The sequence below is a fragment of the Silene latifolia genome, chromosome X (assembly GCF_048544455.1).
Source record: "Silene latifolia isolate original U9 population chromosome X, ASM4854445v1, whole genome shotgun sequence".
NCBI classification, from domain to species: Eukaryota; Viridiplantae; Streptophyta; class Magnoliopsida; order Caryophyllales; family Caryophyllaceae; genus Silene; species Silene latifolia.
Window position 1 is genome coordinate 136,389,345 of NC_133537.1, and position 72,089 is coordinate 136,461,433.

Sequence of the window (72,089 nt, forward strand, 5' to 3'; positions counted from 1 at the left end):
CCTTGAAATCTGTCTTTATTAGTGCAAAACCCTTTGTCATTAATCAAGCCTTTTATTTCGGATTCTCGTGGCTCTAAGCCTTGTATTGAGTTGTGACTTAAACACTCTTATGTAAGTCATATGTTCATTACTTTCTAGAAGTAATCAACTTGAATCAAATGATTTCTTTTGTAAGTTATAAGCTCTTTACTTTCTTAAAAGTAGCATGAATTCATCATTTTCAACAAGTTATTAATTTTAACCTCCTAGGTTTTGAAGAAACAACGTTTTACACGAAACGTCTCATGTAGCCAAGAAAGACCAGTTTCTTGCGACATAACATTCTTTGTGGCTCTTGAATAATTTCTCCCACTCTGTCTTCTAGAAATAAACTTATATTTTAGAAAGACAGCTTCATGAGCCGCAAACCCATCGTACTCGTGATAATTAAAAGGGAGAATGAGCATTTGTTTCTTGTGAAAACTTACAAACATGGTACCCTTACCATTTCATATCTCATATGATTCGATTTAGTGGAAAAATAATTTAGACAAAATGATAAAATCCCCAAAAGAATCAAGTAACTCAAAGTAACTTGATTGAAGTTCAAACCATATCGAATAGCGTTTGATTTCTTATCCAACCACACATTATTCCATAATGCGTGTTTAGAGAGATTAACTTGTGATTATAAATCACATTTCCTTTGGTTTATATCAAAGTCTTCACTTTGATAATCCCATCACGACTAAATCGTGATTCTTTGAACACTTTTGAACTTCTTCAAAGATTTCTCTATTTACCTTATTAAGTGAACACATTAGTGTCAACCTAAATCGTTGGTAAAAGAAAATGATCAACCTATTTTGGATCAATGATTTACAACCTTGATCTCCTTTTCAACCAAAAAGCACGAGATATCTTGCTTTGAATACAAGATACGCATATACCATTAACAATCTAATGGTTTCAAGAGTACTCGATAACTCTTTGCGTTTATCAATCCAGAATTTAAGGTTTAATCTTGGGTTACCAATTTGAGTCTTGCATCATCTACATGACATATATATTATTCTAGTATGGTTTAGAATATACTCACCTTGATAATGGGCTAGCCATACATCAAATCGTGGTGTGTAGGGTCACAAAAGTGAAACCCTTTTGTATCTTAACAAGTTTATATTCTTATTTAGAGTTTGTGCACTTAATCGTCACAATTAAGTACAACTTTAAACTCAAAAACTAGATTGAATACACAATGACTCTATCTCTCAACATCATTGTTGCTAGTTCCTCATATTCTAATCATCCTATGTATCAAGTACAATGATGAAAACCACCACTGGTTTCTAATATTGACGAAGTAGTTCTAGCAAAATTTATGTCAATCAAATAAACATTTAAAGAAGAAGGTCCAATTAGATGTCCCACAACTAACTTGTTGATTTTTCAATAATTTGGGGTAGTTTCCTTTCTCGTGTCCAACATTTAAGACAATGGAAACTTTATTGGTCGGGATTGATAAGTTTAGTATCGTCATTCTCAACAACTTTACCTTTAACATTACCTTGTATCAATTCCATTCTATTTTTACTTCTTTGAACCTCATCCCATCTTAACGGTTTAAGAGAATGCTCCCACTCATTTCAATGAGTCTTTGCTTTGAGAAGCAAAATTGAATTCATAAAGATTACTCTTCATTTGTTCGTTTTAATCTTAAAACTTTCATTGAAGTGGTTGCGTTATTTTGGTCAATTACGAATTCTTGACAAAACTAATTACCAAATTAATTTATCGCTTCAAGGTACTTAATTCAATTAAGTATATGAATAACAATCCATTGTAAGTAGATGTGTTAGTCAAGAATCAAAAACCTGTTTGATAATGAATAACTTTTATCTATACTCTTTACAAGAGATCCTTAGCAATGGTTCATTTGAGGTTTTAGAAGAAAATTCATATTTGTCTTTAGTTACGATGTTTTAATGGAGATTTGAATCAAAAATCGAAATGATATCGTATATGAATTGTGGTAAAGAAATAGAACAATATGATAACGGAATAGTGGAAAAAAACTAACACATTTATCGTTATAATAATACTTGTAAACAAGTATAGCATTTACATAGTGACCTCTACCCAACTATGATAAATGATTCCAAGATCCAAATTCATATTAACTTGGGCACGGTGTGGCCGATAAAACCCTTATCAATATAACTCGGTGGATTAACGCTTTAATCGATTCTACTTTTAGAACTCTTGGTCGATAATATTACATTAACATTTATCTTTAGCCCAAAACACATTCAACAAGGGCACGGTGTGGCCGATAAAACCCTTATCGAAAAACTTTTGTTGAGTTCAATCCAAATTTCGAATAAATGTGTCCATGATCCAAACCCACATTAATTTGGTCACGGTGTGGCCGATAAAACCCTCATCAACATGAATTCGGTGGATAGACATTTATCACTCACTTCCCCTACGTAACAAGGTTTGTACCCCCGTGTGGCCGAGTGCACTCCCTCACGAAATAGGTTTTCATGGTTTCTACTCTTTGGTAAGGCTATGTCTCAATTGATTGTTTTAGCGAGAGGTCATGTCAATTTATTATCTATCACGTTTTAAGTGAATTAAAGCGGTGAACTACGATAATTATAATTGACACGGTCGATATACTCGATTAAAAGATGATGCATGTTTTAGTTATGGCGATTTAGCGATGCATGCGACATATAAATAAAATGCAAAGCATAAATTAAATCCTAGTATGGCCTTCCTAAAATAGAAAATCTAATTAACTATTACATATTCGGAAACCAACTCCATTGGTCCCTAGAACTTCAGTTTTGGCACGCATCTCGAGGTAACACCGTCTTTATGTATCGTCTTCCTTGAGTGACACCGTCTTCAAGGAACTCCGGAATAATAAAATTACATAACAAATTACATAATTTCCTATTATACATTTGTAATTAAAATAAAATAAATCTATTAAATTACAAAACGGTGATACGAGATCACAATAAATTACAACCGAATCGATATTCCCATACATTTCGGGTAATACCAATTAAAAACTAAGGCCATACTAAGTAAAATTACATAATTCAAAATTACATAAAATAAAAATTATGACAATCATAAATAAAATGCAGCATTATAATATGTATGAACATGCCCAATTATATGCTAAATCGCCTTTAAGGAGCCAATATCGTATATTTATCGGTTTTATTGTTTGCGTGATTCAACCTTTTAAAATCACGATAATTACATAAATTCATATTTATGCACAAGTTAATTACCCTAACCTCTTAGGACTCAAAATTAGTCTCCACTAACTATTTGACTATAATTAACTTATATTACTTAAAATTGTTCATTAATAGACTCAAAATTATAAAAAAATGCTATGAACTCCAAATAAATCACAAAAATTCCAAATAAATTCAAAATTTGAAATTTAAACTTATGAACATTCTGGAAAAATACCATGACACTCATAATGTTCAAAAACTTAGGTTAAAATTTCGTAAAATTATCGGAAAAACTATGTTGCGGTTTATCGTATTTATCAATAAAAATCATAAAAACATGAGAAAAATTATATTCATCAACTTTTCAATTTTAAATCCGAAAAAGATAATAAAATGCAACATGTGACGTTTTTCCTTAGTCATGAAGTATGTTTTAGCAATTTTTCACTAATTAAGTCACTATTTATGCTATTTTTCATCAAAAAACCATAAATCATGCATGAAGACTTCATTATAGCCTATTATTTTACACACATCTTGTAAAATTGCATGTGACAACATACTAAATTTCTATGACCAGATTCGAAATATTTCTCATATTAACCTATTTTTCATTTAAATTCGATTTTTAACATGAAAAATCCATATTTCGAGCATAAAAACTCAAAAAAAAACTGAAAATTTCCAGATTATCTAAAAATAATATATGTGAAAACATATCCAAAAACCACTGAAAAATTCGAAGTTTAGCTAATTTTCGTCCAAAAATGACATTTTTATCATAAAAATCACATTTTAATGCCAATATTATATAAAATGAACAATAAAATCCATAAATTAAACCAAAATATCCTAAAACATTTTAGGACCAGAAACTTTAACATGCATAATAAATTTCGTGATATTTCATAATAAACACAAATTTATAAGTTTTGTTTGTTAATCATATAACTCGGAAAAACAATAACCGATTTGCATGCAAACAACCTTGTGCTCTTGATACCGATTGAAAGAAATCTATATCTCATTATTTAACATATTCATATATGTTTCAAATTAATTTAGTCTTAAAATTAATTACAAATCTTATGCATGCAAACTAAAATAAATAAGTGAAGAAATCATTTTCTCACCATATGAATTTCGGTCAAATGGGCACCAAAAAGATCTCCTTCTTGTTAGTTCTTGAGCTTTCCAATATTGGATGAACATACATGACCTCAAAATAGAAGCCCTCCAATTAGTGGCACCCAAGACTATCCCTTAAACCCACAAACTAATATGTACTAGATATTTATATTGTGGTTTACCTTAAAATTGATTACTAATACTCATATATTACATTAATAATTTTAGTAATCTATTGAACAAATTTGAATCAAAAACTCATCCTTTTGATGAAGATTAAAGAGAGAGAAGAGAGGAAAAATACATGAACTTTTTGCATGTAATATTAGAAAGAATGATGAGTAAAAATTAAGAGAATAATCTTCACTCTAATCACCACAAAACCGGTTGGCATATCACATTTTAGACCATAATTATTTTTCTTTTTGTCTTCACAAGACAAATAGGTGTAAGGTTTTGTCATGGTCAAGTCACTTGTCATTCAGTGTGCATAAACAAAATGAATAAGATAAATGAACAAGACACAAAATTCTAAAGCTTGCCCACCAATAATTCGGTTTATGTAGTGTAATATGGAGTCCATTTTATTTTTGTCAATTGTACAATTGTATGTCATGTGACATGTGACATATTTTATGTCATGTTTTAATTTAAAATGCATATTTAACAAATTAAATATCATTTACAAATTAAATAAATCATATTTAACAAATTGACTAGTAATATAAAATTACTTTCCCATAAAATGGTCATTTAATTACTAGTTAGTATAATTCACAATATCTTGTAATTATAACTAACTTATCATTCTCATCTCGCGTGTTTCGCAAACACCGATTAATTTTAGTAATATAACTTTTTAAATTACTAAATAAAATCTTATTTAATCACATTAGAATAAGATGTCATTTTCTCTCTTATGATAATAATTTGTTCATTTTTAAGGAATTAATTAATCAGACGGTGATACAATTAATTAACCTTTTCAATTAAGGGAATCGTCCTTTAGGTGTGACCTCGAGGGATCAATCGATCACCACCGTCGACGATTAAGTAATGTCAAACTCTAGCCAGCCAATCATTACTGATATGTGTGGACCAGTTGACTATATATGTAATGTATCATCCCTTCCGTATTCTTGTAATGAGATTTAGTAATGATATTTAAATCATGTGATCGCACTATTGTTGAGGACACATTTCCCAACACAAATGAGTATTTGTTTGGTTTTTGTTTTTTATTTTTTGGGTTTTTTTGTTGTTGGGAGAGAATGAATGAGGAGAGGGGGAGTGAATGATTGAAGAGGGTGAATGAATGAAATGGATAATGAGTGAGTAGGGAGATTAGAATGGGGAAGGAGTTATACAAGATTAGAAAGAGTTATACAAGATTAGGGAGGGAGATTAGGGAAGAAGATTTATGACCTTTCTTTGAGATGTAATCTCATCCTCCATTTCCTTCATCCAAGAGCCCTTATAAGGACTTAGGGACTCAATATATATGAAGGCCTTACTAGAACCCTTCTCTCTCTCTCTCTCTCTCTCTCTCTCTCTCTCTCTCTCTCTCACGGCACGGCATAAAGAGAGAGAGAGTTGGCATAAAGGGCCGCGGGCCGGTGGGCGGCACGGCACGGCCCGGTGAGAAAATCGAGGAAGCACGGCACGGCACGACTGGGCTTGAGACGGGCTCCGGCACGATTTTCTTCAAAAATCCGTGCCTAGGCAGACGGCCAGTGACACGGTGGAGCCCTAAGACGGACAAGGCACGACGGGCTTGGCACGGCCCGATACGAAGAATGACCCGTTGATCATTATTTATTAAACAAAAAGTACATTAATATTTAATAAAATATATATTTAAACCATTAATCATTATTTATTAAACAAAAAGTACTAAAAATATATCAATTATATAACATTTTGTTTTTTAAAAAAAAAATATTAAAGCACATGGGTCACTTACTGACAAGGGAGACGAAAAGCCATGGGCCAGGCACTACCCGAGCACGAAAATGGTCGTGTTTGAGCGGGCCGCGGCATAGGTTTGGATTAGTGGGCCTGGCACGGCACGGCCCGAGGAGCTCAATATCCGTGTCTGGGCCGGGCCAATTTTGGGGGAAGGCGGCCGGCCCAGCACGGCCCATTGCCTACTCTATATATATATATATATATAGTATATACTCCCTCTCATCCAAACCAAAGGTTACATTTGACTTTTTGACACTATTCATAATTGTAGAGAATCTTTGGTATTATTAGTAATGTATAAGAGAAAATATAGTCATGCGAGATCTTGTTTGATTCATCGTCATGAATGCTATAAGAATATAAGTTTTCGTAATTTTTAATAATGCAGAATTCAAAGATATTCACGTTAAAACGCGCTCGATGTCAGCGTAATAAAGTCAAATGTAACCTTTGGTTTGGATGGGAGGGAGTATTACCTAACTAGAGACGAGACATTCATTCATCCTCTTATATGTATATGTGGAAGAAAAACCCATTACATTTGTGTCCACATTTTTATCTTTAATTTCTATCTTCTTTGTTTATTACACACTCAAAAAATGCTGACAACAAAATTAAGTCCAACAATCAAGTCATTAATACCACACCCGAGATTCACCGGAGATTCCGTCTCCGGCAGATACGCTAAGACCCGAAAAAGTATTAGGATTATCTCAAACGGGTTGAAAGTAAAGGCAGTGATCAACAGTGGTGGCACTGGCAGAACATCAGTTGGCTCATTTACTGATGAGGTTAAGAATGACTCTAAAAATGATGGGTCTTTGTTGGGTTCTTCATTACAAGTGAGGGCTATTGTTACAATTAAGAAAAAGATTAAGGAAAGATTAGTTGATAAACTTGAAGATCAGTGGTTTAATTACATGATTACTTTCGGTCAAGCCATTTACCTCAAGCTTGTTAGTGACCACATCAACCCTGGTAAAAAATTTCAAATGGTTTTTTTTTTTTTTTTTTAATACTTCCTCTGTGTCCCGGTTATTTTGTTTATCATCAATCAATTGTTGATTGATGATAAACTTACTACATTGGTCCATTTAACAAGTTCATAACTGAACTTATCTTTTCCATTCAGAATGTTAGTGATGTGACAACAACATTTACGGCATAATTATATGCTTAAGGATCTTCACTTTGAATATGCACTGCATACTGAATACATACATGATTGATGTGTTTTGTTCTTTAGCAAAGTGAGCTCTAGGGTACGTAAAAAAGATTATGCCAAAATTCACCCTTATATATATATATATATATATATATATATATATATATATATATATATATATATATATACACTTCAATTTTTTCATTGCATTAGGTTAAAAATGAGTTAATGTGATATGGCAGAGACCAATTCAGGGAAGACGACAGTTGAGGCTTATGTAAAAGACTGGCCAACCAATTCGTCTTCATCAGAGCATTTACACATTGATGAATATGTTGCCGATTTTACTGTTCCGTCTGACTTTGGAAATCCAAGCGCTATACTCATTACAAATTGTCACAATAAAGAGTTCTACTTGGTAGAGATTGTTTTACAAGGATTTCAGGGCGGACCTGTATTTTTCCCGGCAAACTCTTGGATTCATTCGCGTAATGATAATCCTGAAAGTAGAATTATCTTCAGAAATAAGGTAAGTACCTTGTACAACTTGTAAATTCCCACACATAATATTTGTGAAATAATCCTTCCCATTGATATTTGATAGTCTCATGTCTTACTTTTTCCCATTTTGTGGCTGATATAGAAAAAATGTCAAATACAATTCAGTACCTATGTCACTATGTGAGAATGTATCTGAGATTTTTCTTTCTTCTTTCAAGGCATACTTACCGTCAGAAACACCACCGGGAATCAAAGATTTGCGGAGGGAGGACTTGCTCAGTATTCGGGGGAATGGAAAGGGAGAAAGAAAGCTACACGAGAGGGTTTATGATTATGCTCCATATAATGACTTGGGTAATCCTGATAAAGATGCAGACCTCGCTAGGCCAGTTCTTTCGGGCTCTGAATTTCCTTATCCTAGACGTTGTCGCTCTGGAAGACCACCAATGAAAAGCGGTACAGTTTCTGTTCTCTTATACATGATTCTTTCCGTAAGTATTCTTACAAGTCCTTTATAATAAAACTATTCTTGCATGAAATTTATTCATTTTATCAGATGGACCAAAAGCTACACTTTTAGCTTAAGGATATCATGAAACAAACCTAGTTATTTCTTGATTTCAGTTATTAGTGGCTTAATGGGTATCGGAATTACTTTTTCACATACGAATTTTACTCTTTCACCTACATTTTTTTTCATAATTCCATAACATACCCTTTCTTCAAAACCTAATCAAATTAACTCTTACATATACTTTTTCCCTAAAATCGAATCTATCAAATTAATTCTCCAATTAGGGTTTATCATTTAGTAAAATTAATATTTTCTTCTTTATCAATTGATGTTTAGTTGTACGACTACAAAATTCTTGGATCTCTGCTATGATACAGACCTGAGAAGATGAATGTGCCTTTGGTAATTACAAACCTAAAATGCAAGCCATTTATGGTGAAGGGATGGTCGTACAACCAACCTTCTGGAAATGATTCACAATACTGCTATTAATAAAGAGAAGTAAAGTAGCAGTAAATGAAATGAAAAGAATTAACATTCCACTAACAGTGTCATCCCGCCTATGAAGTTTAAACTTTATTACTCTAGTGTGTTTAACAATGGTATTGTTGTCGTAAACTTTATGCATAAATCTACAAATGTTTCCGGTAATTAACCTGTGTTACTTGCTGTCGACTTTTCTTCTCTATTAGAAGGCTGACTAGGGTAGCCAGAGAAGGGCAGTCGAGGTCGGCCGGAGCGACGTCGCCGGTGACTAGTCTAACGGAGCAAGAGGTGTTGAACGGAGGTTGTGTTGGTGGACACCATTGATGGTGAAGGGAGATGACTAGATGAGAGAAAGGAGAAATAAAATCAATTGGATTAGGGTGAGAAAAAATGACAAGGGTAAATTTGTAAAAAACGTATGTGAAAAAGTAAAATCCGTATGTGAAAAAGCACACCCCAATGGGTATATGCATGCAGATTTTAATGCATTCAAGTAGGACTTATGTTATATACAAGGCCGTCTCGCAGAACTAATTGGTCACCTAAATGTCCAAAAGTTTCGGAATGGATAATTTTAAGGATTGCTTATGCAGTTCGGATATGTTTCATTTGAGGTTCATCTGATGGGAATGCTTTGTGATTGTTTTTCGTTATGGTTAAGCTATACAGATCCAGAATGTGAAAGCAGAATAGAGAAACCTAAGCCAGTATATGTTCCCCGAGACGAAACATTCGAAGAAATGAAGCAGGCTACGTTTTCAGCTGGAAGACTGAGAGGTGTTTTGCACAACTTGGTACCCCAGATCAATGCTACTTTATCCAGTTCAGATTTACCCTTCGGATGCTTTTCAGAATTCGACAAGCTATATAATGATGGTTTCACCATCAAAGATGAACATGCTGACAAGGCTAAATACTATGTGGGAAAATTTACAAAGCAATTGCTTAGTATCAAAGATAAGTTGCTGAAGTATGAAATCCCTGCTGTTATTAGAGGTATGTCTTACACTCTTTGTTCCTGCCTACTGTACTCTGATTTAGAAACCGCGACAAGCTATTCCACTTTGGATGAAGCCAAAGTTTCACTTACATTTTGTCTTTGGAATAATAAAGCAATTTGGCTCAATAAACTTTCTGTGTTTCTCATAGTCAGTCAATCCAATTTTCGTTGTATTTTCAATTGTGGGTTATTTGGAAACCGTCTATCTGTTTTCTCAACAAACACAAGGGTAATACTATGTATATCCGACTAGACCTAACAAACGGATAATTCGTGTTGGGTTTCGGTCAGATCATTACGTGTTCAGTTTGGGTGCACTGATATTTTGTCGTTTTTGGTCGGGTTAATTGGGCCATTTCAGGATGATGGCTATTATTGGCTTTGTTTCATTTTGGGTCAGATCACTTTCAGTAGGCCTACATCAGACCACTAGCTTGCCAAAGATGGGAGCTGTTGAGGAAATGGATTACTGTCGTTGTGCATGCTACACACTGTGTTGTGCCCCTGTGACTCTGATGCACCATTATGTTTGCAGGGGACAGATTTTCATGGTTGCGGGATACAGAATTTGCACGTCAGGCTTTAGCAGGAGTAAATCCTGTGAATATTGAGCTCCTTAAGGTAGCTTTGAACACATCCTTTGATACACACACTTTTGGTGAGACTTGATTGTTGTTCCTGTAACCTGAATTTGGTGTGACAGGAATTCCCAATAACAAGCAAACTGGATCCAGCTGTTTACGGCTCCCCAGAATCTGCAATCACCAAGGAAGTAATTGAGCAAGAAATGAATGGAATGACTGTTGAGGAGGTACCAACTTTCTCCTTGAAATGTTAATTGCTCGAAGTCCTCAATTAATAGGGAGCGTTTCTCTTGTCTTTGAGACTGCAGTTTCATGTGTTAGTCACGAGCCTGAAAATAAGTTGGTAACTAACTGGAGGAGTGTAACCCAATTGGGAAACTCTGATAGTCTGATTCTGATGTGTACTTCTTCTGTATTTTCAAAAATAATTATTTACGGGTCTTCTGAAACAGTCTCTCTGTATTTTCAACATAGGGGAAATAGAGCTGTCGTAGGCTTTTGAGGCGCTAGGGAAAGGTTGGTATATAATTGTCACTCTACATTAGCAATGAAATCACTGATCCTTCAAGTGTGATGCTGTTTATGCAGGCCCTCAAAAACAAGAAATTGTTTATAATTGATTATCATGATCTATTCATGCCGTTTGTCAACAAAATCAACGAGTTAGAAGGAAGGAAAACATATGCTTCAAGAACCATCTTTTTCTACACAAAGGATGGGACTCTACAGCCCATTGTCATTGAGCTTTCACTTCCGCCAACCCCATCTTCCCCTCCTTTCAAGCGTGCCTATACTCCTGGAAACGACGCTACAAGTCATTGGATCTGGAAGTTAGCCAAAGGCCATGTGTGTGCTGTCGATGCTGGTGTGCATCAATTAGTAAATCACTGGTTAGTTTTGGTGTGCCTTTAATTGTTTTGTAGGACTTTAATCTGTCTTTCATAATGCATCAAAAGAAAATTTAAAACCCTCTGTGGACATGGGCCACATCTCGGTCTGTGGATTTGGGGGCCACCTACCGATCTGCGGTCACGGGCCACCTGCACGCCCAGCCAAACTGTGGACATGCCGCGGTCTTTTGAAAGCCACGCTCGGCGGCGTAAATGCTTTCGACCGGATCGCTTTAGATCGGTCGGTTTCATCTCGGCAAAGGTCTCGAAACGATTAGAGATGTTCGGAGTCGCCACCAAGCATTTGTGGGATGCTTGGAACCCGTTCGAATCCACTTTATACCTAGGTCAACCAAGGCAAAAAGCGGTGTTTGACATAGGTACTAAAGATAAGGAATCGTCCCCCTTTTAGCATTCTATGCCTAAAATGACTCTCGTGCGCCTTGGATAAGGCCGTCCACTATCCAAAGGTTCTGAGTAAGGGGTGAGGGTACATATTGGGAAGCCCTTTAATCGGACACCCAATCCCGCCCGCGTTAGCGGCCTCTACTGATCGATCGTGGTTGTTTAAGTGCAAGAGTTGATAAAACGGTGTAAATGCATGAATGCACATCCAAAAGTGTTAACCTAACATGTGAGCTTTCTAAGTCGGTTTGTTAATCCAAATATCAAGCATAAGATGTCAAGTTGGATTTATGGTTGATTTGCATGTGAGAACGGAAATTAAACATCCATTTACCAAATTCGGGTTATGATGCTTAACACGATCCATTTATTGAAAAAGGGTGTCAAATGACAAAGTGTAAAAACGTAAGCTTGTCAATCTGATCCGTCATGTATTCGGATTAATCGTAATCGGGATCGTCCTAGACAAGTGCTAAAAACGAGGCAGAAAGGCGCGAGCCTATTGGCGAGGTAAGGGGCTCTGCCCAGGTTTTGAAATATGAAAGCAGAGGGCCTCTTGGGGCGCGAGCCATGGGGCGAACCAAGGGGCGTCTCCTGGTTGTTAAAAAGGTTGTTTAAAACCGTTTTTTTGTGATTAATGATTTGCATGTATTGTTTGCATGACTCGGAATAATTACTATTATGTTAGTAATATTCGTTGTCGGACTTGCATGTTTGAAAAGCATAGTTTACAAATAGAAATGTAAAATGTTTGATTTGAACTAAATATGTTAAGTTCATTTCTTTGTAATTAGTCAAGTTTGTCATCGTACTCGGATTAAACCGACATGGTATAAAGAACCAATGATGATTATGGATTATGACTAATATGTTTACAAGTGTAAATTAAAGAGAAAAATGGTAAATAAAGAAAAGGGTGTTAAAATACCCATTAAAATGTAATTAACCAACAATATCATCGAGTCACGGAATAAACCGTCATGATATAAAGAACCAAGGATGATTTTTGTAATGGTCAAAATATTTGTCATAAAAATGATTTGAAATGGTAAAAACCGTAAAAGAAAAGAAGTAAAAATAAAAGAAAGTGTTGAAGGAAAGACGAACTCAAACATGGATGAGTGTCTGACCAGACACCCACAAGAGGCGCGAGCCTCCCTGGATAGCAAGGAGCTCCTGTCTCAGGCCAAAACTCTGTTTTGGCTCGTCTAACCTATATTTGAATCGTGTTATGCATTGTTCATGCTTATAGACTCATAAAAACAGTAAATACATGAAATAAAGTGAGTTGTTTACACCCTCAAACTTACGTGTATTGATATTTTGCGACGTAGACGACTTTAGAGACAAGTTTTCTCGTAGCGATTACTCACGATCAAGAAGTTTAAAAAGAGTGCCTTAAAAATGGATTTTGTTTTGAAAATGAGTTGAAAATATGTTAATTAAAACATGTTGATTGATGAATTGAGTTGGTCAAATGGGTCGGTCGAATGCACGGCGACGGTACCAAACAAAATGTGTAAGGCTTGTGTTTACGATCGGTAGATCGTAAACACGTGTCGATTTGTTGACTTAGGAAGTCGAGTATAGAAGTTTAAGGGAGATGTGAGGGAGCGGACTCTCGCGTGAATGTTGTAGTGTGTGATGGTGGGTATTTATAGAGAAATGTGGGATGGTAGGTCGGTCGATTTTGCTTTTAGGCTAAGGAGACACCCCATTGAGGCGCGAGCAAGCCTGCTATGCAATGGGGTGCCCTATCCTTTTTAATTTGGACGTGGCCAATTCTCCATCCATTGTTTGATTGGTTTGATATGTGGTATTCATATAGGATGTCGTGTAACAATATGGGTATCTAATAAGATGATTTTGGTGTTACTTGAGGTAGGTGTTTTGTGTGCTTGACTCGGGTTTGACCCGTGTGAGTCGGGATTTGAATTTTGAGTCGGTTTTTGGCTCGGTGTCGGTTTTGACTCTAATTAGGGTCATTTTAATGGAAATGACATGATGAAAACATTCATGACATTATTTTTGACATTCGGGATTTGGGTTGACTCAGGTTGACTCGAGTTGCGGGTTTCTGAGTCGGTTTTGGGTCCGAAGACGGTTTTAACTCTAAATAGTGTTATTTTAATGCAAATGAAGTTAGAAAACTTTTGAAATCATTTTTCGCATTAAACCGTCTCATGTATAGCCAATCCACGCACGCATATCAAAAACACGTTATAGTCCGATCATCATCGGGTGGTTTTTGGAAGGTGCAGATACTGGGTATCTACACCCTCCTATTTAAGCCTTTATAAAACCTTGCAATTTCCATCTTGAAACTCGACAAGGTTCGACCACAACTTGTGATCAGACAGTCTCTAATTTTGTTTTGTTGTGCCTCTCTTAAGTAAGTAGGTTACTCAATCTTTAAGTTATTTGTGGTTTTCAGGTTGAGGACACATGCTAGCATTGAATCGTATATAATTGCTACTCATAGACAACTTAGCCAAATGCATCCCGTTTACAAGCTTCTACACCCTCATATGAGGTACACCCTGGAAATTAATGCCCTTGCTAGACAGAGCTTAATTAACGGAGGTGGTATCATTGAGGCGTGTTTTACACCTGGAAAATATTCCATGGACATTAGCTCTGCTGCTTACAAGAGCATGTGGAGGTTTGATATGGAAGCATTGCCGGCTGATTTACTAAGAAGGTAAAATCAATTAACCTTAAGCTATCATTAGAAACTTTATATAAGCTAGAAGGGTTCTTGTAACTGTAAAAAGGAGCACTCTTTTGGAACAGGAACTGCTTTCTATATCTGTCTTATTGTTTATCAAATGACCCATATAGATATAGTGTATAAGATACCCAAAATGACCAGACCTGACCTGAAGTGCATGAAATACCCAAACTAATCCTGTCTGCACCCGAACCAACTGACCTGTTAACTTATGCATGTTTGGTTTTCCAGAGGAATGGCAGAAGAAGATTCTACTGAACCCTTTGGAATTAAACTTGTGATTGAAGACTACCCTTATGCTGCTGATGGTCTTCTTATATGGTCTGCAACCAAAGATTGGGTTGGATCCTATGTCGGGCACTTCTATCCTGACGCCAATGCCATTGTCGGGGATGTTGAACTGCAAGAGTGGTGGAAGGAGATCAAGAACAAAGGTCATGCCGATAAAAAAAATGAGCCTTGGTGGCCGGAACTCAAGACCAAGGAGGACTTAACACAAATACTAACCACTATGATTTGGGTTGGTTCAGGCCAACATGCAGCCATAAACTTTGGGCAGTACCCTTTTGGAGGGTACGTCCCAAACCGCCCAACTATAATGAGGAAACTCATTCCTCAAGAAAACGAACCTGACTTTCAGAAGTTCCTTTTGAACCCTCAAGCCACGTTTCTCTCATCCATGCCTTCCCAACTTCAAGCTACCAAAGTAATGGCGGTTCAAGACACTTTGTCCACTCATTCGGTGGATGAGGAGTATTTAGGGCAAGAGTTTAGTCTCTTTAGTCATTGGATTGATGACGAGGAAGTTAAAGGCATGTTTGAGAGATTCTCATCCCGATTAAAGGAGGCGGAAGAGATCATACATCAAAGAAATAAGAATTTGAAACTCAGGAACAGGACCGGTGCAGGCGTCCCTGCTTATGAGCTGCTTCTCCCAACATCTGGCCCTGGTGTTACTGGTCGTGGCATTCCTAACAGTATCTCTATTTGACCAGTTCAGTCAATGAAGACTTCATATTGTATTTATTGAGACATTCAGATAGTTTTTGTATACTAGGTACTGCTCTCTACAAATCATGCCATTTAAAATGAGACATTTAACCTTATAATAGTTCAAGGTTCACACCCTTCTGACTTGGGTATGAATGTATGATGTAATCCAGAAAAATTTCCTTAGGGTTCTTCTACGTGGTACCTTCCTATTTTATTGAATTTTACGTAGTGTACTTCGTTTTTTAAAAATACTGGTATATTGTAAATTTAATGAAAACTTCTTAAAATACCATAACTGCTCTAATTTTACGTGGAATATGTTTTTGAAATCGGTCGTAAAAAAACAAGCCTATTTGTGCTTTTTGAAATGTGGTGACGTTACAATTCCACATAAACGGAAGGTTGCAAAGTTGAAAAATAGCAGAAACAGCTCTTAAGCGAGATGAGTTTCACAATTTATCATTATCATACAGCCGAAGATTCAAGTAACAAACAAATCAGCAGAAATATTATACAAAAGGGAGGAACATGAAGCAGCCAATAAATTTTGACTTAGAAATCGTCTATAAGTATACTTCTAGAGAGATATACAGGTGACTCTTCTTTAGATCTCATACTAGTATAGCTCTCTTCGGATGAGTACTGGGTAGCACAAAGCCAGCTCTCCTTTCCTCGAACGAGTATTCAATCTCGTCGGTCCTTTCTTCCACCGAACTACCTCCATAGACCGATAGAGCAGCCGGTGTCATTGTTGTTTGCATAGGAGCTGAGACTGTAAAAGGAGTCGAGGGCACAGGGTTCGAATTAACATTTGGAGTCCGGTTTTCTTCATCCAAAGTATGGATCAACTTCAGGGGAGTTGTAGGAACCGTATTACTCGCAGTGACTGGTTTCTGTGAGGTTTCAATTTTGAAGGAGGTTTTATGATTTGGCTCGTTTTTTAATATGTTCTGATCGTCATAGAAGTCTCCATTTGCTCTTGATGATGTTGTGGAGGAAACAGGTGAGAAAGGTCTTCGTACAGAAGCAGGCTCGGATTCACGACCATTGAATGTGTAGTTTCTTGTTGGGAGATTGGCGACATCCAATGCCCTCCTTGCTATAGATAGAAAGCAATGTTTAGCACCCGAAACTATTAATTCACGTGAAAACACCTTTAATCTGCTAAAGACAAACTACTTTTTTATGCATACATAAGCTGTGTTATTCATGCTTGTTTCAGAGTATCCTACATCGGCATGTGTCCAAGTCTCCTACTGGGCTACTTTTTATGAGATTCCAGGTGTTTTGGCTTAACATGAAGTGTCCACGGTCATACTCATGTCCGAGTGTCGAGTTTCAGGGTCGGATTAAGATAAGATTATAGGAACTAACCAGTTGTTTTGGTTCCAGGGTTGTCATCCTTCTTCACAGGACGTGAATTTGGAGTTGCTCTTGAAGACTGAGATGAAACCGGCCTTGGAGTTTGCATCACATTACCTCCACCAACAGAGAGCCTTCTATTGTTTACTCCTCCCATAGACAATCTAGAAGCTTTCTTGCCACCCTTTAGTGGGCTTGGCTTTGAGCCAAAAATTGCCTCTTGCTCAGTAATTAACTGCCCTTGAAGCTTCTTCTGTTCCTGAATACAGAAATTAAAATCATAATGTCATCCTTCTTGACAGGAAGTAAATAGTTTTTTAACCCCTTTCGAGTTTTGATGGTAATAATGACAACAGAATAATGGAAATCATACCCGCTGCCTTTTCTTTTCCTGCTCCTTCTCTTGCCTTACTATCATGTAATCCTCGAGCATCGTAAGTAAATGAGACTAATCAATACATCCAGGCAGTTTTAGAGTCAGACAATGGCAAGGTGAGAGGATACAAGAAGAAACTGAAAGAAACTTTTTTTGTACAGAGAGACATATATTTACCCCATCATACATAAATAGCTCCCCTCTTTCATTCTCCCAGTTAAGAGCTTTTGTAGCTAGTGCCTCCACCATTCCTATACAGCATTGCATATACTAATGTCAACCCCTATGGTAATAATACTAGTAACTTGCAAATCTGCCAAAAAAACTAATACTGAGTACGATTCTCTTCAGAGTCAGCAACATCAAATAGAATAGTTGCAATTTACAAATGTTCGTCTAGCAGACAGCTTATTTTATTTTATTACATTTCTCAGTAGTGAACAGTGAGATGGCTAAAAAAGACGACTCTACTGTTTGTATTAGTACACAACAAAAAGTTGTGGTATTTACCAGGAAGCTTGTTAGCTAATGTTCGAGCTTTTTCGGCACGTTTGAGGATTAGATGTGCCCCTCTGCCAGCATTGTACCTGTTTTCATCCTACAGTACGCAGCAACTGGATTTTCAGCACAATGAAATAATATATAATCATGTGTACGAGGATAAGATTAAGCAAGCAACCATGTTATATTCTTCTAGCCACTCCTCCTCCTCACGAGCCGATAACCACTTCTCAACTTTTTCCAGTATTTCTTTCCGGCTATATGCTTCCTCTTTAACCTTGGCAACTTCCATTTCAATTTGCTCAAGAACAGGTCCAGGGTCCAAAGCTCCTGTATTGCAATAGTTCAGCACGCCGGGGAAAAAAGGCAAAGTAAACAAGCTCCATGAACATGCAAGGTTGTGAGCAAGATACCAGTTTCAATTGCTGCCACAAGACTTTGTAGTTCACCATCTCCTTCAGGAAGTAAATGTGTCTTCCGACAAAGTTCCTCTAGTTCTGCCCTCTTCTTCAGGACTAATTCTTTCATCTTGCTAGATTTCAACTCTTCCAACCTAAAGACTTCTGTCTCAACCTGCACAAAAAAAAGTTACATTTCTCTTACTTATTCCGTCCATGAATAAACTCCGTGGTTTGTTTTTGCACACAATTAAGGAAATAATAAGAGGTCGATGGAAATACAAATTGATGAAAAATCTGGGGGTCACGAACTCCCAAACAATAAAGATATACACTGAAGTACAATTGTAGTACAAGATATGGTAAGATCAGAAGACGCGAAGGGCTGCAGCTCACATGTTTTATGAAATCGGAAGAGAGCATGTCTGGGTCAGTAATCTCATCTTCTAATGCAGCAATTTTGCACGTGACATTTTGAAATGTTTGTTGCTCCTCAATAGGTGTATCCATGAGACTCCATAGCTCCACCAGCATTGTCGCAAGATCTTGGAGCTGCAGAATTTTATCATATATCAAAAAAAGATCAAATGGGTAAATGGGCAAAACTAAAAACAAGAAATTAAACGAAGAGCGTGTCTGGTGTAATATACCCGCTGCATCCTTTGAAGTTTATGCTCTCGCAATCGAGTTATGGCAGATTCCATCAGCTTAAGTGTTTCGGTACTTATGCTTAATGTTTCACCACTGTTGTCAGCTAAGCTAGGATGAAGGTCTCTGACCGTTTCATTGAAATCCAACCCAAGGACAGAGCACAATGAGCTTAAAACACTTAAGTGCTCCATTACCTGCTTCAAGCGGTCACTCTGCAAGTGAAAGATGGGACAAATAAAACAGTGTGGTCAACTCTATGGTAAAGGAAATAAGGACACCCAAAAGTCTTAATTCCAAGAAGGTTCTACGAGATTGAGATAACCTTTTCCTTTTGCAAGGACTGAAGCTGTCTTTGCAATTCTTCAAACCTTCTGAGAGACAAGTCATTTTCATCCACAGCTGTGGGTATGCTATTTTGTCCGGCTGATCCAAAAATTTCTGTTGATACCTTCTGAACTTGTCCAATTATGTCCATGAACTGATTTTTCCTGTCTGCTTTTCTTTTCCGCATCTCTTCTAGCTCTGGAAGAATGGTACTGAGCTCGTCATTTAAACTTCTGGCATTTGGTTCAGTCTGCCATATTTAGTTCAATTGCATTATTCCCTTGTAATAGATACAATTGCATGCATGGTTACCGAATTCGCTCGGTACCCTACGAATCGCGAATTGTTAAAAGCGAATTCGATCATGTTTCTTACTGAAAATACATATAACACACATTCTATAAGAGCGAATCGCGAATTGGTAAGGACGTATTCATAGCGAATATCATTCACATACATCAGTTCTGGAAAATATCTATAAATCTAGCCACAAAACAACAATTGGGAAAAAAAATTATCACTAATTACGTACTGACTACTGAGCAACTACACCAGCCAGGGTATATAGAAAAAAAAAAAAGAAAAAGAACATTCACCAATAACAATAATGGCGCCTGTTATGAACTACTTACCTGTCTAATATGTACTGGTAGCTCTCCCATAGCAGAACAAATGGCTGCAAGTTCGGCCTCAGAATCAGCAATAGCCTGACGTAGCTGAGCCCTTGAACGGTTTGCCTGATCAACTTTTCTCCTGTAAACTTGGAGACACTCCTGTTCAAGCTCAAGCAACATTTTATCCCGCGATGTTTCATTCTCGCCCACCTCATCCCATATTTTCTACATACCAACCACAAACATATGGAACAAAATCAATCTGCAAATGACTAACCCAGAAAAAGCTTAATTATTAGTTCAATGCTAGGGATTCATTCTATACCTGAAGTTCATATAAAAGAGACCCACAGGTTGTTTCGGCTTGTAGAAGCAGCTCATTCGGTGTGCTTCCCATATTCTGAAAACCCAGAGTTGTAGCCTGAAACAACATTAATACAAAAGAAAAAATAAATCAGAAGTTTGGATTTAGCATGTCTGTTTCAATCAGCTGATTACTTTTACAGAAGTACAGAACAATAGAAGTTTATGTAACCAAGTTCTCTACCGTAGTGGAGCGGTACCACAACTAAGTGACATGTTTTAACACAGTTAAGCTGGTTGATATCCGTCCCGGTCATTTGTTTACCTATTCCATTTTGGGTGTCTCGGTCAATTGTTTACATTTCTATTTTAGGAATGCCTTTGATGGACAATTTGATCCTCCACACTCCATTTGATCCACTTGTCATCTAATAATTGACCCCCTCTTTTTTCCTTGGTCTTTGTGCCAAAACCAAAGATAAACAAATGACCGAGACGGACGGAGTTGTAATTGTCGCAAAGCAATCTGAATATTGTAAGGAATGACAACAATGCAGGGAATCTCTGCATATTTGTAACCGAATTGAAAACAAGATTTTCTTCCAAAAATGCCCTAGATTATAATAAATGAGTGAACAGTGAAAATGAAACAAGTATCTAAGGGATGAAAATCCAAGTAAAATAAAACAAGCATCTAAGGGATGAAAATCCAAGTAAAAACCCTAATTCACCGATCACCACTATTGCTGTTGAGTATGAAGAAATTGAAATCAGATATCAATTCTTCTTAAAATTAAAACCCAATCATGATAAATAGAGTAATTAATCCAAAAGATGAGTAAGGAAAGTGTGATTAGGGTTTCCAGTGAACTGATTCAGCTCAATTTAAACTCAAAATCAGTCAAAATAACCCTAGAATAGTGAAGAAAATGAGAAACGATAATTACAATTAGGAATAGAGGATACTAACCTTGTACAACAAAATGAAAGAAATGTGCGGAAGATAGTGAAGAGAAAGAATGGAGATGATGAAGGAAATTCGACCGTTGAAAGGAGGATAGTTTTAAGGTCTTAAAAGGACAAGCGTTTTATAGTTTGAAATTTGAAAAGTAAGAGGAGTGATAGTGGTAACTGGTAAAGCCCTCAAATATACCACAAATTCTTGAGACATTTTTCGTCATAAGCCAATGATCTCTCACAAATTGCAATTGAGAAGTAAGTGATAGGAGGTTTTTTCACGTAGACCTGGTAAAATTGACTCAATCTGAATGACTCGATTCGAATAGCCTGACCCGAACCCGACCTTATACCCGAACTCAAGACTCGAATTTGACCTAACCTGAATTGACCCAACCCCGACCAGACTCGAAGTTTACAGACCCGACCCTGTAGACCCGTTTGCCAGGTTTAGGTTTGTGAGAGGTCACAAGCTTGTGACCGTCACAAGCAAGACCTATTGCAAATATACACGTATGTCACTATTGTAACGGATCCGATAATATCGGATAATGAGGAAAACAGATTAATCAGGACAGGTTTGACCAAGATATAAAGTTGATTCGAACAACGTTCAAGCACTCCATAATTGCTTGGTGGCACTCCATCAATCACAATTTGCTCGTTTGGAGACCTTCATTGAGAAGGAACCGACCAAGCTAAAACAATCCGATTATACACACTCTATATGACCGTGTAACGCGGATGTGCGCACGGGTTGCATGTCCACAAAGGCATATTGTTATCAAATAAAAATCTCGTGACACTTTTTTTGTTTCAATACCCTCGCGTTAATTATATGGGTCACATTCCCATCTAATTCACCATCCTTTTCAATTTTTATACCCTACACTCATGTGTAGGGTACTCCCTACACCCACTATTTAAAAAATAAAAAATAAAAGATAAAACCACCCACTATAAGTAGTTAGTTTATCAATTACCATAAACCTATCTTTTTCCTATTTCAAAACCTAAAATCTTCCATATTTACCAAAAATATTATGCATAAATTTTCATTTTTAATTGTTAGTTTTGTAATCTTCGATTTATGTTTTGATTGATTATTTTCAAACTTATCAGGTAAGTGTTTAAATTATATCAACTTTGTCGTTAGATGTTTGATTTCAAGTGTGATATTATCATATCCTACTATCATATTCACTTTTAATTTAGTGAATATGGTATTGTTTGATGAATATATTTTGTCTAGTGTGGTATTCACCATATGTAACTATTATATTCACTTTCAATTTTAGTAAATATGATTGTGTAATTTGACGAATATGTGGTATGTAGTATGATATTCACCATATTACACTATTATATTCACTTTAAGTTTAGTAAATATAATAATGTAATTTGATGAATATGTATTACGTAGTGATATTCACTATATCACACTATCATATTCAGTATGGGTTTGGTGAATACGATAAGAGTAATTTGATGAATATGACATATGTGATGTGATATTCATCATATGACACTATTATAGTCACTTTCACTTTAGTGAATATGGTGATTTAGTTTGATGATTTTGAATTATAAACTTGAAAAATTAGACCACAAATTGTTGAAAATTATGCAATTGATAAATTTGATATGATTTTAAAGTTGTTGTAGCCAGGAATTTGGAAAATATAAAAAAAAAAAAAGGCATTATTGAAAAATATAGTGGGTAGTTATTTTTTTTCTTTTAATTTTATTTTCCTATAACTTCTATAAGAGTATCCTACTCCCTACTCCAGGGTGTAGGATATAATTTGCCCACTTTTCTTTTTCCTACTTCACTAAACTTACACGGTTACACCCAGTAAACTAGATATCCGTTTTTTGTTTCTCTTAAGTTTCCTAATTCTCTTAATAACTAAATACAAATTGTTTAAAAAAACGTCAGTAATAAACCAAGAAAAATTATCTACAACGTTGTACTGTTATTATATGAAAAGTATTTTTTTATAACTAAAGTTAGGCAAAATTCACAAGAGAAATTTATTTATTCTACTGGAGATTCCTGATATCCTACATTTGATTTTATTTAAGGGACATGTTATTTCCCGCACATCTTTTTACTAAATGCTACACAAATTTTCTTCTTTTTCCATTTTCCCCCTCTCATTTTATACACACGGTAATACCACATGTCTCTGAGTATATGGAACTCGGTCGAGTGGGAGATACTCGATCGAGTGGGTTATCGGGTGATTGGAGTTTGGCTTCTAGAGTGTTAGCATTCGACCGAGCTTGTTGGTACTCGGTCGAGTATAGCGTACTCGGTCGAGTATGTCAGGTACTCAATCGAGTATCCGGTTCAGTTACGTTATTTTATGCGGTTTTGGTTAAGGTGATTAGAGAAGTATAAATATCGTGTAATCAGTTTTTAAAATCATTTTTCACAAACCTAAACGACGTTTCATTCTTCTCTAATCATCTTCATCATCTCCTAAGCCTAGATTGATTAATTATGGGTTCTTGCATCTCGTTTCCGTGTCAATAGCGTGGGTAAGTCTCTAATATTTCTTATTTCAGTTTATGGTTATTATTTAGAGATGATGCAAACCCTAATTTGGGTTGGATTGCGGGTAGTGATTGATTGTGTTGATTGTGATTAGTATTGTTTGATTCGCATTATTGTAGGTGACGATGTGGTACTCGTTGTGCATTTGTATGATTGGTTGTAGTGTAACGGATTGCGAAAAGGTAGGGTTTCCCTACTTAGTCGGTTGTATAATTGATTATAAGATGTGATTGTGATTGATTGTTGGTATTGTTATCATTGTGATTGAGATTGTACTGTGATCGGTTGTTGTTGTGGGACCATTTTCGGGAGATGGTTCCAACCCCATGTTCGCCCCTTGTGGCTCCCGTCACAAGGGGATGTGCACATTAATGAGCTGGGTTCGCTCGTTGCGATGAGCAGGGCTTAGGTGGTACGGCTACGGCCCCACTGGCGGCGAGGTTACCCGTTGCGATGGGTAACCTGGCAGGGCTACACACCTCGGTGTGTAGTCGGTTGTAGTCGGTTACTGGTTACTATTGGAGTTTGGAGGATGTACAATTTGGATTGGATTGTGTATTGTGATTTCTTATTTTGAATATGCAGTTGACTGACCCCGTTATTGTTTTCAAAACTGTGGTGATCTATTCGAGGATGGTGAGCAGTTGGTTTAGCAGGTATTGGATGTGGATGTAGCTCGCGGGATATGGACAGGGCAGAGTCATCACATGTTCTTTAGTTAGCTTCTGTTGTTGTCTTAAACATTAACTTTTCTTTTGGTTTCTTTTCGGAATTGTAAACAGTTTTGGTTTGGTATTCAACTTCAGTTTGGTTAAACAGTTTGTACTTTTAATAAACGTTCTATTATGGTCCATTTGATACACTTTACCTCGGGCAACCGAGATGATAGCACCTCGATATGCTAAGGTGGTCCTTAGTAAGGCACCTTGGTGTATTGGGGTGTTACAAAGTAGTATGAGATCGACGATTTTAGAACTTAAAACCAATGAACAAAATGAACATAGAGCGTCTAAATAAAATGAACCCAGGTAGGAATTGTTTGGAGCTACCGCAAAGGTATAAGAGACGTCCTAAGACCGCACTATGGCCCTTACAACTTCAAGCCGGTCACTATAGGGTGTGTCGAGGGGATCGTTGTGAGTATGCGTGTTTGTATGTATGTATAAAGTGAATGTATGTATGCTTATAAAAGGTCAAGTATCATGATGTGGATTATGTGGATATGTGAGTAATGTGGTGATTTTTATGAGCAATGTGGTTGGCATGAAAATGTGATGAATTTAGCGAATGATATCAATCATGAGGTGTATCAAATGTGTTTCAAATGTGATGTGTACTATTGTACTACCTCGCATTTATAAATACCGCACTTAACCGAGTAGACCATCCACTCGGCCGAGTGGAGGACCGGGTGGAATTTGGTTTGAGGCTGGAAGTTTCTGAAACTTGGTCACTCGACCGAGTGGAGTCCCACTCAATCGAGTGGACCAGACACTTGACCGAGTGCCTGGTCGAGTCCAGTTTTACACGAGATTTTGTTGGTGGTGTGTCGCTTTTGGGCCTTATCCTTTTCAAATTTCCCCCACCTAAAATCACTCCCAACCTAATCCTACCACTCTCTAAACTCTCTAAACACTCACCAACAACCACCTACACTTATCCTCTAAAACTCTAGCCTCCACATTTGAATAGTTCTTGCCATCCTTCCTCCATAGTTCATCCACATCATATGTAAGTCGATTTACACTTTGTTTCCTTAATCTTATCTTAGTAAACCTTAAATTTTCTTAGTATATTATGTAACACCCCGTTATTTTATGAATTTATTTACAAAAAATTAGTATTCTTCTTATTCTAATTAGTTACTACAGAGATGCTAAATTGGAAGTTTTGGAATTTCAGATCGTTCTGGGAAATAAACTTACCCGAGTTCTCTGTAGTCATGGGTTTTAATTTATTTCGGATGTGAAAGATTATAGCGAAACTGAGTTTAATGTTGGGCTTAGACTTAATTACGACCCAAAGGACAAAAAAAAGAGAAGCTTTCTAGTAAAGCCTTGTACCCGGTTTAAGAGTTTGACAAAAGGACAAAACCTAATTTAATCATCTAGAAGTCCCAACATTCATCTCCTCCTCTCCGCCTCTTTCCCCTTCTTTTTCTTCTCCTTGTCTGACCTGCGTACTTGCACACCTGGACTCGCCAGTGATCAACCGTCTCTACCGTCCTTTGTTGTGAATAAATTGTAAGTATTTTATCTTTTATCATTTAGCCCAGTTTGGTAAATAGTCTTTCTAGAATACTATACGATTTGTTAAATTGAGGTCGAGATTGTCGTGGCTTGGTGTTGTTAGTGTTTGTGATACTTTTATTTCAGGTTTGGTAAGTTTAATGAGAATTAAAATGATATTATAAGGAATTTTATACAAGTTATGGGGAGTATTTGTTGGAATTAAAGTTGATTTGTCTGGGTTTATTACCGAAATGTGTCACTGTGTTGGGGTACTGTGTTATTGGTTGTGCTCGCTGCAGTATAGGGAGTTTCGGAAGGGGTCAGTATTGTTGCTAAGTTGCTGTGGACATTGGCTTAAGCTACTATTAAATTGATCAATCATATTATTTATTATTGCACATACCATCTTGTAGGGTGTAGTGTTATTGTCTTATGGGGAGCTTAATTGTGGGTGATGTGTTAGTTGGAAATAAAAATAATTAGAAGTTGAGTGGCTTTGGTCCTTGTACACGAATGAATAAGAGTATGAGTTTGGGTGATGGCTTTTGGCTGTGATTACACAAATTGTTAGTTTAGGATGGAGTAGAATGCTTTACGGATCTCGTTATGCTGAGCTACAAATTATGCACTTGGGCCAATATTTCTAACCTATTAACTTTGTGTATGGCTTTATCGGCTTGGATTCATAGATCGTGTTTAATGGGTAGGTAATGTATTCGGGTAATTGAGCGTTTCTTTAAGAGATCAGTTTAAGTTATGATCACCTGATGAGATGTAAAGCGAGCCTACGTACTACCGAGTCTATTTTATAAGTTTGGATTATTTTCTTTTTGATAGAGTAGTAACCGGATAATTTTCTATACCTGTAGCTTGTGGTTTTGAAGTAAAAGAATTTTTGGATTAAGCTAGCTTGGATTGATCGCCTTGAGAGGTAAAGGACTTTTACCCTGTTTAAATTTAAGTAAAGAGCATGTTCGGTTTACGTTTAAACTGTTTTTATAATATTTTAACACCCATGAATTTCTACTTGTACTTCTAAATTTTGAATATTACACATTGGAATGGTTTCGGCTCAGGCCGCTTTGGAAAATTTGGTTTTCTCCCGGTCTAGAAGGTTTAAGGTCGTGTTTGACGCTCCTGGGATTTCGTCCCGAAAATTTAACTCTTGGCTCGACTTCATTTGGGTGGGGATTGTTCGGCCCCCATTCGCTAGGTAGTTAGACTTTCTCCCTTGGCGGTTTCATCCTACTGACTGTCCAAATGTGAGAGGTGCGCACTTTTATGAGTCTAACAAAGCACAGGTGGTGCCTCTAGACCGTGTCAAGGGTAGGACCTTGGCACACAGGTGGTAAAAGTTATGGATTTTGAGTTATTTGGTTAATATTATTGGATTTACAGCAATTGGTTTTGGAATATATTTCTTGTTTTTACTTTGGTTTCGAAGCTTTGTTAATTTATAATACTGTTTGTGAATTTGTCAATATTTCTTATTTTCTTAAACTCAGCTTTGCTGACATCCTTATGTTTTGGGTCGTTCCCCCACTGGAACCTGTACCTATTGTGTTTTTGGGTAAAGTTGATAGGTACAATTGAGATGCTGCATGGGTGCATATTGGATCCGGGGAGTAGTACGAGCGTGGAAGAATTTTGAATAAAGACTACGTCTTAATTTATTTATACTTTTATAAGACCGTCGGATTTGAATTTCAATTATTGTTTTAGATTTTGTAAGACTTAAGTCTTCCGCTGCAACGTCTTAATTATTTGATGAAGTTTTGAGATGTACACTTTGTTTTTAAAGGTTGACTCTGTATTTACCTTGCACTTGGCATTTTCAGCTAAGTGTGAAGTGACAGCCGTGAATTTTTCCATATCTAGTTTATCGTCTTTGGTCGTGAAAATTTAGGGCTGTTACAGTTGGTATCAGAGTCCTTGGTTTTCCAAAAAGAAAATAAGTTTTACAAAATTTGAAACAATTTAAAAAAAAAAAAACTTTTCATATTTAAAAAAAAAAAAGAGTGTGGGGTAGGATGGGTGCATTGCATATTAATGTTTTACTTGTTACATTTAGAATTTGCCTTAGAGCCGTCCTAGTAGTCATTGCTAATTTAGTTAGAGCCTATTGGATAACTAATAAAATTGTCATACCTAAAAATTTAGAGGAGATGGGTTTACTTTAATATGGAATTGGTTACTGTTCATTATGAGATCAACATACTTGAGCTTACAAATATAATGTTTATTCATATAGTTGACAATGCCTCCTCGAAGAGAACCTGAGAACAATGTTGATATGGCTGCCATAATGGCACAAATGGTTGCCCAGAATGGTGCTATTCTCCAAGGTGTGCAACAGATGACAGCAGTTAGTAGGAGTATAAGTGAAAGGGTAGAAAGTATGAATGAAAGGGCTGAGAATGAACAAGATGGTGCACCTCACATTGCACGCTTATGTACGAAGCGGTGCAAAAGAAAAGACCACCATCTTTTACTGGAAAGGGGGACCCAAATGAGCTAGATAACTAGGTTAGAGAGATGGAGAAAATTTTCTTGGCTGTAGGGTGTCCCGCGGAGTTTCAGGCTAGAATAGCCGTATATTACCTTAAGGAAGATACTGGCATTTGGGGGCAAACAATTAAAGAGGACTTTATGAAACCCGTTAGAAGGAGAAATGCCGAGGGAGTATCCATACTTTATGAAAAAGATTGGGATGACCTTAAGGAGATGCTTGAGTATGAGTACTTTCCCGATCATGTTAAAAGTAAAAAACTTGCTAATTTGGGTGATTTGAAGCAAATTGATGATATGTCTGTGAAGGACTTTTATACTAAATTTGTGGAACTGGGTCGCTTTGCTAAGGAGTTGGTGCCTACGGAGCGTACTAAAGCAGCTAGATTTGAGGATAAGCTAAGTTGGAAGATTAAGGGTAGGTTTGCTGGTGAAACTTTTACTACTTTGAAAGAAATTTATGCAAGAGTTGTTAATATTGAGAGAAGCAATCAGAAAATGGAAGCTGAAATGGGAATTGTAGCTGTAGGTAATAATAAAAGGAAGGAGTTGCAGGGGAGTCAATCCGACACCCCAGCTAAGAGAGGTAACTTCAGTCACAATAATAATAGTAATTTACGTAATAAATCGTGATCTTTTGGAGGTGTTGGAAATAAAGAAGGAGGAAATAATTGGCGAAATAGGAGTCAGGTAGTTAGTCAAGAGCCTAAGCGTCATTACTACTGCAAACGGTGTAATGGCGATCACCCTGGTGTTGATTGTGACAGGAAAAAGGTGATATGTAACTAGACCTGGCAAAACGGGTCAACGGGTCGGGTTCGGGTCGGGCCAATTCGGGTCGGGTCAATTCGGGTTTCTCGTTGAGTTCGGGTTAATTCGGGTCGGGACGGGTCTTTTCGGGTTTCGGGTCTATTTCGGGTTTGTTGTCGGGTCTGTTTCGGGTCAAGCGGGTCGGGTCATTTTGGGTCGGGTCATTTTCGGGTCAATGAATAATAGAGAAATAGTCATTTCAAGTCTTTTCGGTTCAATTAGAGTTATATTTTGTCGGATCATTTTCGGGTTTAGTGGTTCTGGATCGGGTCATTTTCGGGTCGGGCCAGTACGGGTCAAGGAAGCTCGGGTCGTGTTCGGGTCGGGTCGGGTCAATTCGGGTTTTCGGGTCACATTCGGGTGATGTAGTTCGGGTCACTTCGGGTCTCGGGTCAGCTTTTTCGGGTCGGGTCAATCGGGTCGGGTTGCTTTTGCCAGGTCTATATGTAACTGGTGTGGATTTTTGGGACATCGTGAGTTTGAATGTAGAGGCAAGGAAGCTTGCAAGCCGAGTATTGTACCTTCTGATCTGCTAGTGCGAGTGTCGCTCAGAGTAATCGGTTTCAGGGTTAAGCAAAGAACAACAACTACAACAACTATGCTGGTTCAGCGTCAGTTAATAATTTTAAGAACCCGACACCGACTCAAGCTAATTCTACTTCAGCTGTTAGCAAACCTGCGAGGCAGGTGAATGTAGCACAAGGCAACAAGAAACCCACTGGAAAGTTTTATGTCATGAATAGAGAAGAAGCTGAAAATGCAGAAATTGTTTCGGGTAATTTTCTAGTGAACTCTGTTTTAGCTCATGTTCTGTTTGATTGTGGTGCATCTCATTCGTTTGTTTCAACTAAGTTTGTGGGGAAACTTAACCTAAAGCCTAGTGAAATTGTAAACTATGATTTTGTTATGCCATCTGGGGACTTAGTTATTTGTGGAAACGTGTATAAGAGTATATCTGTGCTCATTGGTAGTCATGATTTTAAGGCAGACCTAATAGAATTTCCATTACCCTATTTTGATGTCATATTGGGGATGGACTGGTTGGGAGCTCAGAGGGGTAATATTGATTGTTGGCATAGCAAAGTTTCTTTAAGAGGGCCTAAAAATGTGAGAGTATCCTATAAAGTGTTGGAGTATGTGTACTCAATAATAGTGCGATCACATTATTAAAACTCATGATAAGAATACACAAGGGATGATTCATTTTTATACGTCAACTGATCAACATTAATCGGTAATGATTGACTGACTAGAGTTTGACATTACTGTCGTTTGACGGTGGTGATTAGTTGATTCCTTAAGGTCACACCTAAAGGACGATTCCCTTAATAGACAAATTAATTAATTGTATATTGATACAGATTAATTAATTACTTAAAATTGAACAATTTACATATGTGAGTGAGAATATGAATCTTATTGTAATTCGATTAAATGAGATTCGTTTTAGTAAATAAAATGTTATATATTACTAAAACTTTGTTTATGAAACAATTAAATTAAGAATGATCGGTTAATTATAATTACAATATGTTGTAGATTATATTAACATGAACCATTTTATATACTTGTAATCATGAATTACTAGTCAATGGTTATATATAATTGAATTAATATATGTAATAATATTTAATTGTTAAATATGCATTAATATTATTAATAACATGTTACATGTTATATGTTACACATTATATGACAAATTGACAAAAATAAAATGGACTCCATATTACATAAAGGAACCCGTTTTTAGAAGGTAAATGGGGTGAGATGGTTAATTATTTTATATTGTGGAAAACATAATGGTTAGCTTCTTAGCCTAATCTACACCCTAGTTCTTTTGATAAGAACAATTCTAAAAGTTGAAGGGCATGCATTGGGTCCTTAGACCACCCCCCTACCCACCGGTTTTCCCCCTCTTTATTTGATAAGAATTGTTCTTATTCAAAGTGATTCATTCTTAGATTATTCACTTCTTACTTCTCTCTTTATCTCTCTAAAATTAAGTTTTAGAAAAATATTGTTCAAAAATCTTATATTTAGATTACTAAAGGTAGTAATAGAAATAATAATAAAATTAATTTTAAGGTCTCCAATTATATATCTAGTTAATATATTAATTATAATTAAGGGGTTGTCTTGGTGCAATTGAAAGGAGGTTCTCACACTATTGGGACTTAGGGGATCATCCATTTACTTTGAGCTCAAGAAAAAGTTAAGAAAGGAGTTCTTACTTGTGTCCTTAAAACCGTTTTCATCATAGTAAGGAACCTTGTTCTTACTTTTCTATTTTATTATGTTATGCATGCATAAGATCTACATCTAATTTTATGAGATATTTAGATCTAAAATTAAAGGATTTTAATTAGAGGGTTATAGACTCCTTTCAAGTGGTAAGATCATTTCTTTTACGAATGTCCTTTGATTGGGTCTGTCATCCAAGACCTGAACATTATTAGTTTCAACGAGTTTTTGTCAAAGTATGATACTATTACAAGTCAAAGTTTTCTAACGAAACTTAATTATCTCAAGGATTTAATTCCAAAAGATGATTTCATTAAGATTATTTTTATTTGGTGGAATGCATGGTTTCATAGAAATGATATTATATTTAATAATGTTAATTTAAGTATCAGCAAACTTATTACTTTATGTAATAATAGCACTAAGACCTGGAATGTGACTAGATTTAAGGATCTCAACAATCCCGAGATAGAAGAGTCAGCTAGAAACAACTCTAGTAAGGAAGAAATTTGGTGGGAAAAACCTAGAAATGGTTTCCTAAAGCTAAATTTTGACGGATCAAGAATAGAAGGTAATAAAGCTGCTTTAGGATATTCTATAAGAGATCACAATGGTAAAGTCGTTTTGTTGGGAGCAAAAAAGTGCGGATCAAATAATATCTTTGTTGCGGAAGCTCTGGCTTTAAAAAAAGGTATTTTAGCAGCTAAATACTTAGGAATCTCAAAGTTAATTGTGGAGGGTGATAATTTATGTGTTATTAACTCAATTCGAGGTACTTGACAAATTCCTTGGGAAATTTCTAGTATTATCAAGGATGTAAAATTAGACCTTCATTTATTCGATGAAATGATAATTAAACATTGCTTTCGTGAAGCCAACAAGGTTGCTGACTTCATGGCTACTATTGGACATTCATGTCCAACTCTTTCGAGGTGGTTTGATAGCCGGTGGCTTCAACTTACCTCCCTTATTCGAAAGGATGAGATAAGTTATTCGAAAGGATGAGATAAGTTGGTCCTACCCTAGAGGATCAACCTAATTTTTTTACCTAATTAAAAAAAAAGGTGGTATCAAGAGCTATGGTTGTTGCATGCATAATCGGTTTATTGTTTTTCCGAGTTAAATGTATAACATATAAAACTAAAAATTTTGTGATTTATGTGATAACGCCACGAAATTATTTTGCATGTTATGTATTCTGGTCCTAAAATATATTTATGTCATTTTGATGATTTATGGATGATTATTGCTTATTTTAATAATTTTTAGTAAAATAATTGCATTTTAATGAATAAAATGACATTTTTTAACTAAAAATAGTCAAACTTCGATTCTGACCATGAAATTTTAGTATGACCTCACATGCATATTTTAATTATTGTATGTAAAATTTTATATTAATGTGATTAATATTGCATGATTTATGATTTTTATGTGATAAAAATGCTATAAATGGAGGTTGAATGACTAAAAATAGTTAAACTTCATAAAAGGCCACAAAATTTTAATATGTTGTCACATGTATATTTTAAAGATTGTATGTAATATTTGAGATAAATGTGATTTATTATGCATGATTTATAATTTTAATGGTTAAAAGGATATAAATAGTGACTATTTTTAGCAAAAATAGCTAAAATGAATTTTATGGCATGAAATTTTTCCCTAAAATTTTATATACGATATGAACATCAGATATAAAGTTGCATGATTAATTTTGATTGATTTGGTATGTTTATTGATTTTTATGTGATAAAATCGATAAAAGGGCAACTGTATTAGTCATGAAAATTAATTCAAAATTTTTGATTGAAATTTTGCCATTTCCAGGTTCTGGAAATTTTTTAAGAATGTTCAAAATTTTGATTTTGATTTTTTCATAATTTTTATGTTTAATTTGGAATTAAATGGTAAGGGTTATGATTTATACGATTTATTAATGTAGTAAATTACTAATATTTAGATGGCAATTTTTTTTGAGTTTTTGGAATCTTGATAATATTCCAGTATTTACAAAAAGGTGATTTTGAATTTTTCAAATTTTTTATGATTTATTGGGAATCATTTCATAATTGTTATAATTAAGAGAAGTTTAAATAAGCAATAATACAAAACCAAGTTGAATTATTGTCAAATGTTTAGTGAAGACTAATTTTTGAGTCCTAAGAAGGTTAGGATAATTAACTTGGGCTTAAATTTGATTTAAGTATTGATTTGTGATTTTAGTAAGTTATTATCACGCATTTCCATAAAACCGGATTATATACGATATAAGATTTAAGTAGGGCGATTTGGCACATTAAATTGGCATGTTAGATACATATTATAATGCTGCATTTTTCTATTGATGAATGTCATATTTCTTTTATATAACTTTGAATTATGTAATTTTATCTTAGTATGGCCTTAGTTTAATCGATATTACCCGTAATGTAAGAGAATATTGATTTGGTTGTAATTTATTGTGATCTCGTATCACTTTTATTTTGTTTTATTAGATTTTATTTTACAAATGTATAATAGGAAGTACAATGTACATTTTATTATTTAATTATTTGTAATTCCGGAGTTTCTAAAAGACGGTGCCATTCGGAAAGGAATTTCGATCGAGACGGTGTCTATCCTTGGGAAGCATGTCACGTGAAGATTCAAGGGATCAAAGGAGTTGGTTTTTGAATTTGTAATAGAATATAAGATTTTATATTTTAGGAAATGCCATACTAGGAAATTTATTTTACTTTAGTTGCTTGCTTTATATATTTGCATGCATTGCCAAATCGCCATTAACATCACATGCATTTTTATATTTGCACATCGTTTTTTCGTCCGTGTCGATTATAATGATCATTAGTTCACTAATATAGTTCACATAAAAGTGATAGATAATAAATCGACAAGACCTCTCACATATTTAAAATTGAGATTAGCCTTCCCAAATAGTAGGACCCATGAATCCCTTTGACATTTGGGGTAGATTCGGTTTCTCGGGGTACTTTCATTTTTCATTGGGTAAATGGGGTAATAACAAGTTATTACACGCGAAATTTGGTTGGACTCAACGGGACATGAAGACTAGTCTTATGTTTCGGGGCTAGAAGATGAACTTAACGTAATTTCATCGACCGAGAGTTCTAATTGTTGAATCGGTTAAAGAGTTAACCTACCGAGTTATATTAATGAGGGATGTATTAGTTTCCCCGTGCCCGAGTTAATATGGATTTGGATCTCGGAATCATTTATATAATTGGGTGGAGGTCATTATATAAATGCAAAAACATGCTAAAATGTTTTCATATTTTAACGATGAATGTTTCTTTTCCCATTATTTCGTTGTTTTATATTGTTCTTTATCATCGCTCCTACTCATATACGATATCATTCGATTATAACACGAGTCTCCGCTAAACCACTATTACTAATGACAAGTATAATCTCTTTATAAATCCTTAAATGAACCGTTTAAATAGGGCATGGACTAGTTTCATAGGAATCGTTCTATTCCATAGAACTCGATAGGAGTTGCCCTATGTCATATAAGATTAGCATCTTAAAATTCCTAACATGCCTATGTATGATTTCTTGTGAAGAAATATGACTAGAGGTAATGATTAGTTAAAAAATGTTTTGATAATATCATCTATGCATCTATGGTTCAAAAGTCTTATTGCTCAAGCTAAACACTTGTCGTCAAGCACTTAAGTTGTTAAGAACATGACAATGTTAAATTGGTAAATTGATTTGTCAGAAATTTTGATTGACTAAATACCACAATAGAGTTCATCCTTGTGAAGGATTAACTAGGAATTTATATGAAGATAAGTCTTCATCAAGTAGAAATTCTTAAAGTGAGTGGAAGCAATAAGAAGTAAGTACCTATCTTAATCGTTACGGATAGAACTAGGTTCGAAAGAGAAGGTGTTAGACACTTAAATAGATACAAACCCCAAATAAGTAAAGATCTAGGAAGTTGGTCGTGTGACTCCAACATATTCCTTCCTGAATATCTATGACATTGACATTGCATTCTTGCCAATTACCACATGATGAGTATTTGGTACAAATTTGTGAATCATGTTAGAAATTGCCACATTTCATGATTATGAAATATGGCAAAAGGATGTCAAAACCACCTTTCTAAATGGGAATTTAGAGGAGGATGTGTTCATAACACAATGCGAGGGTTTTGTAAATCCTTACAATCCTAACATTGAATAATCATATGACGACTAGAAAGAATAAGTTCAGAAATTTGCATGAATGGAATTAGGGTAGTTGCCATTTTATCCATGAACATATGAATGTTGTAGCGTACTCATTTTAGTTTTGTATTTAGAAATGTACCACAATAATTGTTATAATGTACATCAACTCTAAATAAGAATATAATTCAAGTTTTTGTATAAAACGCAAAGGGTTTCTCAATTATGCAATTAAAACAAGCGTTGTGCCCTAACATACCACGATTAAATTTATGGTGAGACCATACAAATCAGGTAACTATATTCAAACTAGAAATAAAATGTCATATATATACAAGACTCGAGTTGGTGACCCCAAATTATTTCTCATTTCTCGATTGAAAATCGCATTAAAACTAGTTTTGACTAGTATCCCACACCATTCGATTGTGAATCTCATGAAATGTGCGTATCTTGTATTCAAAGAAAGATGTTTCGTTACTTTTTTTGAAAAGTATAGCAAATAGAATAAGTTATTTGCCAAATTACAGTTCAATGTGTATGGTCGAATATAATTTCAATCCGAAAAGGTTATTACTTATTCATCTCTTCTATCAACAAACTAGGTAGATACTTGGTATCCGCTTAATGAGGTAAGAAGAGAAATTCTTTGAATAAGTTCAGTGAATTCTTCTTATGAAGTATAAAAACCAAAGTATTAGTACTTTGTTAAAATGGGGAACAATAAAGTGATGACTTTTATCTGCACCAAAAGAGAGTGACATAGTATCACAAGTTCACTTTCATTACGATATGATTGAATCTTTACTATAAAGTTGGAAGTAGTTTCTATCACAATTTGTCTAGTATTTATTTATTCCACTAAAACAAAATATAGTTAAAGCAATTAAGTACAATTCATATATGATATGATTAGGCATGGTACCTAAGTTGTAGCTTGTTTCGGAAGAAAGCATATGGCTTTGTAACCCAACTATCACGAGAACAACAGGTTTGTGGCTCGTGACGCTGTCTTTTGTGAAAAGAGGATTATTTCTTAAAGACAGAGTGGGAGAAAATGTTCAAGAGCCACAAACTGAGAATAAGACGTAGGAAGATGTTCTTTCTTGGTCAAAATCAGTAATTATTTCTTCGAAACCTAAAATGGACAGGAGTCATGTTACCTTTTGAAAGTAATAAACCTGTAACTTCTTAAAATGCTTTATCTAGTCTCAACTCCACAAGAGTCCGAAATAAGCATAAACATGAAAATGTTTATTTAGCTTGGTTGGTTGGTGGCAAAGGGTTTTGCACGCAACAACAACACTTCATTGTATTCGGATATGATTTGATATAGTTGGATTTTAAAATCATCTTGCGTGAGTTTTGTAAATCGCAACTATCCTAAGGTAGGATACAAACTTAAGAAGAAATCTTAAGTAGAAGTTAATATAGAAGGAGTTGAATTGTATGTTTTGATCATGTGATAAATCTTTCTCGAGTTGTCGATTAGTTTTGTTTATACATGGAGTTTAGTGGGAGTAATGTGGTGTCACTAGTCTTATATGTAAGCGACATATTGATCATTATGAATGATGAAAGATTTAGGAGAAGAATAATACATCTCTAAGGTATCCAGACCTATAAAGATAGATCTAAGAGGATATTAGCATAAAGTTAATATTCTTATGTTAATAAGAATTTTAACGAGTTCAAAAGTATTGAACATGAAGAATTTGAATCCACATGCTTCCGCTGCGAGATTAATTCATTGCGATAAGATGTCTTACCATTCTTAAACCTCGTATACTTGGAGTATAACGAGATGTTATAAATCGAATCTTTAAGAGAAGTCTCTATATAGCCACATAGTTCATTAGTTAGTATTCAGGAAGTACTAAGGATATGAAGTTAAGCATTTAGAAATGAGATGGTCTTATGTGCAAGGAGTTACACAAAAACATATTCTAAACACATAAGGATGATTGGAGAACCATCTAGGCTATAATTTTAAAGGAGGATATCTGCTAGAAATGTCCTAGGAAGTTGAACAATGAGATATATACAACATAAATTGAATACACTTGCAATAATAAGATATGCAAGATGGAAGGGATGATATTAGGATTCGGTTTTCTGAATTGGAGGAACTATGGTAGTTCGTTCCAATAACCGAAAGTCCTATTCCTACTCGCTGTGAGGACATTGAGAGCTATCCTAAGGCAAGAGAGCCTATGTCTAGATTGGATCTAGACACGTACTCAAGGGTTTTATAATAAAGATTATACATAACAAAGGGAAAAAGTATATAGTAAGGTTAGGAAAGTGCAAGGTGTTGCTAAAACTTGCTAACCAAAGCCTTTTCATAGGCTAAATATGATAATTCATGCCATTTCAATTGAGTTGAGATGTATAGTTATATACAATATTAAGTATGGATTATAGATTATGTAGTAATTGATATGGTATCAATTTTACATATGTGATAATTCACTCATCGTTTGAGTTTTACTCAACTCTTTTCTTATAATACTTTGTTTTCCAAATAGGTTGTCGAGACAATATTGAACCTTAGTAAAGTGAACTAGATTAACATAGTATTCACCCCTAGTCACATATATAAGGTGACGTCTCCTAGTGACTAGAGTGTGAGTCGATTGATGGCAAGTTCAAGTGCCATAGAGTCATAAGAGATGACTAGTCGATCACATAGGCAGACTTTATGAGACACTCTATCGGGCAGTGACCGCTTATAGAGTTCTGGTAATTCGCATAGCCTGGTCGTGGCGAGAGCTACTATAGTATTCTTTTGAGTCAATTCTTTGACTAGAGACTGTTCGCCCAAGTTGGCACAATTTCTGAGTGACTTTAAATTATGCTCTACGACTTTCGTAAATGAGGTCAAATGGGCATCTTTTGGGTCATGATGAGCTGTGGCTAGACAAAGGGAATAGTGCGATATGAATTGTCCACCCCCTTGTCAAGGTTATTTAAAAATCTCAGGGCCACTCGAGGAGTAGTGAACTGAAAATGCGTGGCCACGCTCGGAAGGTATCTACGGTAGATAATTTCGTTCAGACAGTTACTCTCCAAATCGAGGAAACCACTCTTGATATGATCACTTGCAAGAACGACCTGCAAGACACCTTGCATTGAGTGGGAGATTGTAATAGGACAAGAGAATTGGTGATGCACACTTGTCTCGGACAAGTGGGAGATTGTTGGAGTATGTGTCCTCAACAATAGTGCGATCACATTATTAAAACTCATGATAAGAATACACAAGGGATGATTCATTTTTATACGTCAACTGATCAACATTAATCGGTAATGATTGGCTGACTAGAGGTTGACATTACTTTCGTTTGACGGTGGTGATCAGTTGATCCCTTAAGGTCACACCTAAAGGACGATTCCCTTAATAGCCAAATTAATTAATTGTATATTGATACAGATTAATTAATTCCTTAAAATTGAACAATTTACATATGTGAGTGAGAATATGAATTTTATTGTAATTCGATTAAATGAGATTCGTTTTAGTAAATAAAATGTTATATATTACTAAAACTTTGTTTATGAAACAATTAAATTAAGAATGATCGATTAATTATAATTACAATCTGTTGTAGATTATATTAACATGAACCATTTTATATACTTGTAATCATGAATTACTAGTCAATGGTTATATATAATTGACTAAATATATGTAATGATATTTAATTGTTAAATATGCATTAATATTATTAATAACATGTTACACATTATATGACAAATTGACAATTGACAAAAATAAAATGGACTCCATATTACATAAAGGAACCGGTTTTTAGAAGGTAAATGGGGTGAGATGGTTAATTATTTTATATTGTGGAAAACATAATGATTAACTTCTTAACCTAATCTACACCCTAGTTCTTTTGATAAGAACAATTCTAAAAGTTGAAGGGCATGCATTGGGTCCTTAGACCACCCCCTACCCATCGGTTTTCCCCCTCTTTATTTGATAAGAATTGTTCTTATTCAAAGTGATTCATTCTTAGATTATTCACTTCTTACTTCTCTCTTTATCTCTCTAAAATTACGTTTTAGAAAAATATTGTTCAAAAATCTTATATTTAGATTACTAAAGGTAGTAATAGAAATAATAATAAGATTAATTTTAAGGTCTCTAATTATATATCTAGTTAATATATTAATTATAATTAAGGGGTTGTCTTGGTGCAATTGAAAGGAGGTTCTCACACTATTGGGACTAAGGGGATCATCCATTTACTTTGAGCTCAAGAACAAGTTAAGAAAGGAGTTCTTACTTGTGCCCTTAAACCCGTTTTCATCATAGTAAGGAACCTTGTTCTTACTTTTCTATTTTATTATGTTATGCATGCATAAGATCTACATCTAATTTTATGAGATATTTAGATCTAAAATTAAAGGAGTTTAATTAGAGGGTTATAGAATCCTTTCATAAAGGTCGTGTTAAGAGTCCTAGAGTGAAGCTTATTTCTGCTATGAAGATGACCAAAACATATATCGAGGGGAGGTGAACTGATTTTATGTCATATAAGAGATTTGAGGGTCGAATATCCTGACTTAAGTGCTGTACATGTGGTGAGTGAGTTTGTTGATGTTTTTCCTGCGGACATACCCAGAATGCCCCCAGATAGGAAAGTTGAATTTAAGATAGATTTGGTGTCAGGAACGGGTCCAATTGCTAAATCACCATATAGAATGGCGCCCTTGGAAATGAAAGAACTTAAGAAACAATTAGATGAGCTTATAGAGAAAGGGTATATTAGGCCTAGTGTTTCGCCTTGGGGTGCTCCTGTGCTATTTGTGAAAAAGAAAGATGGAACCTTAAGGCTATGCATTGACTATCAGGAGTTGAATCAAGTTACCATTAAGAATATGTATCCCTTACCCAGGATTGATGGCTTATTTGATCAGTTGAAGGGTGCTTCTGTTTTCTCTAAAATTGACTTGCGATCTGGATACCATCAATTGAAAATAGCGCCTGAAAATGTACCTAAAAATGCGTTTTCCACTAGATACGGGCACTATGAGTTTACCGTGATGCCCTTTGGGTTAACTAATGCACCCGCCGTCTTTATGGATCTCATGAACAAAACTTTTAGGCCTTATCTAGATAAATTTGTCGTGTATTCATTGATGACATTTTAATTTACTCCAAGAAAGAGGAGTACGTATTATTTTGGGCATTTTGAGGGAAAAACGGGCGTATGCTAAATTTTCTAAGTGCGAGTTTTGGCTCGATCAAGTGGCTTTTCTGGGTCATATCATATCTAAAAATGGAGTTTCAGTGGATCCTGCTAAAATTAAGGCTGTGAAGGAGTGGCCTAGACCAAAATCCGTAAAAGAAATTCGTAGCTTTTTAGGTTTAGCTGGTTATTATAGAAGATTTGGTAAAGACTTTTCTAAAATAGCTAGACCTATGACTACACTCATGAAGAAAGCAAAAAAGTTTCAATGGGATGATAAGTGTGAGGAAGCTTTTTAGACTCTTAAGGAAAAGTTAACTACTGCTCCAGTGCTAGCTTTATCAGATGGTAATGAGGAATATGAAGTATATACGGATGCCTCTAAAAATGGGTTAGGTTATGTGCTTATGAAGAATAGAAGAGTAATTGCCTATGCTTCTAGACAGTTGAAACCTTATGAAGAAAATTATCCTACTCATGACTTAGAATTGGCGGCTATAGTCTTTGCACTAAAAATTTGGAGACATTACTTGTTCGGTGTCCCCTTTAAGGTTTCTCTGACCATAAAAGTTTGAAGTATTTATTCACACAAAAAGAGCTTAATATGAGACAAAGAAGGTGGTTGGAGTTGATTAAAGACTATGAGATTTGTGGTCAAATTGGTCGGTCATGCAACGTGACTGGAACTCAAAATGATCTGAGCTTACGTGGTCGATTGATCAAGCATGTAGGCGTCGAAAGCTTAGAGCACGGTCTTAGAATGCAAAGGGAGAAGAGAAGGGCGGACACTCGCATGAAAAATTTGTGGAACGAAGGTCTTTATTTATACTAAAAAATGTGAAGAGTTATAGAATGACTCAAACTTTGGAAACAAATCACGGAAAAATCTGAAAATAGGCAGAAACGAGCTGGAGAAGGGGCGCAGCAGCTGCTGTTGTGACACCCCCATACTCCAAGTGCCATACCAGGACCACTAAAGGTATGAGAACGCCACCATCTCGGTTACCCGAGGCAATGATAATCAAATGGACAATAGCGAAACGTACTTAAATGATTACAAAGTTTAAGTGATACAACTAAACTCCAAAACTGTTAAAAGAAAATACAACTGTTCTCAAATGTTAAACCAACTAGCTAAAGAACAACGTTCGACACAGCGGAAAACTTCTAAAACAGCTCGTGATGACTCAACCCAGCTATCCCATGCGCATCAACCAAACCTGCTCAATAACTGCTCACCACCCCCGAATGGATCACCACAGTTTTTAAAACATTTAAACGGGATCAGTACTAATTACACAAAAACAAATACCATAAAGGAACAATATCACAAACAGCACAAACAGCTCAACAAACCCCAGTCTCCATCTCAAATCTCCACACAACTGACTACACACTAAAGTGTGTAGCCCTGCCAGAGTACCCATCGCAACAGACACTCCACACCGCCAGTGGGGGACCGCAGCCGTTCCCACCTAAGCCCCGCTAATCTCCATCGAGCGATAAACCCATGTTCATTAATGTGCACATCCCTTCTGTGGCGGGTTCCACAGAAGGCGAATTAATGGCGTGAAGCCACTCCCGCAAGTGACTCCACTCAGCCAGGGACGCATAGATGACGACTAAGGGGTAGACACAAGTATTTGAGCTATCACTTGATGATAAACTTACGGATTGTCATAAATCATTCCGTGTACCAAACATGCGGCTCAATCATCACTGGGTGATTGGCGGAAGGTGTAGAAATGAGGCATCTACAGGGTGAAATGCAATGCTCATCTTGAGCTGATTTCCCAAGGCTTTCTGTACCTTTCCCCCAAAATATAGAAACAAACCTAGCATCTCTATCCGACACGATGTCATTTGGGACACCATGGAGTCGTAGTACATGATGTATATACGCATCAGCCAGTTGCTTCTTTTATCAATACTCACCCAAATCATATTATTGCCCTTTTGTGACCTTGGTAAACCAGCTATAAAATCTATAGAAATCGAACTCCATTTCCACTCAGGTACTTCTAAAGGTTGTAGTTTCCCCTGAGGTCTCTGATGTTCACTCTTCACTTTCTGGCATATCAAACATCGGGCCACGAAATCTGCAATTTGCTTTTTCATCACAGACCACCAAAATGATACTTACAAATCCTCATACATCCTATCACCCCCTGGGTGAACAGAATACGGCGTTGCATGTGCTTCAGTCATAATTCTTTCTCTGATCTCCTTCATTAGGCACACACACTCTAGTTTGAAAATTAATTAATCCACTCTCATCGCGCTTAAATAATGCGGTTTCATTATCAAGCTTGTCCTACAAAAAATTATCTCCACCCTGCAAATCTCTAATATCACTTATCAGATCATTCTCAACAGACATCACATTAGACGGAGCCCCTGGTTTTGCCATTTGGATCACAAAGTTCACAAACTCTTCTCGCAACTTATCACGATGCATCACTAACTGTATCGTATGGAGGGACTTTCTACTTAAGGCATCCGCCACCACGTTGGCTTTCCCTTCAACATCAATCAACTTAATTTAAATCCTCTAACGAGGGCACTTACTTCATACATTCGAGTCGAGCAATCACTAAACGTTAACTTAGTCAATCTCGTTTCGTCAATCATGTAAGTCTGAGGGTGTAAATCCCATCTTTTTTTATTGTATTTTATTTTTGTACTCATTATTGTAAGATTTACGTCAAAAATAAATTCAAAAACGACTTCTAAAAACCCTTTTATCAAACTGTTTTTACGGATCAGCAACAACCAGACGTCGAGAAGAAACGCAGCAGCTGCTACGCCTCTTCGAAGGGTCGCAGCATCTGTTGCGCCTCTTCCAGAGGCTGCCGCTACTTCTACTCTTCTTCTTCTTCCTCGGTTTTTTTTCTGTTATTTCGTTCCTTTTGTTTTATTTTCTTATTTTCTCTCTTTTCTTCATACATAAATAAATTTTAATGTATTCCTTTTAATTATGACGTTTTGTTTATGACTTAAATCCCTTATAATTGATACTTGCGGGTTTTTGTCATTAAATCAAACCCGGATTTTAGAAACTCGATTTGTTCATATCAAGTTTCTGGAATTCGTCCCTTTGTACATATTTCCATTGCTTCTTTCCAGTTTATCACGTTCTTTCAAGTTAGTTTCCGTCTTCGTAAACAACCTAATTTGTCTTAATTCGTTTATAATTCGTTTCTAACTCGTTTTGATCCGTTTTAATTCGTGTTTATTGCTTTTATGACGGTTTCATATGTAACTAATATGTTAAATCACTTTCACTTGAGTCAAATATCGATAATCAATCATAAGACATACAAACGAACATTAACAAACTCGCGGTTCTGACTTCACAGCCAGAACTCAACCCAGGAACAGACGCAGTGATAGCTGCGCCTCTTCCAAGGGACGCAGCAATGCTGCGCCTGTTCTGGGATGAGTTCTGTCCCTGAACTTCTGTTCTCGCTTTGACCTAATCCTTAATTACATAATTAATTGACTATTAACCATAATATCACTCTTAATCTGTCTTATGTTTGCTACTTTATTTTTAACTCTTTCATTTTCTTCTTTTCTTCAAATTTCCGTCTTGAGTGTATTTTTGACGTAAATCAGTTAATCCGTTGTAATTTATTGTAATTTTAATTATCGCTATTTGTTTATCATATTTATTATTTATGGTTTATTTATTTGTTTCTCACATGTAAATTAATTTAACCTCCAACTTCGACCACATTGTTTGCTAATTACCTGTTCACCGACTTAGTTTAATTCACATGCTAGGATTAACCTATTGATTGTTGCATTGCATGCATATAATCGACAACATATCAAATATGAACAACTTCCCATCATTAGTAGAGGCCGCTATCGAGGCGGGCGGGATTAGGTGTTCAGTAAAAGGACTTCCTAATACGTACCCACACCCCTTACTCCAGATCTCTGTGAACATCCGTGTTCATTGACATCCACGAGAGTCATTCTAGACATAGAATGCTAAGGGTAACGAGTTCTTAGTGTTCATGTCACTACTTTGTATCTTGACATGACACGAGGTATTCGAACGGTTTCAATTTCCCGTAAAAATTGGTGGCGACTCCACAAATGCAACGCTTGTCCCAAGTGCCCCCGTCGCCCGTGTCCACAGTTTGGCGACTCCGCTGGTGATCATACACTTACATGTTACCCAGGGTGAAACTTGAACAAGGTTGGGGAATAGTTTATACGAGACAGTTGTCGGTTTTCATTACTCGACCTTCTTAGGTCGTTTCATTCGGCCTTCCTAGGAACCGACCTTACTCATGTTTGGCACGAGCCTCTCCACAGACCAGGGTTTGATTGCTTGGTATGGCAACCCACTTTTTAAGCCAAATCCCTTTTAAATGCACTCAGCATACCGTTATAATTCCTGTATGAATGCTTGTACCATATGTGATAACCATTTTGTAAACAAAATCATGACAAAATTTCTGTAAAATCAAAACCCCTTTTCTTAAATGTAAATATTTTCGAAAGTGGCCTAAAAATAAGCGCAAAATGAGTCAAAACTTTGTCCAAATGTCCAGTCGAACTTCGGGCCTCAAAACCCATTTCAAAACTTCACTTCGAGTCAGCACTCCTACAACTACACTACAGTTGCTTAGGACAAACATTTCAAAACTTTGTCATTTTCAAACCTTACTTAACACAGTGGCACACTCCCAATTCACAAGTTGAGTCTTTTTTTTGAGTAAGTGTGCTAAAATGGTCGATCGTGTTTTGATTCGTCATCGATCTCTTATCCCCAGTTTCCAAAGATGTCTGGAACTAGTCACGCAAGTGTTAATGGGCAACCCCAAAATGGTAATGATCTAATCCTAGCTGCGCTCGTTCGTCTTCAAACAAGCCAAGACCAAGCTTATGCTCGCCTCAATGCTATTGAAGGCCGAATTATTGCTGTAGAAACTAGGCTTCCTCCTGTAGAGAATGATGTTCCTAACGCGAGCGTGCATGATGACATTCCACCCTTTGTTGGACAACAAGAAGTCAACCCTCCACTAGGTCCTACTGAAGCTGAAAAGCGACTCCAATACTTGGAGGAGCAACTAATGTACCTTAAGGGATATGACATCCACAGGGAGAATAATCGTAAGTATGAGGCCGTGAATGCTCTATTGCCGACCAACTTCAACATGACTGACATTCCAAAGTTCAAGGGGCATGAGAACCCTTTGAACCACATTCGCGCTTTCAAAGATTACATGTCTATCAAAGGAATCAAACCCGAGATGTTCCTAAGGATCTTTCCTTCATATCTCGACACCATTCCTAAGCAATGATTTTACTCTTTGGAGCACAAGAAAATTGCCACTTGGGATGATGCCGCAATTGAATTCACTAAAAAATACGCGGATAATGCTGAGATCCAAGTCAACATGCGCACTCTAGAGGTTCTTACCTAAAATGAGAAAGAAGGCTTCACCGACTTCCTAAGTAGGTGGAGGAAGACTAGCACACGACTTGTTGAACGTACAGACGAAGCCACTCTTGTGGAAACGTTCGTGGATAATTTGAGACCTATTTATGCAAACCATTGAGGTACCAAAACATAAAGTCTTTCAAAGACCTAACTGTGCTAGGGACGAGAATTGAAGATGACATCCGTAAAGGACTCTTGTCCAAAACGGTAGGTCGTGGATATCAAGGCTCAACGAGTCGTTCTTATGGCTCTACTAGCAAGACTGATGAGGTTAACCTTGTCAAATCATCAAAGAATAATAGTCCGCAAAGGAAATTCACAAACATTGGCGATTCATACTCCAATGCTCTGAAAAGATTGATGAAACAAGGTAAACTCCAGCCTATAGGACCTACGCCTGACCCAGAAAAGAAGTCTAAATTTTGGGATGAGAATGCATACTGCGAGTATCATAGAGGCAAGGGACACGATACAGAGAAATGCTTTAAACTGAAATATGTCCTTCAAGATATGATCGAAGATGGTCGTTTACCCATACCTCCCTGAGGTAAGCCTAATAATACTCAGAATCCTCTTGGAAATCCGATGATCACAGATGAAGAATCCACCTTGGATTGTTTACACCTCATTTCTCTAGCCGAAGATGAGATTCATGCACTAGAAGATGAGGGGAGTTATTCCACCATTTCTCCTACCATTGCCGATTTTATCGCATGGGCGAAGAGTGTGAGTAGGCAAGTTTTAGAGCTGGAAGATGTAGTGGCATCCCTATGCAATCCAAGTAACGCACCCAGGGAAAATGTGCCACTAAGTCTATCTCAAGAGTCTACGATGCAAGAGGTAATCATGGTAGTCGACAGTCTAGTCGACCAAATAATCAGTCTAGAAGCTGAGATCATCAGGTTGAGAGAGCTCAGCATCGTCAATAGAATATGGGCCGATGACGATGAAGATGAATACCTCACAGAACACTATCTAGTCAAGGTTAGTGAGGATATAGTCAAAGCTAGCAAAGATCAAGATATATACCACCTTACTCGTTCAGGGCGTCCATATCAAAATGTTTCTCAGAACGGTCCTACGGCTAATGGTCTAGTTACTAACATTAATGTCATCACCCCAAATGATGGCGAAGATATATCTACTGATCACTTACTAAAACAACTGCAGGAGACAAAGGCTGATCTTTCAGTCTGGCAACTAGTTGCGAGTTTATTTCCTCATCGTCAAGCTTTACTGCAAGCATTGGCTAAATTGAACATAACGCACAACTCTACACCTGACGACGTAGTCAACTTGGTCTTCTAAGATTCAGTTAAACTAAGTAACCCAGTTACTTTTTCAGATGAAGATTTGCCTCCCTTCGGCGCCAGTCATAACCTCGCTCTATACATTACAGTCACATGCTTAAATAAGAACGTGCCAATGACTTTGGTGGATGATGGCTCTGCAGTCAACGTCATACCATTGAAGACAACATACAAGTTGGGCATGAAAGAATCGGATTGGACTCCTACCAACCAAGGTGTTCGAGCATATGATGGAACACGATGTAAAGTAGTAGGGCTAATCAACCTCAATATAGCCATAGGGCCAATCGAGCGAAAGGTTAATTTTCAAATAGTGGATATCGAAGCATCATTCAATATACTTCTGGGAAGGCCTTGGATTCACGCTTTAAAAGCAGTAACATCCATCTTGCACTAGAAGATTAAGATTCCTCTAGATGGGAAAGTAGTGACGATCACTTCGTCACCTATCAAGGCTGTAATAGAGAAAATGTCAAGCAACCAAGTAATCACAGATCCAGTATATGAGCTTGGGGGCTTTCAAAGCATAAACCTTGTATAGAGCGAACTGGCGCCTCTATACTTCAACCAATATTACAATTTAGTGGTCAACCACATACTCAAGTCCCAGGGATACTTCCCAGGAATGCCATTAAACCCTGCTAAGAAAAACACCTTCACACCATATAAGGAAGGAAATTCTCAAAGGATACCACTAGGTTTGGGATATAAGCCCACAAAAGAAGAAGCCTTGGAAATGCTCACCCAATTCCAAAACCGTAAAGATAGAGGAATCCAGATGCGATCCTATCTCCCTACGCTAAATGGGTATTTCGTTAGAGAAGGGAGTCAGGAATACTTTCACGGGTTTCCCGAACCTTGGCACTATAAAGGAATGCAACTAGCTGGAATCGAGGTCTTCCACGATTGTTACTTCATCCCTTCAGAAACGGTTCCTACCGTCAAAACTCGCCACACACCTTGTTTAGACGAACAGGTTGTTAGCCTTCTGTTTGGAGAGGACCGATTTGTCAGAGCAGCACAGGATGAGATCATTACCATGATACTTCAAGATGACCATTTCAACCCCACAACATTGATCACTGACCCCAGTTCAAACTAGCAGAAAGGATGGAGAAAATCGATCAAATGGACTAATAACCAAGGAAAGCTCTTGAAAGTCATCACTGGAGAAGGAGAGATGTTCAAAGGAGAACCTGAAGACAACGAATTCGAGTCAGAGGCAGAGCCGGAGTCGGAATCAGAGTCTAAGTCTAGAGAAGTCGCTAGAGAGTCTTCTTCTGTCGTCACTCCCTATCCCCTTGTTTCTCCTAGCATAGCATCGAATAGTAACAGTAGCTTGGGAAATGTCCCAGCAGCTGTCCCTTTACCGCCACTGACTACTGAACATATGGCTTCTTTGTTTCAGCTATTTTCAAAATTTAATATGAATAAATCAGATTCTGGTTACTCTTTGTGTTATTCTGAATGCAATTCTATTTACGATGATAATGAGGATGATCCCGACCCAGACTCAATCGAATTACCTCTTTACATAGTTAAAGAAATACTACAAGAGGGGGAAGGGGCACCGGTTATAGAAAACGCCGAACCGATCAATGTAGGAACCGAACTAGAACCCCAAGAACTTAGGATATGGACAACCTTAAATCCAAATGAAAGGGCCAATTTCATCGACCCCCTACACGAGTTCAAGGACGTTTTCGCTTGGTCCTACAAGGACATACCAGGAATCGACAAGGATATTGCAGAACATCGAATTCCAATCTAGCCAGGTTTCAAACCTGTAAAACAGAAGCTTCGTCGGATGAGGACCGAGTGGGCTCTTAAGATCAAAGAAGAAGTCGATAAGCAATTCAAAGCCGAGTTCATCAAAGTTTCCGAGTATTCAGACTGGGTGGATAACATAGTCCCCGTACCCAAAAAGGATGGGCAAATCCGGGTTTGTGTTGATTTCAGAGACTTGAACAAAGCAAGTCCCAAGGACGACTTCCCTCTACCACACATCGATATATTGGTAGATAATACAGCGGATCACACGTTGTTATCCTTCATGGACGGGTATGTAGGGTATAATCAGATCAAAATGGCCATAGAAGACATGCATAAGATAGCCTTAGTTACTCAATGGGGCACATATTGCTATACTGTTATGCCATTCGGGCTAATTAATGCTGGAGCTATATATCAATGCACCGCGACCACTTTGCTACACGACATGATGCATAAAGAAGTAAAGGTGTACGTCGATGATATGATTGTCAAATCCAAGGATAGGAAGGGGCATATTGATAACCTTCACAAATTCTTCCTGAGATTGCGCAAGTACAACATGAGGCTCAATCCTCAGAAATGTGCATTCGGAGTAACGTTAGGCAAGCTTCTGGGATATGTCGTCAGCCAGAGGGGAATAGAAATTGATCCATCCAAGATCAAAGCTCTAATCGAAATGCCGCAACCCCAAACAGAGAAGGAGGTTAGAGGATTTTTAGGCAAAGTATAGTATATAAGACGATTCATATCGAAGCTTACTATGATCTGCGAACCCATTTTCAAAAAGCTCAAGAAAACAGATCATACCATATGGGATGATGACTGTCAAAAGGCGTTTGACAGGATTAAGGAGATACTGGCTAAGCCACCAGTGCTAATGCCTCCTCAATGCGATCAACCTCTTGGTCTATATCTCACAGTAACCAAAACAACCATGGGGGCTATGCTCGCACAAACTATTGGGAAGGAAGAAAGAGCTATCTACTACCTTAGTAAGAAGTTCTTAGAATACGAGTTTAAGTACACACCTCGCTCTTGTGTGGGCAACAAAGAAGCTACGCCACTACATACTTAGCTACTCTGTCAAGGTGTATTCTAAAATGGATCCCGTCAAATACTTCTTCGAGAAACCCGTTCTCAACGGACGTTTGGCAAGGTGGACCTTAATGCTCTCAGAATTCGATCTCAAATACGTACCTCTGAAGGTCATAAAGGGACGCGCCGTTGCCGAGTTTTTTGCAGACAATCCTATCAACGACACCCAAGCAATAGACATGTGGTCATTTCTAGACGAGGATATCCTACAAACCAGTGTAGACTCTTGGGATCTTTATTTTGATGGAGCATCAAATTTAAGAGGATTTGGAATATGAGTGTTGCTCATTTCTCCTGAAGGCGAGCATACACCACTTTCTGTCAAACATGATTTCGAGGTGACGAATAACGCAGCAGAATATGAAGCTTGCCTCATTGGTCTACAAGGAGCAGTAAGTTTAGGCATCAAGAATCTTCGAGTTCACAAAGACTCATCCTTGATCCTTAACCAAATTACGCGATCTTGGAAAATTTGAAGTGAAAGTCTAGCACCCTATCAGGTTAGGATAGATCAAGTTGCCTAATTCTTCGATCAGGTCACTTACCTACACCTGCCTCGTGAAGAGAATCAATTTGCAGACGCTCTTGTAAAATTTGCATCTTTGATTAATATGCCTGACAACATGGTAGAAATGCCTTTATGCATCGAACGACGATCAGAACCAGCTGATACCGAGTTTGTCGTGGTCCTCGGTATGCATACTATATTTGTAAACTCAATACCAAACTAATGAATGTAGTAGGGTAAGGAGGTCGATCCACATAGACGGTGTTTGGCTCTTAAATTGATTGTTTGTTTCGTAGTTTAGTTCTAGAAAATGCAATTGGATGGTTGATAAGCTAATTGATACGACTACAACTAAAGCAAGTAACGTCAAATTGATTAACATGCTAACTAAAGAAGCAAGGGTGGTCGGGTCCACATGCATAGATAATGGTTCAAGTAATGACATAGATTAACAAGCAATCAAGGCAAATCCCCACCCCTCGATGTGAGACTAACCCAAGGTTAAGAGTAATCGAACTCTCGCTCTAATCATCCAAGACCCACTAATCGTCATGAATTATCTAGTTACAAGTTAAGCTCTCACCCAACATGTTATAAGATAGTGAAATTGACTCGAATTCTCATTGAGGCATTTCCACAAACACTTTGTATGCATGACAATTAAAGGAGAAATTACCCATGAATTACTTGTTTGTTCAAGCCAATAACCTACCCCTATTAACCACACAAGACTACCCTTCCACCTAAGCAATACACTACTCAAACATGGTAATGAAAATGGAAGCAAAAGATGAACAATTTAACAAGTAAATAACAAGAGGAAGCATAATATAAAGACAAGTGATTAAGCAAACAATAAACATGTAAACAAATGAAAGGAAGAGAAATAAGAAGAAGGATTATACCAACATTAATTAAAGGTGGAAACTTTGGTTGAAATAAGGAAGATGAATCTTTTCTTGTCTTCCAATTACAACCCCCTAATCTAAATGTAAACTATTGAGAATTGTAGAACTTGAATTAACTAAAGAGAAATTAAATTAATAATGAAGAAAGATTACAACTTTGATTAAGGAAGATTAATAAGAGAAGAAAATAATTTAGGGTTCTTGTTACAATAATGAGAGAGTAAGAGAGACTAATTTCTAATCTAATTGCTAGAATAATTCCGAGGTAGACTAAGGTCTCGTTTGGTTGCCCTCTCAAAAATGGGTGAATGGGAAAATCCCATGATTTGGAAAAATGAGGGATGTTTGGTTACCCCAAATCATGGGATTTTCTTTTTTCCATGAATTCCCAACTCCTCCATAATGGAGGAGTTTAATTACCTAGCCCTCCCTAGGTAATTGGAAACTCCCGTGTCAATTTAATTCCAGGATGTCAACCAAACGAGTTTTGGGCAATTCACATAAATTGGCCAATTCACGTGTTTTGTAAAATCATGGGATATTAATTTCCGTATGGCAACCAAACGAGACCTAATTCTATTCTAATGTAATGTATAGTCTTTATATACTAATAATAATAATAATAATAATAATAATAATAATAATAATAATAATAATAATAATAATAATAATAATAATAATAATAATAATAATAATAATAATAATAATCCTAATAATCGTAATAGCCATTTAAAAAAAAATAATAATCCTAATAGCCTAATCAGTCGACACAAAAACTCAAAACATAACAAAACAAACAAAACGACAAAAGGGGAAAAAGACGACAACACGCAAAACGCAGCAACCGGGGTCTGTGCCGGTTCACTGGCCGCCGGCTAGGCTACCTGTAGCGAAACATTGAAGAAAAGAGATGAATTAATGTTGGATGGTGGTGAATGCCGGTCTGTCGGCTGCCGGGCTACCGGCATAGAGAACGCGATTTGATGCGAGTAGTTGGAGTGGTGTTGCGTGCCGGTTGCCCGGCTGCCGGTGGCTATGCCGGCAGCGAGCTCTTCACATAAAGGAGAGAATTGGGTGTCTGTGGCTACCGGCAGGGGATTTGTTGCCGGTTAGTCGGCATAGGATGAATTGGTCTCTAATTAACTCGGTTTCGATTCCGAGTTCGTAAATGATAATGCTACCGTTGCTATTGATGTTGCAAGTGTGAATGGTGGAGGATGACGGATGCAGGTGTGTTGCGGGGTGGTGTACGAATTGGGATGAAGGGGATATTGTGTATGACGGTGGTGTTGACTGATGATGTCGTGGTGGTAGATTGTGCTGCTGCTGGCTTGATGGAGGAATGGCGAGTGCGGTTGTCTTGGTGCGGTGAAGGTTGTTGTCGACATTAATGGTGATGAAGGCAGGGGAGGCTAAAAATGGTGGTGGTCGAAGATAGAGTGGTGATGCGACTGTGGACAATAGTGAGACAGAGGTGGTTGTTGCTGGGCTGTTGTTCGAAATTCAGGGTGATGATGAAGAAGTGAGTGAAAATGGCAGGGGAAGGAGAGGAGTCGATGATGAAGAATGAAAATGGTGCTGAATGTTGATGCCGAGTTGGTGATGATGATGGAAGGCGAGTTGTCGGGGTAGATGGTGGTTTTAGGATTGAAATGGCGATGTCGGGTTTAATGGAGGATGAATTGAATGATATTGTGCTGTGATTGAAGGACGATGAAGATGAAGACAGGGGAAGGAAAAGAGGTTGTTAATGGAGATGGTGATGATGTGCGAGGTTGACGATGATGGGGTAGGTGTTGGTGACGTTGGTGTTGTTGCTGCTGCTTGTTGTCGAGATGCAGGGGAAGAAGAAGGTGTATTGCTGATGATGATGTAGCATGTAGGTGATGAAGGTGATAAGTCAATGGTTGACTTTCCACCATATTTTCTTGCCTTGACCCGTCTTGTTTCCGTCTCGACCCAATTTGCTCCTTAATTTCCGTCTCAAGTTACTCTAACTCGAGTCTCCTCCTCGTTATTCTGCCTTGCCTACATATTAAATTAATATGTTAATAAAATAAAGTAATAATACTAATATTATAATAACAATACGACTAATTATTAAATATGACTACAACGACTAATTATTATAAATTAGAAATTAAATGAGCTAATTAATTAATTTAGCATGCAAAATCGAGTTAAAATAAGAGAATAAGACGGGGCTAAATCGTACTAAATTAGGATGATATCAAATCTCCCCACACTTAAACCTTACTCGTCCTCGAGTAAGCTCATTAAATAAACTAAGACCCGTAATATAAAAGTACTATCTAAACTACTAATATCCGATGAAAGGCAATTAACGGGCCTTCTCCGTCCCTTCAACTCGCACCGAAACACAATGAGGTATGTAACCCGATGCAAGGCAAGTGGGGGCTTGCGGAAAATTTTGACACATTGAATCATTTAAGCACGAATCAACATATAAGATGCATCACAAAAAGTCAAACCGCTTTCCTCATCTAAGCGGCCGTTTTTCTTTCAAAAGCCGAACAAAGAGAGTCATTAGTGGAGGATGTCGTCTTCGGGTCTTACCAATGTGCCGACTCCCTAATTTTAGCTCAAACAACGTAAATTGACAACACGGGATGCCAAAGAAACAAATTCTAGGCGGGAAATGGGAAGTTTGAAGCTATGCTCCCAAGAATGACACGACACACGCAAGATTCAACCTAATATCAAACCTTTGACCAAAAGGAGACTAAAGTCCGACTCTCACGGGTTTCACTAGTCACTCAATTGAAAGAGCGGGGTGATTTTTGTGACAAAAAGTAACCAAAATCACTCTCATAACTCGACTTGCGAAGCATGCCCGCAATCTAATATGGTACTATATCCAATATCCGCAAGAGAAATGTCTAATGATGCACATGCAAGAAACAATCGGGTTGTAATAGGGCTCATGTTCGGTAAAAAGGGATTGGTGCAAGCACCGTTTTATGACATGTGAGGCTATCAGATTGAGTAGTCGCCACATCTAACCAATTCACTAAACCGTACCAATGCAAAATAATTCTTCCACAACACTTGGCAAAGATTGCCATTTTCAAAAATCATTCATTTCTTTTCGAAACAAGATCAATTACAAATTACTAACCCTTTATTTGACACAAAATATACATTCTTTTCTTTTTGCCTTTTCATTTCATTTTTCTCTTTTTCTATTTGTTTTTCTTTTCTTCATTTTTTTTCTTCTTCTTTTTTTTGTTGTGAACCCCTTAATGATGCAAAAATTGGTCAACCATCAAGCTTCATCTCACTTTTATGATATTTCGGACCGTTCACCTCAATAAAAATCAAATTTCCTACCCAATTATATACTCCTCCAAACAACTACAAAGACGAACTACTCAACAAGGTGAGATGTTTATGGAATGTAGTTATTTTATTGGCAAATGAAATGACAAGGCTTAGGCACAAATTGGGTAAACAAAAGGGAAAGATGATCAAATGGGTGAAAAATAAGCTTATTTGGCTATGAGAGGCTACTTTATTTGAACAAAATTGTCTCAACATGCACATCGACACTTGTACGGTAAGGGATGGGCACCATACTTATGCGTTTTGACATGACATACCACATAAGGAGAACTACTCTCATGACCTAACGGGACCGGTTTGATGGACCGGCCATATGAAGGCTCTATCCTCACATTTTAGTAGCTATGTCGGTCCTAGGTCAAGTCTCGGGTCAAACACGGTCTCACATGGTGGTCGAAACTTGGTTGTTAAGCTAGACTTCCGGGTTTTTGCAAGCAAAAACCCTAACTCGTGTCATCAAAAGGCACGAGCTATCAAAAGTGAAATAACACGGGTAAAACAAATTATCATCATTAACGACATATGCCCTCCACATTTAGACTCCCTATGCAAATATTTACATACGAAATGCAACATGTATGGATGCAAAATACACATATGAACAATCTACGTGAATGCAAGAGTGAACACATATATACATTTCTAGTCTAAATGCACACAATTTCTAGTCCTAACAACACACCAACAACACAAGCATATCCAAAACGGTTCCCAAAAGGAACACCCACATCACATATCCCATCCTCCTCCATGCTTATATATACAAAAAGAAAAGGAAGGATAAAGGATTGGAAAAATTTTACCAAACGTCTTCTCCGATGCTCTCATGTGTTGTCAATCAAAAAGGTTAGGACAAATGCAATATATATAATATAAATAATGCAATATTTTGAAATTTTTCAATTTTTAGGCATTTTTATAATTTTTTCAAATTAACAAGCAAATATATACAAATATAAATAATATGCACAAAGTGATATTTCCCTCCCCACACTTGAAATTTACATTGTCCTCAATGGAACAAAGTATAGGGAGAGAAGGGAAAATTAAAGAACATATTTTTGTATTTTTCAAATTTTTCAAAATTAAAGACTTGTTTTTGTATTTTTGATATATTCAATTTTTTTGGATTTTTTTGATTTTTTTTTGAAAGGAAGGTGCAATAAAATAAATAACATGTTTTTGGGTTTTTTCAATTTTTTTTTCAAATTTTTATGGTTTTTATATAATGAATCCTCTCCCCACACTTAAAATGTGACATTGTCCTCAATGGAACAAATTTAGAGAAGGAATTGAAATGCAAGCAAAGTATAAGTAAGTAAGAGAAGAGAATATATACAATTTAGTGGTTCCTGAGGGACTCCACCAAACCTCTCATTCAAAATTGTCTTTCTTGAATCTCCAAGTAGCATGATCCATGTTACTCAAGCCACGAAGGAGATGGTCAAAGGCTCTAGCAAAACCCTCAACTAGACACAATTATGTCCAAGCTATAGCAAACCGCACCCGACCTTTCTTCCAACGCTTCTTCCCGTTCTTCCTCTTTCTCCTCTCGGTATTGTTTCTAGGATCCTCTTGGTGTTTAGTATCAACCATTTCAATGTAGTAGCGAGAGGGAGAGAGGCACGACATCTCATAAACTTCATAGAATGAGGAAACCTTCTCATGGTCATCAAGACAAGGAGAGTGGTGAAGAATAAGAGGTGGAGGAGTCAACCTCTCAACATTGAGGTTCATAATATCATCATTTTTATCCAAATTCTATTGACTCTTCAATTGAACCGAATCACTACCAAAGATGAGAGCTTCAATTTCTTCCAAGCTAGAGCCAAAACTACAAATGTTGTAGTTTTTCTCATGGCTCCTCAACTCTCCCAATATGGCAAGTTCGAATTCATCAACCTCCATTTCCCAACTTTTCCCTTCTTCCCCATACTTTTCATTGACAAGCACTTCTTCTTCAAAGATTTCGGAAGGAGGTGGTAGCGTGGAGTCTTCCTCATTATTATAGACATCCCAAATAGGGGCACAAAGCCCTTCATAACTTTCCTCCCCACACTTATCATTTTGCAAGGAATCTTCATAAGTGTCCCATATTGGAGGGCTAAGTTCATCTTCATCATTTGGTTCAAGACCAATCAAGAATTCCCGGTCAACCACTTTGCCAACCACAATTTCTTCCAAGACAAAATTTTCATCTTCCTCAATTTGTTCACTCACTATCTCCATCGATCTTCCTAATTCCTTCCCACTTCTCAAGGTAACCAAGTGAACTTGTTGATGAAATAGTAGTCCATCTTTGGGATTAGAGCCTTGAATTGGAAGGGAGTGTTGCCTTCTTTGAGGATTAGTGGCCCCTTGGTTGGCCATGTAAGAGTCAAGTGTCCTTTGGTGTGCTTGGACATTTAAGAGTTCGGTCTTCAAACTTTTGAATTTATTGTCAACCTTTGCATCCATTTCCCTTAACAATTTCTCAAGAGAAGAGGTGGGGTTGGGTGGTTCTATGTATTGTTGTTGATTTTGTGGAGGTTGGTAAGGATTTTGTTGTTGTTGTTGTTGGGAATGGTGAGGTTGTTAGTCTTGTAAAAAATAAGGTTCTTGTGGGTATGGGTCTTGTTGTGAAAGGGATGAGCAAGTGTTATAAGAATGCCCAATACCACCACAATTCTCATAAGTAGGAGCATATTGTTGATAGTTTCTTGGAGGAGGGCTTGGTTGAGAGTAGGTCCTTGGTGGTGACCTAGGCCCTTGAACATAGTAGACCTTGGAGTGATTTGGTCTTTCTTCATGATAAGCATTTTCATGCTTCCTCTCCACTAAGAAGCTATCAAATTTCTTTGACAATTCATCCAACTTGGCTTTGTTTTCCAATTCTAGCTTTGAAGGTCCTTCAATCTTGGACTCATTTTCTCTTCCATAGTCACCTTCTCTACCTTCATCCATGCCGGAAATGTTTTAGATCAACTACGTGATTTGGGCATTTTTCATATTGTCAAAGTTGCCATCGGAGGCCGCCACAATCATATCCCTAAACCTTTGCTCAAGGGTTTTAAAGAAGATTTGTGTTGTCATCCATTTGGGGATTTCATGATATGGGCAAGAGGTAAGAATGTCTCTAAATCTTTCCCATACTTCACTCAATGTTTCAAGATTATGTTGCTTGAAGGTTTGGATTTCATGCCTTATTCTAGCCGTTTTTAAAGGAGGGTAAAGTTTGTTGATAAAAGCCCTTGACAAGCTTTACCAAGTAGTGAAAGTACCCAGTTCATGAGAATTCAACCATTTTCTAGCATTATCCTTCAAGGAAAGAGGAAAGAGCATAAGAAGAATTTGCTCTTCCGTGATGCCATCGTACTTGATCATACCCACTCTTTCTTTGTATAAGACAAGGTGTTCATGATCATCTTCACTCTTCAAGCCATGAAAAGTGTCTTGTTGAGTAAAGGAGATTGTATGATAGCGGAGTTCAAAGGTATTAGGAGCAAGAACTCCATAATCAATTGCCGAGCTAGACCGATTGGGATCCGGTCTATGGTAGTAACCCATTGGTTGGTCTACCATTTATTTGTCAATGAAATTGGCTCTTGGTGTATTTGGTGGGCTAGGAGAATTTGAATGTTGTGAATGGGTGGGTGAGTGATTTGGAGGGTAGTTTGGTGAATGGTTAGGTGAATGGTTTGGCTGAGAATTGGTGGTGGAGATGGATGTATTTGTAGTTGGTTTGGTGAAGGTGGAGATCTCCTTAGAGCCGATAGTGCTAACCATATTCTTACCCGGAAAGACTTCTCAATCTCTCGATCAAGATGGAAAGAGAGCCGGTATTACACCTATACAAACACTCAAAAAGAGATCAAATGGTCCTAATGCAATGAATGCACTAGGACAAGGGTGGAAAAACAAGCAAGCAAAGTAAACTAAGCCTAGAAACAAACAATTTATCTAATCCAATATCACCGTCCCCGGCAACGGCGCCATTTTGATACCGAGTTTGTCGTGCTCCTCGGTATGCAAACTATATTTATAAACTCAATACCCAAACTAATGAATGTAGTAGGGTAAGGAGGTCGATCCACAGAGACGATGTTTGGCTCTTAAATTGATTGTTTGTTTCCTAGTTTAGTTCTAGCAAATCCAATTGGATGGTTGATAAGCTAATTGATACGACTACAACTAAAGCAAGTAACGTCAAATTGATTAAGATGCTAACTAAAGAAGCAAGGGTGGTCGGGTTCACATGCATAGATATGTAGGGTAATATCCGTATAAAACCCTTAAAATTAAGGACTATAACGTAATTTATCATGTGATTAATTGTCATAAACGAAAAACAAGAGAAACGATAAAAGAATAAGAATCAACCTCGGGTCCTGTGCTAAACGGCCTAAGAACAGAAATCAACGTAGATTTCCTCCTAATTGTTGCACCCAAGATCGTCTGAGACTATGCCCCTTGTGCTAGAAATTGCTCTCTGATTGCCTTGCAATATTGAGAGAGCTTTTGTGAATTATCTGATGTGAGATCTAGAATTTCAGAGGTGATTGACATAGGTCCACACACATCCGTATGTATGAGTCCTAATAGGTCAACAGCGCGCATTCCAACACCTTTGAAGGAATTCGAGTCATCTTACCAATGAGACATGATTCACACGTGCCAAATGATTGAAAATCAAAGGCCGAGATAGCTCCATTCTTTATGAGCTGTTTAACGCGTTTCTCATTAATGTGTCCCATACGGCAGTGCCATAGATAAGTTTGATCTTTGTCACCAACCTTTTACTTTTTATTCATTACGTGCAATATTTCGTGGTCGATCTAAAACATAAATTCCATTCATGGAGACCGCCTTTGCCATAAATCATATCGTGTAATGAGAAAATGCGATTATTATTCTCTATTACAAATGAAAAACCAAGTTTGTCAAGTGCGTAAACCGAAATAATGTTTTTGGATAGACTGGGTACATAATAGCGATTATATAAAAATAACTCAAATCCGCTAGGAAGTCGGATCACATATGTTCCCTCGAGACGGCAGCCACTCGTGCTCCATTCCCGACACGCAGGTCAACCTCACCCTTTACGAGGGGTTCGATGTTTCGGAGCCCCTGCACATGATTGCACAGATGAGAACCACAACCAGTATCTAGTACCCAAGTTCCGTAACTTGCGTGGTTAATCTCAATCATATGAATAAAAGAAGAAGAAGTAGACATACCAACAGGAGTAACGCGACCTGCTTTTATGTCCTCATGGTATACAGGACATGTACGCCTCCAATGCCCAGTCTTGTGGCAATGGTGGCATTCCATGTTACCGGTCTTGCTCTTTGTCGCGCCTAGTGAGGTGCTCGACTCACCAGGCCCACTCTTACCCAATCCCGACTTCTTAAACTTCGGTTTACCTCGCTAGGTCCGCCGAGCTTTGCCCTTACCCTTGCCCTTGTTTGACACAACGAGAACATCCTGTTTCAGGCTCCCACTAAACTTCATGTCCTTCTCGGTCTGTACGAGAAGGGAGTGTAGTGCATGAGGACTTTTCTTCAAATCATTCATATAGTAATTGGCTCTAAAGAGCGCAAAACCATCGTGGAGTGAATGAAGCATGCGGTCAATCACGATGTTCTCACTGATCTTACAATCAAGTGCCTCCAGTTTCTCGACATTCTCAATCATGCTGAGAATGTGTGGGCTAACCGGTTGGCCCTTATGGAGTTTCTCCTCAAAGAAGCAACAGGTATGCTCATAGGTCACGATTCTCGGTGCTTTCGAGAATTCCTTAGTGAGCGTGGTGAAAATCTTGTTTGCACCTTGGGCTATGAAGCGTTTCTGCAAATTGGATTCCATTGCAAAAATGAGTACGTTCTTTATCGCACCCGCTTCCATGACGAAATCGCTATACGTGGCGATCTCGTTAGCTCAGCCGTGGGGCCCGGGTTTGGCGGGATGGGCTCTATCAGATATTTGAGCTTCCCGTCAGCAATGGCAGCATTCCGTAATGCCGCCTCCCAGTCCGCGAAGTTTGATCCATTATTCTTCAGTCGAGTAGACTGATTCATCTGATTCATGAAGATCCGAAGCCAGGACTCACGATCCAATGTGGCACTTGGCATTGGGTCGTTCATACGGCCAGCCATATTGTTATTAGCAGTTTAAATGATCGTGTTCTACACTGAAAAAGAAAGAAAAACAAAACGAAATAAGCAAATCATCGAGGTGATTTAAGTCTAATTAAAATTCATTTTAACGTGTAGACTCATTGCACTTGTATAATCGATCTACCTCAAGAATTATACAAATGATCCCAAGACTAAATTTCTGTAAATTGATAAGCCAACTGTTTGGCTAGTTCTACCGTTAGAACTCTCGGTCGATAGATTTCCGTAAATCCTATCTGTAGTCCACCATAATCACAGGATCGTACGAGTGACCATAGTGTTGAGATAAAATAGGTCAATCAGTTCCAACTTACCCGACGTAGAAGGGGTCATATTATGCCTACCGACGAAGAAGGGATTCATTAGAGTTTGACCTATAAAGACTGTTCTCAATTTTTGGTTATACGAGGAAGATCCCATCAACTTAGTTTTAATTCATTTAAAGTGAACGAAAGTCTAGCATTACGTGAATGAATTAACTTAGGTGATGGCTTATTAATTCCGTGTGACATTTGTATGTCATAGAAAACTAACGCGTAACCTCTATATGAGTCAGTTTTCATGCAAATATTAGGTGGTTTGGTTTTAGGCGGAATACGATGCAAACTATCGTTACGATGAAAAACATAAAAAAAAAGCAAAACGTAAATAAAAGTCCTAGTGTGGCCTATCCTAACAAAATGAACATAATACAACTTTGGAATCCACCGTTGGACCCGCGAAGCTTGTCTTGATGTTCCATCTTGATCCATGCAGCGGGAGTGAGCATCCGATCTCCATCTTTGGTCTTCTCAAAATTACAATTTAAAATTTACAAAATATAAACCTATTTACATTCTAAATTAAAACTGTAATTACAAGGAAAAATCCAAAATGGAGATGCGAGATCTCAAAATACAACCAAGACCGTGTTCCATCATTACGGTAACACGTTCTACTAAGGCCACAATAAGTTACAACAGTTTGTAAAATTAAATACGTAATAAAAACATTCATGGCATTTAAAAGTAACGATAAATAAAAATGCATCAACTAAAACAAAATTTATTCGTGACATAATTCCGTAATTATGTTAAATTTATCCAAACCACCTTTTAACGATTAACAATTATGTGACAAAACCGCTTTTATCAACTTAATTTTAATTCATTACAATCCGCTACTTTAAACTGCTTTAAAATAACTAAATGGTACATGTGTGAACCGTTTCACAATCAAGCGAGTGTACAAAATCCGTATTATGTACATATTTGGCCGACAAAAAAAAAAAAAAAATTAAAACACGAATTTTTTTTTTTCTTTTCATCGCGGCCAGAAACAAAAAAAGGCTCGATCGACTGATGCTGCCAGTCGATCGAGTGGTTTGCCAAACAGAAAGTGCTCGATCGACTGATCTCGTGGTCGATCGAGGACTTTTATTAGCAACACTGTTCGATCGAGTACGAGGACTTCTCGATCGAACAGTTAGGGTTTAAAAAAAAAATGAAACATTAAAACCCTCGTTGAAATCGATTTGATAAAACAAAACCAATTGTAATTTCGACGTAATTCGTATAAAATTAAATCTACAATTGACAAAACCTTAACATATTGCTATAATTATCGTTTAAAATAACAATATGCAAAGAACAAATCGAAAAACACAACCAATCGATCGAGACACAACAGTCCTCGATCGACTGATCAAAACGTGACCCTCATGTCACGGTTTTCAAGGCAAAAAAAATATCGATTCAAATCGTTTTATGAAAATCACGATGAAAAATTTACGTGGCCTCGCTCTGATACCACTTGTAGGGTAATATCCGTATAAAACCCTTAAAATTAAGGACTATAACGTAATTTATCATGTGATTAATTGTCATAAACGAAAAACAAGAGAAACGATAAAAGAATAAGAATCAACCTCGGGTCCTGTGCTAAACGGCCTAAGAACAGAAATCAACGTAGATTTCCTCCTAATTGTTGCACCCAAGATCGTCTGAGACTATGCCCCTTGTGCTAGAAATTGCTCTATGATTGCCATGCAATATTGAGAGAGCTTTTGTGAATTATCTGATGTGAGATCTAGAATTTCAGAGAAGAATACTCCAAAACCCTAATTTACTTGCAAATGAGAATGATTAGGTCAAAAGGAGAGAAAGACTCTCCTTTTCTTCTTCTCGACCAACCGTGAGCCAAGGGAGGGAGTGGGCTTTCCACTTTCTCTTTATTTAACTCATTGTCCGACTCGTTTTGCTAAATGTATATGACGGGTTTTATTTATAAATCGTCATCCGATATCGGATATTAAAATATCGACTAATAACATGAATCAGTCGACATGTTAATACTTGTCCGACAATGACAATATTGTATAATTAATTAACTCAATATACATTAATTAAATATAACCGTTTATATTCAATTTGCGAATTAACCGCTTAATTCACCTTAGCCAGTATTATTTAATCCGTATTAAATAAATATCTCAACATCGCTTTTGACTAATTATTAGTCAATAACTCCGACTAACCGCTTAGTCATATTAGGCATCAACATGACTGTATTTTCATACCGTCACATCTCTCAAACGTATCCTATAGGTGTGACTTTTAGGGACCAGTTGATCACCGCCATCTGTATGACAATAACGTCAAACTTATCTAGCAAGCCAACCGTTATTGATAAACGTGGACCAACTGATAATAATACAAAAGTATACCCTTTGATCCTTATAGAGATTTATATGTCATTGCACTAACTGTGGAGGACACCAGCCCCAACAAGCTCCCACTTGTCCGTACAAGTGTACGTGCAATAACGTTATCCGCACTAACTGGAGGACACCGGCTCCAACAAGATAATGGTTCAAGTAATGACATAGATTAACAAGCAATCAAGGCAAAGCCCCACCCCTCGATGTGAGACTAACCCAAGGTTAAGAGTAATCGAACTCTCGCTCTAATCACCCAAGACCCACTAATCGTCATGAATTATCTAGTTATAAGTCAAGCTCTCACCCAACATGTTATAAGATAGTGAAATTGACTCGAATTCTCATTGAGACATTTCCACAAACACTTTGTATGCATGACAATTAAAGGAGAAATTACCCATGAATTACTTGTTTGTTCAAGCCAATAATCTACCCTTATTAACCAGATAAGATTACCCTTCCACCAGGCAATACACTACTCAAACATGGTAATGAAAATGGAAGCAAAAGATGAACAATTTAACAAGTAAATAACAAGATGAAGCATAATATAAAGACAAGTGATTAAGCAAACAATAAACATGTAAATAAATGAAAGGAAGAGAAATAAGAAGAAGGATTATACCAACATTAATTAAAGGTGAAAACTTTGGTTGAAATAAGGAAGATGAATCTCTTCTTGCCTTCCAATTACAACCTCCTAATCTAAATGTAAACTATTGAGAATTGTAGAACTTGAATTAACTAAAGAGAAATTAAATTAATAATGAAGAAAGATTACAACTTTGATTAAGGAAGATTAATAAGAGAAAAATGTAATTTAGGGTTCTTGTTACAATAATCAGAGAGTAAGAGAGACTAATTTCTAATCTAATTGCTAGAATAATTCTGAGGTAGACTAATTCTATTCTAATGTAATGTATAGTCTTTATATACTCGTAATTAATCTAATAATAATAATAATAATAATAATAATAATAATAATAATAATAATAATAATAATAATAATAATAATAATAATAATAATAATAATAATAATAATAATAATAATAATAATAATAATAATAATAATAATAATAATAATAATAATAATAATAATAATAATAATAATCCTAATAATCCTAATAGCCTAATCAATCGACACAAAAACTCAAAACATAACAAAACAAACAAAACGACAAAAGGGGAAAGGGGAAGAAGACGACAACACGCAAAACACAGCAACCGGGGTCTGTGCCGGTTCACTGACCGCCGGCTAGTCTACCGGAAGCGAGACATTGAAGAAAAGGGATGAATTAATATTTGATGGTGGTGAATGCCGGTGTAGATACCCAGTATCTGCTGAGACTCCAACAAACACCCGATGATTATCGGACTATAACATGCTTTGGAATCGCGGCGTTTGATCGAAAGTTTGTGTACAACTTTACGTCAGAAAACTTAAAACGATTTCGAAATTAAAATATTTCAAAACATTTCAAAAATACCTGGAGTGTTTAATGCACGGCGACGGTGTCGCAATGACACTAACTAGAGTCAAAACCGACACGGGACCAAAAACCGACTCAAAAATTCAAATCCCGACTCCAACAACGAGTCAAACCGAGTCAACCACAAAAAACAAACATTCAAAGCCTTCTATGCTAAGATTTCCCGGATTTATGAATGGTCAAGTACCAAACATATGACTACAAATCCTAGGATAGAACAAATCATGATTGCTCTTGTGTGAAAGTGACAGGACATCTCGAAGACCCGCGACGTGGCTCGCGCCTCTTTGAGCAGCCCAGGTGGCCACGTCGCTCAAAACTCACACAACCACTCATTTTCCTATAAATACCCCTCAAATGCCCCCATTTGAGAACTTACGCGAGTGTCCGCCCCCTCTTTTCTCCCTTAAAATTCTCGACTCGACTTCTTAAGTCACAATCCGACGCGTATTTACGACCTACCGATCGTAAATACAAGCCTTACACATTGTTTGGTACCGTCATCGTTCATTAAATCACTTGACCGACCACTTCGACCACTACACCGTCACTAACCTTAATAAAACACTCTTTTTACTTACCAAAACGGTTTTAAACCGAGTCTTTTCCGACGAAACGAGTTGTTACACTTACGTCGCTTTCTCGCCATAACCAAACATGTAAGTATGATGGTGTAAAAATCCTTCTTTTATCATGTTTTTATTTGTTTCATGACTATAACATGCTAAAACTTGCATAACATGAACCAAAACATGGAATAAACGAGCCAAAACTGATTTTTGGCCTGAGACAGAAGCCCCTCGGTTCGCCGGCTTGCCCGCGCCTCAATGGGGTGTCCAGGTCAGAACTCAACCGTGTTTGTTCTCGTCATTTCCTTTAATCCATTTTCATAATTGTAATCGGTTTTTACCATTTCAAATATTTTCAAACCTTTTTTATTTTATTTCATTTGTTTTAACCATAAAACATTTTTCACCCTTGGTTCCTCATACCATGACGGTTAAATCCGTGTTTCGGTGATAATATTTGGTTAGTAACATTTAAAAGGTATTTTAAAGCCTTTTATTTCATTTTTGAGAGGTATTTTAAAGCCTTTCATCATTTCCCTATATTTTCAAAACAAGCATATTAGTCACCAACACAAAGTCATCCTTGGTTCTACATACCGTGCCGGATTTTAACCCGGGTACGATGATGAGTATCGACTAATTACATTCAAATGAACTTAAAACAATTATTTCATAATCGTTTTCAAAACTATTCATGTCAAGTTTGTCAAAGTCGAACCCGACACCGAATATCATCAAAACAATGATGATTATTCGAGTCTCGTTCCTCAAATCAACAAATGCGGTCTAAACGACCCCTTCAAACCAAATCGGGTCAAATACCCATTTTACGTTTTATAAACGTCTTTCAAAAGGTCAGAGAACGGTATATCACCGTAGGTTGACCCGCGCCTAAAACAGGCCTTTCAATTCTCATTTTCAAAACCAGGGGAGGCCCCTTTACACCGCCGGCTGGCTCGCGCCTCATGTAGCCAAATGCAGCATGGGCTGTTCCCTTTCCAGCATTAGTCTAGGACGATCCCGACTCCGGTTAGCCCGGATATAGGACGGATCACATGACTATTTGTTTATTGAAAATCATATTTGCAAAATACTTTACTAAGACAAATGGATCACGTTATGCACCATAAACCTAATACGGTAAATGGATGTTTAATACCCGTCTTGCATGCAAATCAACCATAAATCCAACTCGACATCTTATACTTGATACTTGGATTAAATCAACAGACTTAGAAAGCTCTCACATGTTAGGTTTAAATTATTCGATATGCATTCATGCATTTAAACCGTTTTATCAACTTTTGCATTCAACCAACCAAGATCGATCAGTAGAGGCCGCTACCGCGGGCGGGATTGGGTGTCTGATTAAAGGGCTTCCCAATACGTACCTTCACCTCTTACTCAGAAACTTTGGATAGTGGACGAACTTATCCGGGGCGTACGAGAGTCATTCTAGAGATAGGATGCTAAAGATGGACGATTTCCTTATCTTTAGTACCTATGTCAAACGCTACTTTGTGCTTCGATTTGACCAAGGTATAAAGTGGTTTCGAACGGGTTCCAAGCATCCCACAAATGCTTGGTGGCGACTCCGAACATCTCTAATCGTTTCGAGACCCTTACCGAGATGAAACCGACCGATCTAAAACGATCCGGTCGAAAGCATTTTTATGCTGCCGAGCGTGGCTTTCAAAAGACCGCTGCATGCCCGCAGATCGAACCGGGCCTGCAGGTGGGCCACGCCACAGATTGGCGACTCCGCTGGGGAGAACTAGGACACTTACGTCTTTGTGATCCCTAGATGGTGAAACTCGAACGAGGTCTTGGTTGGAATGCATTAATTGATATTACAGTCACGGTCGGGTTCCTTGTCCGGGCCCACAACCTAACCTTCATCGGACAATTGGTTCGTCTCGTCGGCGTGAGTTTTCTCATCCCCGCGTTTTGAATCCCGATTGAATCAAGCATACCATTGAAGTTACACATTTCTGTTTCGTCAAAGAGCTTTCATCACTTTCGAGCACGAGGCTAGGGCACCCTCCTTACACATTTTGTTTGGATTGGTATCCCTCTCGCAAATTGGGGTTTGATTGCTTGGTGTGTAACCCACCCTTCTAAGCCAAAACCCGTGTCAGCATAATGCATAATATAATGGACTGTGAGTGCTTATGTGCTACTTGATCATAAGTCCTTCCGTGTCATTTTCAAACTTTCAAAAACAACTTTTTGCGCCGTTATAATGGCCGTTTCAAACCTCGGTCTTTTGCTGACAGTTGCACGCCTTTCTAGGCCGTCATAATGACGATTTTCAAACTCGGTTTTTATAACCATTTCAACACGCCTTTCTAGGCCGTCGTAATGACGATTTTCAAACCCGGTTTTTTATAACCAGTTCAACACGCCTTTCTAGGCCGTCATAATGACGATTTTCATACCCGGTTTTTATAACCATTTCAACACGCCTTTCTAGGCCGTCGTAATGACGATTTTCAAACTCGGTTTTCTACAAACCATTTCAAACCACCTTTTCACGCCGTTATAACCGCCGTGTCTAGACATGGATTTTAACCCGTCTCGCGCCGACAATGACTCTTTCAAAACCCGAGAAAAGCACACACCCTTTTCTCGAGACACTTTCGAGATCCCGAGGACCATGAAATGTCCCCGAGACCTCTTCAAACATTTCAAACTCGATTTTCAAAACCTACAATTTTGAATTTCAAAACCGTCTTGGGAAACAATACACTGTTTTCCAAGCCGATTCAAACTCAAAACCGTCTTTTGCAAATAAACTTAAGACAACCCTTTCAACTGACCGACTTGCGGAGATCTCTATCTTCGGAAGCCGACCATAAAGCGACAAATGAATCTTTTTGAAAATTTCTATTTTTGAAAACTTCAGTCCACCATTCCAATTCCGCCTCGTGTCTATCGAGTCGAAGCAAACGTACTTATGGGTCTTTACTTATGTGTCGTCTCACCACGAGACCCGTCTAATGGCGTCGTGCCGTTATGTTGGACACATGTTAAAAGTTCGGTCAACACCGTCACGTCATAAATCGAGTCAGCACCGAGTGACCACACACGATCACCCTCGTCTTTTTGAGTCTGGTCCTTGTCCCGTCCTTGTTTTGTCTGCGTTCGGTCTTTGAACCGTGTCGGATTGAGTTGTAATGTGATCCATTTTTCTGCCTCAGAGCCATGGTGTCACGGTCCGGTACTTTTGCCGGATCGTGGCGCGCACCCTTGCCCGTCTCAAGTGATCCTTCAAGATCCTCTTGAAGTCGGCCCACGATGTCACCGTAATCGTGCCCGCATCGATTTCCTTGTACCTAGCCCTCCACCACATCTTGGCATCGTCGACTAGATACATGCTTGCCGTGACAACTTCTGCGTCTTCGTCGAGCCCACTTACTCGGAAGTATTGCTCCATATCGAAGATAAAGTTATCGACCGCTTTCGAATCCCTCGCCCCATCGTAGGCACGAGGTGGAGGTGCCTTCACCTTATGGCTCCCCACAGATTTCCCGTCATTGGCCACCGCTTTCACGAGCGTGGCACAAGTGTTCTATAACATCTCGACCTTTCGGTGCAGATGATGGCTTCGGGGATCGCAGCACTGATCGCTTGGATGCGGGTGTTCATCCCGTCCACCTTCGTCTCGAGTACACAAACCGTCTTTTGCAACTCCTCGAGGCTCGCAGCCATCCGCATAACGATGCTCTCGAGTTTGGGAAGCTTGACGTCGATTGTATCGTCTAAGGCATCCACTCGGTCCTCGATTGTTTCGCACATTTTCTCGATCTCGATGAACAAATGCGGCATGCAGAAACCCGTCCGAAGACCGGGCTCTGATACCAAATGTCACGGTCTGGTACTTTTGCCGGATCGTGGCGCGCACCCTTGCCCATCGCAAGGCAAGATGCAAGCGACAAGGATCTTCGAACTAGTGAATGATCGCTCACTAGCACGATACTCGGGTCTCGGCAACACTCGATAGGATGCAACGAGAGCGTTAGGCTTTAATGTTTGTCAGGCACTAGGCACTCGTAATCGGTCTCGGGTGTGTGAGTCGGGATCCTAGTGTCGATCCCACAAACACGGCTTGTTCGTAAAGTGAAGGCTAAGAGTCGTTCACAACAAAGCAACAACAAGCAATACGAAGGCACAAGGTAGGAAGCAGATTTTCATTCACTAGTACTCCCTAAAGAGGGAAATATGATAGTTACATCCTGGTAGCAGGAAACATTGAAATTACAAGTTTAGTGTAGAATAGCGATATACCTATTTATGGAAAGAAAAGCTATTCTAAAACTATGCTAGACTAAGAAATTACTTACTACAAATGTACAAGGGAAATGAAATTACATAAGCATAAAATCAAAGGGTTCAAGTGTGCGGATCGTCACACTCTCCCCCACCTAATCTGTTGCCACCCTCGGAAACACAAAAATCTTGAATGGTGCTTCAGTGAGACATCCTCGGTGAGCTCTGACTGTCCATGCATTGTTGGGGATTGTCTTGTACAACTCAGCTTGAATCTGCGCTTCGTCCCAAACAATGACTGGCATCTTCGTCCCTTGACATAGAAGCTGCCGAACATCATGTTCTCCAAGTCCACCACATGCTCCTTGTTTCTCGGGAAAGTCCACTTTGCCGCTGCTTGAAAAGACCTCTCTCGGGATTCCTTCAAGTACTGGCCCCAACGGACCTTCATCTTGTCTCTCGTCTCTTCTTCAAGACTCGCATTCAAGGGAATGTGAGATCTCCAGGACGCCGAATCAGCATTTCGGCGCGGCCCCCTGATGGTACGAGGCCTTCTCTCTTGGGTCGACTGACCCGCAAACCAGGACGTCGATTCAGCACATCGACGCGGCCCCCTGATGGTACGAGGCCTACTTCTTTGGGCATCTCGGCCCTCATTGTCTACTCCTCGGTGAGGGGGTAGACTCTTCTTTCGTCCTCCAGCCACTTAGCATCGTAGTTAGCCTGGGTCTTGTTCGCCCTCGGCTCCCCCGAACCTTTAGGCATTCTCCAAGGTCGCATCCCTTGTTTCGGCGTCGGTATCACCCTCATAGCCGAAATTCGATGCTGCCCCTTGTCTTCGTCGCTGTCTACCGTCTTCACTATGATAGACCCCATTAGTAGCATCGATCCGTCACTCGGTTTCAATACCACTAATGCTTTCTGAAAGAAGTGCATCCCGATTACTAACTTGAAGTCATCCAGCGAAACGGTGGTGAAGTCGAGCTCCCCTGCCCACTCACCCACTTAGACCGCGACCTTCTTAGCCACTCCTTGGACGCGTCTCAATTTCCCATTGACCGGCTTTAGGCAGCTGTTAGCATCCCGCAGAATTAGCCCCAACCGATTAGCTTCCTCTTTCATAGCAAAGTTGTGGGAGGCACCCGAGTCGATCAAGGCTCATGCTTGCTTTCCATTCACCATCAAGTCCACGTACATGAGCCCGTTGTATTTCTTGGCGCAGGAATCTTCGTACTTCCCCATCGCGCTAATCCTTTGAAGTGAGCCCATCCGTGGTTGGTCTTCACCATCACTCGAGTCTTCGTTACACTCTTGGTGATAGTCGGCCAACGCCCCATCAAGACGTTCTTGAGCCCCTTTCGGCATCTTCTTGAACATGGCATTGAACTCCGCTTTGTTTGGACAGTTGGCCATCTTGTGAGGACCCTTGCACACAAAACACGCGAATGGTCTCTTCGTAGTAGAAGCAGTAGAGTTTCCCGCCTTCGAAGACGAGCTTGAGGGCGAGTTTGTAGTGCTCGCCGATTGGGCTTGACTTCCTTGTGAGCGGAACCGACTGTTCCCAACTGAAATGGCGCTGTTTTGTGGCCTTTGTCCATCGTACCCACTTTGTGACACACCAGCATTCCCCGTTGGTGCCACAACTCT

The 72,089-nt window shown here is 37.7% G+C and overlaps 3 protein-coding genes and 1 non-coding gene across 8 annotated transcripts; 3 read left to right on the top strand and 1 right to left on the bottom strand.

Moving 5' to 3' along the window:
* The first annotated feature begins 6,852 nt into the window (after nt 1–6,852).
* On the top strand, nt 6,853–15,899 carry LOC141623631 (lipoxygenase 6, chloroplastic). The gene is made up of 9 exons (XM_074439747.1): nt 6,853–7,316; nt 7,746–8,032; nt 8,223–8,460; nt 9,674–10,000; nt 10,540–10,625; nt 10,708–10,815; nt 11,177–11,478; nt 14,318–14,584; nt 14,846–15,899. The coding sequence occupies exons 1-9, from the start codon at nt 6,938–6,940 to the stop codon at nt 15,603–15,605; spliced, it is 2,754 nt and encodes a 917-aa protein (XP_074295848.1). The 5' UTR covers nt 6,853–6,937; the 3' UTR covers nt 15,606–15,899.
* Nucleotides 15,900–15,980: 81 nt separating this feature from the next.
* LOC141623632 (65-kDa microtubule-associated protein 3-like) lies at nt 15,981–21,353 on the bottom strand. Its single transcript, XM_074439748.1, has 13 exons — nt 21,107–21,353; nt 20,159–20,254; nt 19,852–20,058; nt 19,218–19,469; nt 18,895–19,107; nt 18,641–18,796; nt 18,260–18,419; nt 18,025–18,176; nt 17,856–17,943; nt 17,523–17,596; nt 17,343–17,417; nt 16,982–17,228; nt 15,981–16,706 (listed from the first exon to the last, which is right to left on the bottom strand). The coding sequence occupies exons 2-13, from the start codon at nt 20,228–20,230 to the stop codon at nt 16,219–16,221; spliced, it is 2,184 nt and encodes a 727-aa protein (XP_074295849.1). The 5' UTR covers nt 20,231–20,254; nt 21,107–21,353; the 3' UTR covers nt 15,981–16,218.
* Nucleotides 21,354–25,235: 3,882 nt separating this feature from the next.
* Nucleotides 25,236–34,198, top strand: LOC141623633 (uncharacterized). 5 transcript variants are annotated; one of them, XM_074439750.1, is made up of 4 exons: nt 25,236–25,384; nt 25,556–25,896; nt 26,754–26,815; nt 28,136–34,198. In XM_074439750.1, the coding sequence occupies exon 4, from the start codon at nt 28,420–28,422 to the stop codon at nt 29,023–29,025; it is 606 nt and encodes a 201-aa protein (XP_074295851.1). In that variant the 5' UTR covers nt 25,236–25,384; nt 25,556–25,896; nt 26,754–26,815; nt 28,136–28,419; the 3' UTR covers nt 29,026–34,198. The 5 variants fall into 5 exon arrangements, with proteins under 5 accessions (XP_074295851.1, XP_074295852.1, XP_074295850.1 ...); XM_074439751.1 differs by having other exon boundaries at nt 25,858–25,896; XM_074439749.1 differs by having other exon boundaries at nt 25,236–25,896.
* A 24,145-nt stretch (nt 34,199–58,343) lies between these two features.
* On the top strand, nt 58,344–58,450 carry LOC141625221 (small nucleolar RNA R71). The gene has a single exon (XR_012535013.1). It is a non-coding gene; the product is annotated as a small nucleolar RNA R71 (small nucleolar RNA).
* Nucleotides 58,451–72,089: the final 13,639 nt, after the last annotated feature.

Bases quoted from the DNA above. Each gene is read 5' to 3' on its own strand.
- LOC141623632 (XM_074439748.1), bottom strand. From the start codon at position 20,230: ATGGGAAGCACACCGAATGAGCTGCTTCTACAAGCCGAAACAACCTGT. The intron at 19,470-19,851 runs GTAAGTAGTTCA...TAAATATGGCAG, and splicing joins TACCAGTACATATTAGACAG to ACTGAACCAAATGCCAGAAG. The intron at 17,597-17,855 runs GTAAATACCACA...AATGCTGTATAG, and splicing joins ATTAGCTAACAAGCTTCCTG to GAATGGTGGAGGCACTAGCT.
- LOC141623631 (XM_074439747.1), top strand. From the start codon at position 6,938: ATGCTGACAACAAAATTAAGTCCAACAATCAAGTCATTAATACCACAC. The intron at 8,033-8,222 runs GTAAGTACCTTG...TCTTCTTTCAAG, and splicing joins GAATTATCTTCAGAAATAAG to GCATACTTACCGTCAGAAAC. The intron at 10,816-11,176 runs GTACCAACTTTC...CTGTTTATGCAG, and splicing joins ATGGAATGACTGTTGAGGAG to GCCCTCAAAAACAAGAAATT.
- LOC141623633 (XM_074439749.1), top strand. From the start codon at position 28,420: ATGGAGAAAATTTTCTTGGCTGTAGGGTGTCCCGCGGAGTTTCAGGCT.